Below are 70,580 nucleotides of genomic sequence, written 5' to 3' on the forward strand. Positions count from 1 at the left end.
TACTGCCATCTCAGTGTCTGACTCTTAAATTAAGCTTCTTTTAAATCACATATTTAAATGCATTTCATTCTAGATTAATTTATTATATCAATTTCAATATAAATCTTAATAATATATGGACAGACACACAGCAATACTAAAATACATTGCATCTCTATGAACAATTTACGAAAGGATAAAAGAAAAAAGAAATATTCCATAAAGACTCTACTTCCTTAAACAAACTAGTTCAAATGCAGTCAAGTGTCACATTTTGTTTGTAGATACTGTTTTCCTTGAGGATTAGCTTTAGTTATTATGTTTGGTCAGTGACAATGATTTTAAGGGGTCTATTACCAGTCTCGTATAAAGTACTTGAAAGCAATACTTGAGTAAAAGTACAAGTATCTTACCAGAAAAAGTCACCTTCTAGAATATTGCTTGAGTAAAAGTCTTAAAGTATCTGATGTTTACTATACTTAAGTATTAGAAGTAAAAGTAAAAAAAAAACTTTTGATTATGGCCAAAGGTGTGTAACGTTATCTTCATCACCGCTGTTGTCGGGGTGGTCATCGTCTGTTACCATGGCGGCAGAGCCTGCACCAGGTGCTTCCATGACACTATCAGTTATAATGCTTCCTCCTCTTCTTCTTTAGTTTTGGCCTATGTTTTTATTTTTTTTTGCTTGGCAACAAACAGGCATTAGGTCACCAACTGGAATGGAGCGTACATTATCTTGGCAATTTAGGAGCAATGATTCGCCAAACCTGCTTTTTTCCAGTCTAACAAATTTCTTCTGATTTTATTATGTAGTAACGAGTAACTAAGATGCTTAGGGGAAATGTAGTGGAGTAAAAGTATACATTTTATTTAGGAAATGTAGTGGAGTAAAAGTAAAAGTTTCCGGAGATTTAAATAACAAAGTAAAATACAGATACGTGAAAATTCTACTTAAGTACACTAACAAAGTATTTGTACTTTGTTACATTGCAACACTGTCTGTTACACAGTTTGCCGGTGTGTCTGAAAACTTCAACCCCTTTTTTCTTTTTTTTTCTTTTTTGTTCACTCCTGCAGTTACTTACTTTTGCCTTTGGAGGGCAGCGTGAATCAAGGGCATGATGAACCTCTAAGTCTAAACTCCCATTTTCATATAATTACAAAATGCCAAATAAAAAATTATGAGATAGAGAAAGCAATATTTCATGTTGTTATTTTTGTGTTAGCGAACATCAACATCTGTATCAAAGGAAAATATGAGAAACGTATGTCAGATTCTAATGAGATCAAATGCAAAACAAAATGAGATTTGCCATAAATGGTTCAGTCTTTGGATTCATTGGTTCTCATTTTGGGGGAAACCCAAGATCCAAGTGTTGTTACTGAATTTTCCCAGCAAGACTGCTCTCAAAGGGCTTTAAAAAAGCTCCTCCACAGGGACACCAGAAACCCTTTGCTTTGCTTCGTAGGTCAGCAGCAAATCCTTACGGGCCTGCCGGACACACACGAGTATAAATATTACAAAAATGTATTAAACATCATCATTAGTTAAACAAATGCATGACAGCACTTTCAGGAAGTAAACAAACTACTAACCTGGGCAATCTGAGCTTTTTTATACTGCAAGTTCTTGATGGATTTATTACTGGAGTCAAGCTTTTCCTACAAGTAAAAACATATATATTTTTTTATGTTCTTGTACAAACAGTAGGGCAACGTGCATAAAATACTAGGGGTGGGAAAAATAATCGATTCTTAGATGCATCGCGATTCTCTCTAGAACGATTCGATGCTCGATTCAGATAAGTTAATAATCAATTTAAAAAATCTATTTGTACTGTCTCCAGACAAGTACAAATCAGAAAACAGAGTGACTGAAAGATGATGGGATAATAGGCAACAACTTAGAGTTTAGGCAAGAGTGCAGAAAAAAAAACACACAAAAATGGCCAAAAGGAAAAAAAAAAAAGACATACATAAAATAATGAAGCAAAACACATATAGACTGTTCATCTACTTTATCACATTACATCTGACCCCCTCATGTTTCATGTTCTAAGAAGCCAATGATCCACCTTTAAACATGACTGAGCCTCTGACATGGATGATTACTGGGAGAGAAGGGGACTTTCACAAGCACGTTTAAGGCTTCAGCATGGAACGACTACAAAATAAAAACCTCAGTAGACAAAACATTTCATTAAAACTTGTGTGTGACAAATACTGTATCTGTCAAAATCTAAGCTTTGTCTAGCTGCTTTGTCTAGAAAGTGATTAGCAAACTGAGTAGCAAACTCAGATTTATATGTGTATTTTTAAAAATCACGCATGGAAATGTACATAAACAAATTGTTGCATCGAGATGCATCGATAATCGGTTTACAATCGAATCGTTGGCCTCTGAATTGGAATCGAATCGTGAGGTGCCAATTGATTCCCACCCCTATAAAATGCACACTGTTTCAAAGATAATTTACCTCAATTTTGTTAGTGACACCATCAAGAGCAGTTTGGTCCATGTTAGAGGCAGAAAGCACCGAGAAAAGCTGAGCCTGCGTCTTCTCCAGGACGTCTGTCAGGTCCTTCACCTTCCTTTCCAGCAGCGTGCTCTTCAAACCTGCTTTATGCTGCACCTTCTGAATATTCTGAGTGAACGTCGTGTACAGTTCGTCCCTTTCCAGCTGAAGCTGTTTGACATGTGCACGTACACAAAAACATTCACATAAATACCAACAAGCAGGGCCCAAAATTGACTTTTCTGTCAACCAGACAAATGGCTAGTGAATGTTCAAATTTGACCAGCCACTCAATAAATTACCATTGTTTTTTTGGCTGGTGAGTGAAGTAAATCTACCAGCCACTTGCATATTTTACCAACATTTGGCTGGTGGATGGTGCTAATTTTTGACACTGCCAACAAGTACACAAGCATTTGACTCACATCTAATATTTGAGCAACATTATACAGTGGAACTCAATCTTAGCTTTTACCTTGCTGAATTGCTGTTCCAGTGTCTCGTAGTCCAATTTCAGATCATCCAGCTCCTTTTTTTTTACCCTTTCTTTGGCATCCTGTCAAAAACAGCATCACAAATTGACCTTGTGCCCGTGTACAGTATGTTACATGTCAGTTGCTAAGACACATGCCACACAAAGCACCAATTAAGTCACTGGTAGCGACAAATATAAATGCACAAAGTTGCAACAGTTTAAAACAAATTCACAAACAACACCAACAACCTTTTTAGTTGCGTAGTATTTCATTTTTTTCTCATTTTCTGCACTTTCGTCTACGACTTTTGAGAGCAGCTCAGCAAGACTTTTGTTATCCTGCAAAAGACGAACCAGGTCCTTTTCCTTCTCCTTCTGTTTCGTGTTCATCTCTTCAATTTGTGCCTAAGAAAAGCCAATAAAAGATGCCATAGAGAAAAAAATATAACTGGATCAGAACTATTGCTGCAACAATTAGTCAAACGACAGAAAATTAACTGTCAACAATTTTAAGTAATTTATTAAGAGAAAATCCCAAACAGTCTCAGGTTAAAACCTTTCAAATTTGTTTTATATTATTTTGAATTGGATAACAAATTGATCATCAATCAAAAAAAGCTATTTAAACACATCTGCATTTTTTTCCACTTTATAGACTAAAAAACAGAAAAAAAAATCGGAAATTTCTTTGGTGTCAGTCTGACAAGGATGCCGACTGTGTGCACTTATACCTTGAGTGAATCACTCATATCCAAGTCCTGTTGCATGTGATTAACAAGTGCATGAGCATCACTGAAAGCTTTGTCGTGGTCTTCTATAAGAGTGTTGATGTGGCTGCTCCAATGATCCTCTCTCTCAATGGTCGCATTTTTTCTCATGTTGTCCAGCTCTTGTGGCAGCAACTCCATCTTCTTCTCATACTTGGTTTGGATTTCTACTCCAACAGCGACACAACATGATGGCTCTCGTTTAGTTTATGACAGCACAGGGTGTTGAATTCAACTCAAAATGAGATTAGTTCTTTACCTGCGAGTTGCTTCATCCAGATGCTCCTTGTTTCAGTCATTTCTTCATTATGTTTCTGTTAGGATAACAACCAAACTGGGATTTGTAGCATTAATGCTTACTATCTGAGTGAAGAGAAATAATAATTTCACAGATCTTTAAGTGTAGCAATAAAATAGTGTGTACTACCAACCAGTTCAAGCTCCTTGACAAGGTTTTCATTGTCGAGCTCCTGCATGTCGACCATGATGGCCCTCATGTCCTTTTGAAGCTGAGTCTCTAATTCTTCTTGCTCTTTCTGCACCACCTGAGCAGAGACTAAACCATCTGCTTTCAACTCAGAGATCATGTTCTGGTGCTCACACAGGAGATGCTTCATCTTCTGTTTATACACCTAGTGGGGGGAAAAATTATCAATATAAAATGTATTCACTCATTAAATCTGTCCATGTATAATCTTCACAAATGACAAATTACACTGCAGTTTCACTGTGTAGCTACAGACCTTGTGTAATAACCTTACTTTGATCTCTACTTGGTGACGCCCCTCATCCTCTTCAATGTCCTTATCAAAGTTTTTCCGTTCAGCCTTGACCTCCTCCAGTTGTCTATCTGTGATCTCCCAAAAGGTATGGATCTTGTCCCTCTCCAGCTGAAAGTAGTTTCTCTCTTCCCTCTCTCTGTCCAGCTCCTCTCGAAGGCGCACAATGTGCTCTTCCAGCTTAAAATACAGAAATATATTTTAGTGTGGGCATATCTGAGCCAAACAACGTAGATGACAGTGTAGCTTATTGCCTCATTTAGCCTAAAAGGGTACTCGACCTATTGTGTATGTCAAAATCCAATTTACCGTTCACAGCGGGCACTACACGGCCTGTGAAATCAGACACATCGTAGCCCTTTCCCAATTGCCAGTTTGTGCATCCCTGATTCCTCTCCTCGATTCCTCTCCTCGCGCCTTAGTCCCGCCCACAGGAGATTCGAGCCAATGAGTCGAGGAAGAGACTCGAGGAGCGAGGAGTCGAGGCAACAGGTATTTAACAAATGTAAGACATCTTTGCCTCGGAGCTGTCGCTTAAAAGTGATGTCAATTAAATATGACGTGCGGCACAGCTGCATCAGCTGTTCATTGTTATTGTTATATGTATTTTATGATCTCTGTCAGATGAGCAGAACAGCGTTCATCACAACTTCTATATTTACTTTGAATTCAGTTTACAACGTGGCATAATGTGTTAAGAACAAACGGGGGTCATAGATTTTTATTTCTTGTATTTAACACACACATAGGCTATTTATATATTTATAATATAGGCCTGCATACACCGTAAATAGGCTAAAGCCTTTATAGGCTATTTTTTACAAATGTTTGTATGAAAAGAACTATACAAATGTACAGTATAGTATATGCTCACAAACTCTTTCCATCTATTCTTGATGCATGGATCAGCTCTTCATCCAAATCCACTTTTAAAAATGATTTATTGTATTAAGTATTTAGAGTGTTTTCTATAATGATTTACGATTAATGATTTTTCGCGCAGCAAAACTAACTGTAGTCATAAAGTTGACAGAGGAAACTAAACCTTTAGCTTCTGAAATAATCATAATAAAGTTAAGCTGCTGTTTCTCGAGTGTCTCTCTGGGGATGCAAATTAAGCTGTCCGACAGCAGCTCTGCTATGTTCATATTTTATAAAACGTTAATAATATTTTCCTCTGTAATGTATTATTTCACCCACCCGCTATTAATCAGAATGTTAATTAAGATCCGACCAGCCCGATCCGTGGATTAACCACGGGGCCGCAGATATAACCATCTCTTTCCCTCTTTTACTCTCTCTCTCGCTGTCACGCCTTTTTGTTTACATGCAACAGGTAAAAAAGACTTCCGCAGAGGACACATCGGTGTATCCTCGATTATAGCTCCTCCGGGGAGCCTCCTCACTCCTCGATGTCCGTTTTAGGAATTGGGACGTCCTTCAAAATGGCGCACTGAGAATTATCTTTGGGTCACAAGCCGGAGGATCGAGGAGTCGAGGAGGTACAAATTTGGGAATTGGGAAAGGCCACCTTTGTTCTGTGACTCTGGAGGAAAGTCTGAGACAAAAAGCCTGCAATAAAAACTGGGGGGGGCTTTGAGCTTGACAGAAATTTATCAGGAAGGGAGGCTCTGACAATTAAGGTGCATCTCACTTTCCTTAAATTGCATCCCCAGCTCCTCCATTTGCTTCCCTTCCTCGCTTCTTAGTCCTTCCCACCGAGGAAGCACGGGAGAGATGGGGGAAATCATGCGAGGAGAGAGGAAATGTGTTTTTAGAGGGATGAAACGTCCTTTCCTCTGAAACGTCACGTGAATTGGTCAGCTGTATGGGTGCAGTTAGCAATGGTTGTCAACTGCAACTTCCAGGAAGGCTGCTCTCGCATATCCTCATTCATAGTTCCTCCGAGATCCCTCCTCGATGAACAATTCTCGCTCCTCGGGGCAGGAAAAAGAGCTTTGAAACGGCCTTCACAAAGGAGGGCCAGAACAACTTCCGGTTCAGCAGAGGACCTAAGAGCTATCAAATAAGTGAAGTGAGATCCAGCCCTAATCTCACATCACGTATTTGATAGCTCCACGAATTAATGTGACTTAAGGAAAGGACGTCTCATCCGTCTAAAACACATTTCCTCGTTTCCTCTCTCCTCCCGTGCTTCCTCGGTGGGACGGACTAAGAAGCAAGGAAGGGAGGCAAGTGGAGGAGCCAGGGACGCAATTTAAGGGAAGTGAGATGCAGCATAAGAGAAGTGAGATGCACCAGGTATTAGGCCTATCCATTGTTTTGAGACCTTGACCCATAGTAGAACTGAAAGTCAGGATATCTTGACCTCTGCTGCATTGTTTTTAACCATTGTTTAAACCTGTCTCTTGGGAGTCCCACAGCTGTATTGAAGTGCAAAACCAACTTGCTTTAATGTACAGAAACGTGTCTTTCCTTCTGACATAAAACAGTCAAGCATCACTCTAACGTTACACTTAAAAAAAAATAATAATAATAATACAAAAAAAACACTTAAGCTCTGACCTGCTCCTTGGACATCTCCTCCTTGGTAAGGCCATCTATCAGTGTGGGCGTTCTTGCTTTAGGAGGCTTTTTACCTGAGCCTTTGCTTTTGGGAGGCTGGACAAAAGTAAAAATAATAGAAACAAGGTCAAACTGTTTCTTACTAGCATCATAGTCTATTTCTTTAACATTGTTGTGGGGAAGAAGCTAGCCCCAGCCTGTGTCTCTAATGAATGTAATGTTAATGATAACACATGAGAAGCACAAAAACTGGGCCTGGGCTAACGGCTAACGTTATTTACTGTACTGTACTGTCACAGCTTAGTATGAACCCACATGGTTGTGATTAATTACTTTAAAAAAAAAAAACGCTTTGCTCACCATCGTATATATTGCGCAAATAACACGTGTAGACGGGCAACGTTTCGGTAGTTTTGACAAGCTAGCTAGCACACCAGTAAGCACTTAGCTAAACTCAGAGAAATCTATCAAGACTAGAGTCTCAAACATGCGTTGCCATAGCAACACAGGACCTGTGAATTTCTTTTTTTCCCAGGATGGGAAAGGCATGTCCCGCCCAACTCTGCCTCTGATTGGCTTAACATGACATTCTTACCCTAACCATAACCAATCCCACTCCTCTTGCCTAAAGCTAATCAACACAATCCAGAGCAGTGCTAGCCAATCAGAGGGAGAGTAGGAGGGATCATGCCTTCCCCAGTGCTCGCCAATATAATTTCACATTCATTTTCCGTATTCAGGTACCTCATGCCCTCAATCTGGTGCTTTGCTTTTTGATGTGTGCATGCAGTGGTGAAGTGCTATGCCTATAGGAGGATAAGAACAACTGTTCAGGACTGCTCTGCAGGGAGGAACAGTTGCATAATAGGGGTGGGAATCACCAGAGGCCCCACCATACAATATTATCACAATACTTATGTCACAATATATTAATGCGATTTTAAATATATTGCGATATATTGCAATTTATTTCATCATTTTTTTCCAACTACAAATTATTGCCCCAAAGGAAAACTTTGTCAACATCCATTTTATCTAAAAAGATAAATTTTAATTAAATGTTCATTACATAATTTATTATTTAGTGATTGATTTATTAAATGATTCTTCTAAGTAACAAAAAGTTAAATTCTCATGTGCAATTTATATAATAAAAGATCAGTCCTTGGCGTCTGTGTATCAATACAGTATTGCCACAGAAAAAGAAAAATATATAAATTTATATTTAATAAATACATACTACGCTGTATTGATTTTTTTTTTTTCACCCACCCCTACTTAATAGCCCCCTTCTAGAATACGTACTGTATGTATTTGATTTTTTGGCTATGCTAACAGCATGGCTCTAAGTATGCTCCAGACTGAAATATCTCAGGTAATAATGCATGGATTGCCATGACATGTTGTGCAGACAATCATGGTCCTCAGAGGATGAATCCTTATTTTGTTTTTATTGGACTGTATTATATTGAACGGTGGTTTTTTTTTTTTTTTTTTTTTACTATTTTGCTTCTCAGTATATGAATGAGGTAGACACAATATTCGAAATAATTCGTTTATTATTTGTTATAATCAAATAACTATTTAAAAACAGACAACTATGTACATTTCCGGATGATTACTTTTAAAGTCCTTAACACAGTTCAAACACATGGTCAAACATTGAGCACAGGGATGTCAAAGAGGTCACAGAGGCCTTCAGTCTCATCCAGATTGTAGACATATTCACGTTCAGATGGAGGCGGAGATAGACGGAGGAGCGGAGAAAAAACTAAAGAGCAGAGTCAAACGTGATTAATACAAATACCAATATATGATAGATATGAATATATATATATATATATATATATATATATATATATATATATATATATATATATATATAGCCAGGTAATAAAGTGCAATTACCTTCAGAGGACATAAGCTTTGTGATCAGATCTGCTTTCATTACTTCTATAAAATGAGGAAAAGCATACTTCATACATCCGCAACAGTCAAATAAACTGACATTAGAATTTACTTAAACGACAATTCTGGCGCAAAATGAACCTAGGGGTTAATAACATATATGTACCCAGTCGACCGTTCTCTGGGATATGTTTTCATGCTAATCGAATGTGTATTTATCTTGAAACAAGCTAGCGTGAACCGGTGATTAGCTGCTAACGCTACCTTTCGGGGCAGAGGGTAAATTGCTATTTTATACCACTAACAAGGCTCAAACTAGCACCACACTTCCACTGTAGCATAATGAAGGTCCCTACGTGTAAACCGAAGCATTGAGAACTTTGTAAGTGTATAGACAGTTTATTAAAAAGATAGATTATAAAGACAGTAGCGTTCATTTTTACATTCGGGCACCATCTTGGAAAACAGTCATGACAAGGGGGTAAGCTTCGCTTCAGAACTCGAACCTCCTATAGCGCCATTTTGATGCTACCAAACGATCACCTCCCGTTAGCATTCCATTGACTGCCATTCATTTTGACGTCACTTTGACAGTGAATAACTTTACATCTGAAGCGTTTAAAGACTCTATTTGTCCATTGTTTATTTCTAAAGAAACACAACAATGTATAAAAGGCTCCATTACCTTGTACCTCACGTTATGGCTCCGTAGCAGACATTTTTATAAAAAGAGGCTAACGATTGTGTCATAACCACGCGACTTACTGTCGCATAGTAGAGGAATTACCGTATAGTACAGGAGAAGCTCACAGGCAGTTTTGACTTACATTAGCTGTTTAAGTGTAATTACTAATGTTAACTATCATTTTAGTGATCAATAATTAGCCTGTGCCTATGTTATCTCCTTACATATACCTACGCTCTCCGTCTCTGCAAGATTGGGAATGATTGAGATTTCTCTTGGCACAGCTACCAGAAGACTTACAACTTTCAGACACGTTGCTCACGGCACATTTACATCGTCTCTCTCAGTTGGAGGCTGCGCAGTAACGCTCAGCGCTCACCGGAAAAGTGCTTCTAACGGCCTTCACTGGTCTCCGTCCAGAGCAACGGGATCTGTTGGTCCATTCTTATATACTGTCTGTGCGTGCAACCAGTAACCAGTAACATAGCTCAAACACAGCGTTCGTGATTTGACTGGTCATGACTGTTTTCCAAGATGGCGCCCGCATGTAAAAATGAACGCTATTGTCTTTATAATCTATCTTTTTAATAAACTGTCTATACACTTACAAAGTTCTCAATGCTTCGGTTTACATGTAGAGACCCTCATTATGCTACCGTTGAAGTGTGGTGCTAGTTTGAGCCTTGTTAGTGGTACAAAATAGCAATTTACCCTCTGCCCCGCCCCCGAAAGGTAGCGTTAGCAGCTAATCACCGGTTCGCCCTAGCTTGTTTCAAGCTAAATACACATTTGATTAGCATGAAAACTTATCCCAGAGAACGGTCGACTGGGTACATATGTTATTAACCCCTAGGGTCATTTTGCGCCGGAATTGTCCTTTAACATTAATAAGATATAACAAGGGACCTACCGTTGCTTGGGTGTAGAAGGTCCCGCAGTTCTTTTGCTAAATCTGTAACACAGATTATTTTTTTTTTAAACATAATGTAACACACATGTAAAAGCCCTAAGCACCAAAAGAAACATGCACAAGGCACAAAAACAAATTGTGAGCATGCAAGAAATAATCAAGCACATAGAGAAGACCACAGAACCAGCAACCACTGTGATATATAACCGATAAACTGTTATCAGTAAAGGAAGAGCTTGACGTCTGTTGTATATCCTCCTCATTTCATATCAGGAGCACGACACTAAAAGCCAATTTACCAGCAGTAATGTTGTATCGACCGGTTAATCAGTGTTATAAATATATACAGTGAATAAATTGTAGGGCTGGGTACCAAATTCAATACTTTTAGGCAGTTTTAGGTAACTACTTTACGCACAGTGACGCCTCATGTAGTAGGAGCTGAAAAATAAATAAAAAGATTTGTGCCGTAATGTTGTAATTTCTTTTTGTTTTTATAAAATTGGTATCGAAATATTTTGAACGACACCCAGCCCTTAACTTCACATTTAATCCACTGTTTTTAATTGTTTTGAGATCAATCTGGCAAGGGGTCAAGTTCAAGCTAAAATTGAGCTTTAGGTTTCTATTTCGACAAAAACACACTTCAGAAATTGTACAAACTACAACACTCACATTCAGATGCATCAGTTCTGTGAGCCTTCATACATGATGACCGAAGGAGCTGCCGCATGTCCTCCGTGTCCGTCCGTCTAGATTTGGTGCCGTGTTTGGTATTAGCTGAAGCCTGACATGGGGCGATACTGCTTTCTGTCTCAACTGAAGTGGACATGGCTGGTTTGGCGTTCCGTAAAAGTTCTTCTGGCGGTGGGACTGGCAGTGCGACAGGAACAGAGCTGACAGAGAGTTTGTTAAGAAGTACGACATCTATCGGTCCATTGACGCTTTTCAGATGGATCTGGTACTTTGCTGGGCTGTTCTGGACCTGAAAGAAGATGTATGCAGTGAGTGCATATACTAAATCATCTCATCTGAATTAAAGAGAGCAAACTAAGAAGAAATGACAGTAGGTTCCAGTGATGCAGGACTTACAGCTTTGGGAATGGGAACATCTAGCTGTGTGCCAGATGGTGCTCGGACTGCCAAGAGATTATGCCCTGGAGAAAGAAGTGAGTAGATATGTTTTCAAATGACAATAATTCAATCTGGTCTTATATATTAAAAGTAAGAAGAAATGTTAGTGGTTCTTTTTGCCCCATGCTAAACAAACTGCAACAATGTCAGCTTGTGGTGAGCCAAATGCCATCATGAACTTATACAGCTGTTGATATTAGTCACTGTTTCTCAAACTGTGGTACAAGTACCACTGGTGGTACACAAGCTCCCTTTAATGGTACTAGGATGCAATCTCTGATATATAAAAAAAGTGAGAAAAATTCATTTAAAAACAATACTATAGAAATACTACAAAATGTTCAATTATAGTAGTTAAACTATGATCAGTTAAAAGTAATTTAAAGTAAGTGTTTGTTTAAGTGTCTTATGTTTTGTTTTGATATTAGCTTGCTATATAGTTACGTCATGAACGGAGTGCGCATACATCCATCATTAGTTACGAGTAGGGGTGGAACGGTACATGTATTCGTATTGAACCGAAGCGGTACGGGCGTCACGGTTCGGTGCATGAATTTACACAGAGAATACACAGTATAAAAATAAATAAAACTTGCGTGCAAATTAATTAATGTAATGCGGAACTACTGTTAGACACGCGGGTTCTGGAGACACCTAATATGTAGCCCCGTCTTAGCTCTGAAGCTAGCTGAGCTCCACCCCGCATATGCAGTTTTTTGTCAGGTCGACGGTCCAGTGAGTGAGTCAGAGATAGCAGCACTAAAGGACGGGTATGGCGAGTGGTGACGATCCACAAGAGTTCCCCGCCGGCCTCTTAAAGGAGAATTCTGGTCAATTTCAACACGTAGCTCTGTTGTTTGGAAATTTGGAGTGCTGTCAATAGCAAGAAAAACTAAAACAATCGGTGCTGCCTACACCGTGTTATCCTCCTGCTAGCGTTAGCACCCAACAGGCTTAAACAGGGCAAGTTTTAAACGTGTTTTTAGCCTCTAAACATGCTCGAAATGTCATTACAAGTGCCTACCCATGAGCAGTGATTCCTTCCAAGGGAACACAGCAAAATGACATTTTGAGCATGTTTAGAGGCTTAAAATACATTTAGAACTTGTTAGACTTGTCCAACTTCTCCTCCCTACAGTGCTTAACCAGCCTTTAGATACACATACAAATAGGGCCAACAAAAAAAAAAAAAAAAAAAAAAATCACTGAAGCAATCGTAATTTACATGTCATCTTCAATGCGCCCGTATTCACTCGTATTGCTGTATGCACTCAACCCTCGTTACAACATGCCATCCCGTCCACATAATTTTTTGTTTGTTATTATTCTATGTAACACTCATTGCACTTTCATAAATAAAAAATGCTGTATTTTCAGTTTTATAGCTGATTGTCTTATTTTGTTTACAAGTTACAGATGGAGTCTGGAGATATTGTGGGGTACTTATAGTTTACATCTTCCTTTACATACTTCAGGCTGTTGCAGCTAGCTCATGGGAGAGACTATGACATTAGGTGGTACAGCCTGAGACATGCACAATAAAAAAAAATTGCCTTCTGCATTTTTGTTTTGCTTTTCCCTCCATTGTACCGAACCGAACCATGATGTCTGAACCAAGGTAAGAATCGAACCGTTAATTCTGTGTACCATTCCACCTCTAGTTACGAGCTGTGATGGCAAGATAGTAAGCAGAGGTAAAATGAATGGTTCAAAAACACTGCAGTTGTGGCTTCAAACAGGAACTATTAGGAAGAGAAGTGTGGATGAGGAAGAGAATAGTTTGAGCAGCCCTGTTGAAACTATAGTGGACGAGCACAAGTGTTATAGTCTCTACTTAAGCAGCAGCAGAGAAGTCTCCACAGCACCTGCTAGCAGCAAATGATGCAAAACAGTAAGGAGATATGACTCGAGTTTGAGGTTTTGATTCAGTTAGAGCAGGACGGAGAAAGTAAAGTTACAGCGTGGCTGTGAACAATAAATATGGTTTTTAGGAATAAACCTGCCTCCTGCATGAACTGTCCGTGGTTGAATAGGGTAGGCCTATGCTATTCTATTTTAACGTGGGCCATAATGGTGATACTTAGAGAGCCTAATATTTTCTGAAGTGGTACGTGGTGTTAAAAGTTGAAGAAACACTGGTCTAGGAAAATACACTGAATCTGCAAAACATCAATTCTACAATCATTCTAAAAATTCAACATCTTGCCTGTTCAGAGGTTAAAATTATCCCAACACATTTTTCAATACTGCATGAGGAATAATAGTTTTTAACCCAGATTTATCTCATATGAGTATTTCATGAAAAGTCCCCATTGTCTACGTTTTGGTGTATATTTAGATTTAGATTTAAACGGCCAGAATATAATGTTGTTGTTTTTTTTATCTTGAATTTTGGGGGGGTTTCTACAGATACATCAATCAGTGCAACCCAACAGCAGCAAAGATGAGGAAGGAAGAAATGTGCCGAGGAGATATTCGTCAAAAAGCAGGGCTCGGATGTGTACGTCGCTCTACTGACTCTCACTGCCTCTCTACTTGGATTTTCAAAAATATGCTGACACAAAAATGTACACAAGAGTAACTGTAACTTACCACTGAAGCAGTTGCAGATGTCTTCATGATTCACATAGGTCAGAGTTGATTTGAGTTAAGGTTCAACTTAATTCAACTTATCGGGTAAGTTTGAGGAGAGACCACAAGGATGCTGTCAGTGTGTCAGAAAGTAGCAGGCCTGCATTACAGATATGTTCATTATAAATGATTATGCCAAAGAAAGTACAGCATTTGTGTCATAAAGGAATACAAAATATGAATAAATATGCTAAAAATGCTGTCTGACATCTCATTTTCAGTGCAAATGTTACTTTTAAAGCAGGAAAAGTATATTTCCAAAAAAACAACAACATACATTTCTGCACTCCTTGCTATGTTTTTTGTGAAAAGGATATTCGCTGCAGTCTTCTGTTGTGTTCCTAATGCTCTGTTCAACCCAGAATTTCTGCTGGTCCAACATACATTCCTTCTGCTCCAAGTCCTCCAGCTCATTCTTCAACTCCATCAGTCTGTTGCTTGCCCTGTGGTGTGCATTTTCTCCTGGCATTGTACCCCTTATGTAGAAAAAGCATATGTATTATTTTGTAAGTCATATTTTGCAACACACTCTTGACACACAAGCACATTAAAATGCATGCAGGCCGGACAGGGTTAAGGACTTACTTCCACTTTATAGTGCTCTTGGATACTTTTGCGATTAGACCAACACCCTCCAGCACATTCGTGATGTCATAGATTCGCCTTTTCTGTCCAACAGCCAGGACACTGATAGCCTAAAAAGGACACAAAAGGCCAATTGAGCCTCCTTAGCCTCATCCTATAAAAAATGTTGTTTCACAAATGTCCACACAGTCTATAATCTGGGTGTCTCAGTGTCTAATTCCGAACCCTGCTTTCAATAATAACAATAATAATTAAGCACTTAAAACGTAGCACTCAACATACTTTTCTTGTCTTGAAGATGCACCTACAATGTTGATCACATTTTGTTTCTATGGAGGTTGATTGCACTTATTGACGGTCACTTTTCAGAAAAACAGCTTCTGCTAAATGAATGAAATATAATGCAATGTTTAAGGTCTTCACTGGAATGGAATGTGAAATGAAAATCAGAGAGCAAAGAAAGCTAGATCTGTTCGAAACCAACTCTTTCTTTGTTTTTCACATTTGGTTACAGTACACAGAGACACTAAAAGCTATCAACAGTCACACATTTCTGACAAAGCCTAATAAAATAATACAAAAGTCACAACAGTCTAGAAGAAATCTAAAAGTGTAATTGTATTCATTGTCAAAATATGATAAACCAACATTTCCAGTGATGGGATCAGTGTTGGTCTCGGCTCACTTACCTGTTTGAGGTCCAGCACACCGTCATCAGCTTGTTGTAACATGCTGACAAACCTCGTGGTGAGCATATGAAGGCTCCTCAGACTCCTTTGGTATTTGGGGTTCTGCTGGTCTGGCGTGGCGGTCACTTCGTCTGGACTATTTGGGCTACGTTCAGGATCCATTCTGCTGGATGTGAGAGGAAAACAAATCAACCCGGGAGCCTCCCTGCGAGCTGTGTTGTTTGAATCAGCTGCAGAGAGCCCGCTTCAGACTACCGGAAAGATTTTTTTTACTTCGAAATAAAATCTTGTCAGGGTTTCTCCTTCTTCTACGAGGAGCCCTCGTTCTTTTGTAAGTTTTATATGGATTTGAATACATACTGTGAAAGAAAATTCGGAGTAGAAAACGTAGTCACGTTCGTTTCGTCTCTACACGGCTCGTTTCTCAATGGCGCAGATTTATTATGAAAAGTGTGTAACGTACCTCCGGAAACCCTAACATTTTGTGTATCTCGCACGTTACCACTGTTGCCAACTGTTTTATTTATTGTATAACGTTTGGTTGTTCAAAAGAGCGTCAATGCATGCATACAAACAGACTGTCTACATGACCTCGGCGCAAAGCGTGAAAATTACGAGAATAAAAGGTGTTTACCTGGATCGTTTTCGGGACCAGCGCTAACGTTACAAAGAGTTGCTGCTGGCGATACTAAGCTGACGTTAACAGTCCGGAAGACGACAACTGATAGTAGGCTTTTTCAACTTCAGAAACAAGTTTTGGCGGGCAGGTACATTTATCCACAGTTTAATTCCAATCTAAAGCCAATGTTTATGGCAATGTCCCAACTTTACGGATAGTCCAGCCCCCAATGCTGTGTTAGGCGCGGAATCTTTTTTTTCCGGTAGCTGTATATACTGTACCTGCCTTCACAATAAAAGTCGGAACGTTTGACCGAACACAATAAAATCCTCTCACTAAAATTATGTAAAAAGTTTAAAAGGGCACCCTGGAAGATATATTAACTTATTTGTTTTAATTAATATGTATCCAATCTACATAAGGCTTTAAAACCAGTATAATAACATTCAGAAGTTAATTTGCTATAATTGTTTTATTTTCGGAGATTTTGCAATTAATTAAATGACAAAAAAACCATGCCACCAGGGTTTTTGGAGCCCCATGGCTGGCAGTTTTCTAGGGCAGGAGCCTGCTCTGCTCTGTGAAAGTCCTTCTGAAGAGCAAACATTTTTGTGCTGATTTTTTAAAACTAATATTAGGAATTGTATTTATTTCTCTGTTTGTATCTTTTAAAATTATTTTGAAGTAGCCTAGTTTCTTCTCATTTGTGTTTCCATGTTTTTTTCTGTTCTTTTTCTGGTAAATGTGCTATACTGTACAAATAAACTTGCCTTCATTTTAACAGTTATCTGGCCATCAAACATATTAAAGTATTTCTTGATAACAATTCTGGTTTTCACAAAATGGCGTGCCTACTAGGTAAATAGGTCCCTTTTCACAGAGGACATGTCACAGTAGGAAAAAGCACATGTGCAAATTATAAAATGGATGATATCAAGCCCAGCTGGATAAGGTCTAGGTTTGATACTTGTTAAATTTGTAAAAACATTATTACTTTAACCCTCTAGACCAGTCTGGATCAACAGAAGTACATTTCCAGGATTGCCTGACATCTGGCTGTTCTTGTTGTGTTGCCAGTGAATGATATACAAAGAATATGTTTACAGCATTTTTTATCTAAGTGGGACCTCTTGGGGCCGATTGGTGGGGATATGGACAAAGTAGCCCTACACACAGCGATACACTGGTAAGAGAAATACGTTTAACCATGTATCCAGCTAATTTAAATAGCTCACCTTACTGTATTGTGTGGACAATTAACTTAATTTAATATTGTATGTGGCGTTTTCTTATGCAGGGTGCAAATGTTCCACCAAAACAAGTTCCTTCCTGAGACCATTTTGCAAAGGCACCGTGGCTGCGTCAGGATCTTAGCTCCACCCAAGACGATTGTGATTGGTTTAAAGAAATGCAAACAACCCAGAGCGTTTTTTTTCTCCTATCCTAGAATGTATGTGTGGTGTAGCCAGAGCTGCCAGACCTTACTTCACAGCGCTGTGGAGATTGGTCAATACAGACTACCTAGGCTATAGACTAAAAACGAGTAAATGAACTGCCACATAAACCTCCATTATACAGGGAAAATAATAAACACTATGCATATAATTTTTCCATTTATGTTTTTTCCCATGCACTTCCAAAAACTGTTACTTAGTTCTTTGGGTAAAACCTGATACATCAGTCCATGTTCCAACATTTTAGGAGTTCAACAGTTTGGGAAAGATAATCATAGCATATCATTGAGGACAACATACCTTCCTTTAATTCACCTGGTACATGAATAACCTGAATGCAAATATATCTTTAAGGGTAAAAGCAATTATTCTCATGGGAAAATATTAATGCAGCCTATGTAAATGAAGAAAAACTGCCCTTATAAGAGGGTTTTACAGAATATATAGGCTATATGCCATATCCTATCCTAATTTTAATGTTTTTGTCACTGTAATGATTAATTAAGTTAGCCAAATATCGTATCTTGTGATTATTTTTTGTTGCTTTAGTGTAAGCATGTTCCCTTGAGCTCCACTGTAAATGTGTTCAATAAAAATAAACTGATGATAACTCAATACATCTGCCTAAAGCAATTCATCTTCCTCTCCGTATGATTTGTCTCCCGGGATTTCCGTGATCAGATGCTGCTCACGTGGCCCACAGCAGCAGTCATATGACTGTTCGTCTTGTTCAAGCAGAACAGCCGTTGTGGACGTCGAAGTTACTGCTACAAAGAAGTGATTGGAGTTCAGTAATGATCGCCGGTGGTTTGTTGATGTGTTTGCTGGCCGTGTTTCAGCTCGGCTCGCGGGCTCAGTACGCTCCTGATGAGGTGACCTACCTGCCAGGTATGAAGTTCAAACCGAACTATCGACAGTGGTCGGGATTCCTCCAGGCACGGCCCGGAAAGTATCTCCATTATTGGTAAGAAACAGCAACCGACTGGTTCTCTGCAGCTTCTCAATACGCCTCACAGTGCTCCATCTCAGTTTAGCGTTTAGGGATGTATGTGAGACCATGAGTGTTTAATGCAGTATTTAACCCCGGTCCTGGTCTCCTGCAGGTTTGTGACTTCTCAAAGAGACCCGGTCAAAGACCCTCTGGTGCTCTGGCTGAACGGAGGCCCAGGCTGCAGCTCGCTTGATGGATTCCTGTCAGAGAATGGACCATTTCATGTGAGCATGCTTTGTGCACTATACCTATAAACTGATTGATAAAAGTGACTCTGAATAGGCATTGTTGACTTTCGTTTTCAGGTCAATGATGACGGGGCCACACTGTATGAGAACACATTCAGCTGGAACAAGATTGCCAATGTGCTGTACCTAGAATCTCCTGCAGGTGTGGGATATTCCTACTCTGATGACCAAAAGTACGCCACCGATGATGACCAGGTGAGTTCCGCGACTGCTGACTGACTTTAAAACACTTGCTGCATTTCCATTTCATATGTTCTTCTCTTAGGTCGCTGATGATAATTACAAAGCCCTCCAGAGTTTCTTTGCTAAGTTCCCAAGTTTCACTCAAAATGAGTTCTTCATCTTTGGGGAAAGTTATGGTGGAATTTATGCACCCACCCTCAGCCTGCGCGTGGCTACTGGAGCTGTCAAAATCAACTTCAAGGTGAGATGCTTCATGCAAACCAGTAAGATCATTTACTCAACTAACTACAATTTTGAGGTACTTGTAGGCCTCCTTGACTTTACTATTTCAATATTCTGCAACTTTATACTTCTCTACATTTCATAGGAAATCATTGTACTTTTTTACTTGATTACATCCATCTGATAACTGATAACCAGTTACTTTCCAGGTTCAGATTGAAAATGCAAAACATAATCAACAAATAGATTCTGATTTATAACTATAGAATAAGACTACTGACATTCACGAGCTGTCCGTATCAAGTAATTAAATCTTTACCGGCTGCAACATTAAAATGATGTACACATTAATGCATCAAAACTTTTAATCCAATAATATAATGCAATACATTATTCAAAATTGGGCCATTCTGCATAATGAATACTTTAACTTTTGGTACTTTTAATTTTATTTTGATGCTCATACTTTTGTACTTTTTTACCTAAGTAAAACTTTGAATGTATGACATGTATGAGGAGTATTTATACACTGTCGTATTGATACTTGTAAGTAATAAGCTGACTACTTTCAACTTCTCCGATTTTCTTTTGCTCATGAGCACCATCAACTGCTGAGTATCAGTACCACCACCAGAATGCCGTTTTATGATTGAAGAGGTGTTAGTTTTTGAAACTCAGTAAAGTAAAGCAGACTTTTCTTTTAACTACCAACATTTATCTTGAATCTATTGTTGTTTTCAGGGCTTTTCAGTGGGAAATGGCCTCAGCAGTTTTGCTCTCAATGACCAAACTTTGGTCTACTTTGGTTACTACCACGGCCTTTTTGGAGAAGAGTAAGTAGCACTTTGCTGTGGAGGAAGCTTGTTTGCATTGAGGGAGTATGTTCAAAAGCAATGCCTTCAGATGCTAGCGTGCTCCCCTGGTTCATTCAGCAGTGATGCAACATATACAACCTCCAGTTTAAAATGACACTGAACACTGAAACATTGGACAAAACACGAGACAAACATGAGTCAAAAAGACAGAACTGAAAGATCAGTCATTTTCACAAGTCACATTAAACATGTGACCTCTGATAGTGATTGACTTGTGTACGTTAAAGGAAAAATGTGCCTGTAGTCTGAAGACAAGCTAATGTTTGTATCTTCATTGGGAGGAACAGCAGAGTATTTTCATGTTCACTTCAATCCCTTTATTTACTGCATGCTAGAAATCCAAAGAAAAACATCCCAATTTACTTCTGTGGTTTTAATTCTGCCGGAGATGTAACAGATAGTATATGGAGAACCTCATGCTGTTTTGCAACAAGCCAAGAATTTACTCATGTAGTTGATGTCATTTTAAAGCCATGTTTTATGTGCAGTTTGTGGCGTGATCTGAACATAAATTGCTGTGACAAGGGAAACTGTAACTTTTACAACTCCAGTTCAGAGACCTGCAAGACTCTGGTACGTGTGCATTATTTCTTCATTATTCAGCTCAGCATTTCTGGTGCTACCTTATGACTCATTCAGATTTTACTTTGTCCTTGTCTCTCTTCAGGTGAATGTGGCCTTTGGTATTGTGTATAATAGCGGACTGAATGAGTATGCCCTTTACTTGGATTGTGAGGTTGGCAGAAGATCCCACAGAGGCTACGAGAGGACCATGAGTCACCTGTTTAAGAACTACAAGAAACACCCCCACACCAACAAGGTTAGTGCTGCCTGCCCATGGCCTGTGCTTCAAATTCTTCTTATTGTCTTGTAGTGGTAATGATACAATCGTAAATGAAGGTTTCAGATGGAGTTTCTTCCTCCGTGTCTCTGGGTGAAGTCCCTCCCTGCATCAACAGTACGGCTCAGATTAACTGGCTGAACAGAGGCGATGTGAGGAAAGCTTTACACATTCCAGACACACTGCCACCATGGGACCTCTGCAGGTATGTTGCAGCTAAATAATGAATGTGATGCATCACAGAGAGATACTGCAGGTCTTTCCTTCCTGCTGCTGTCAGACTATACAATCTGCACTGCTCCCAGTGGACCACAGGGACAAAGGACACCGTGTGCGTGCGTGTGGCAACAGTGTGAATATTCCCGTTGTGGGATTAATAAACAATTTTTAATTTTTTGAATCATCCAACGGGTGCTGCAGCAAACGGGAGATTTTAAGGCAAAAAAATAAACTCCTCACACACACCAATTTTAACAGTGTGTGGATTCTACAAACATTTTTAATGCATTGGAGTAGTAGTTTTAGACCATTGGTTCCCAAACTGGGTACCCCCAGAGGTATGCGAAGTGACATAGGGGGTACTAGAGGAAAAAAAAAAAATAGATCATATACAAGTGCAAGGGTGGGGCGTACGTAGGGGTACATAGCTGGAGTTAAAAGTCTGAAGGGGTACAGGACTGTAACAAGTTTGGGAAACATTGTTTTAGACAATGGCACTAGCCAAATTTCTGTTAGAATCCATTGGTTATTCATGTTATTAATTGAAAATGAACCTCTTGAATTGGAGTGACAGTAATTTGTAACTGAGGCATTTCCCTTTCTTTTATGTGTGGAGTTGGGTAGGTAACATGTTGATCATGATCATAATTAACTCCCTCTTCATTGTAGTGATGACGTTGGAGAGCAATACACCAACCTGTACCCAACAGTGAAGGAGGTGTATCTGAAGCTGCTCTCTCTGGGCCTGCGGGCACTCGTCTACAACGGAGACACTGACATGGCCTGCAACTTCCTGGGAGACCAGTGGTTTGTGGAAGACCTCGGCCTGAAGGTAGGAACTTTATTTTAGAAAATATTATAAAAGATGTGTCCCCAAACTACAACCAGATACACTTCTCAATACTACTAAAATGTTGTTCTCAGGCAACCACTAAGTACCAGACCTGGCTTCATGATGACCAGATTGCTGGTTATTACCAACAGTTTGGAAACATCACTTTCCTGACAGTCAAGGTAACCACCACTGTGTTGTTTAGTTTGTGCAATAAAATCATGATTGTCTTTTTTCACACTGATGGTATGGTTTTATATAGTTAAATACTGCTGTCATCTGTGTTTCAGGGTGCAGGGCACATGGTTCCTCAGTGGGCTCCGGGTCCAGCTTTCCACATGTTCCAGTCTTTCATAACAAATGGCTACTACTGAGCCATGATGGAGACTGCTGTATGTAATATACCTGCACTAGTCACTTGTTAGACGGTACATTTTCTCAGGGAAGATGATTTTGGAGGGAAAAGGATTATTAGGGAACTTGTTTTTTATCATCTATATTGTTCAGAGTACCTGCAGTGAAGTGTGTTGAGTATTTGGAGATGGACACATTATGTTATTGGCTTTGCTCTGCATCACCTTGAATTTCAAAATCTAACAAATAAAGTGCCAGCGTTAAGGATGTTTTCATAAATATTGAGCTTATAGTGTAGGAATTAAAACCCTTTTTAGACAATGGCCCAATCCCAAAGTGAGCCCTGAGGACTAAGGACTAAAGACTCATAGACTTCATTGATCTCAGGTGCTAAGAGAGTGAGTGTGTGAGGCCACATGGGCTCAGATAGGTATAAATGGGATTGGGACAGGACTTCACAAGATCACGTTACTGTGGCGACGTTTAATAACAAAGATGTTGCTGACACTTGTCCGGTTTGGGAATTTTCATTTTAAGTTTGTTGCTTTACCAAATTTTTTCAAACTCTTGTTTTACAAGCTGGACAACAGGTTGGTCTGTGTTCCTTGGTTGTGTGTCGTGCTGTTGTTTACCTTAGCAATTTCCGGATTTCCCTATGGTCTCCTCTTCACTTGTATTTCTTTTAAATGTTTTGAACTGCCAGTGACATGGATTGCCAGATGTATTCACATGTCTTTACTGTAGTAATTTATTGGAATCTCACAGGTTTAAGTATTTTCATTAAAACCTGCCATGAACTACATCTTTGTAAGTCAAGTTTTCATTGTGAGACAACGGGGATACATGATTTCTGATTAACAGATGCCTTGGGGGAAAAAAGTGGACATCCTGAAGGTAAAACTGAAGTTTACTGAAAACACTGTAAATCAGTGACAGAAATCATAAATGCGCCTGACATTCACTCATGACCAGACTAACTAGTGTCTGTAGCACCAAAAGGTTAAGAGAAAAAAACATTTCAACACCAAACCATAAAACAATTCATATTAACAATGATTTCAAGACATCTTTATGATGCTCAAGTTTTTGTACTGGTCACAGACAGCATTACTGTTTTGACTGTAGCTTCTGAATGTATTTAATCCAACAGCTGACTAATTAAATGCAATTGCTTTTTTGGAGAACAGTATCCCTTTAACCTTTACTGTCCCTCATGTCCCCAGAAAAATAATCTTATGTTGCGGAGTTTCATAAAACCGTAAAAACAAAAGGCTGTCAAGAATCTCACTTCAATTATAACATGCTTAACATTCCTAAGATTATTAGCTGTGATGCCGTTAAATCCCCCTGTTTGTTGTTGATTGCCATGTCAAAAACCTTTGAACATTTTCCTGATTTTAAATGTATGTCAGCTGCATTTGCAGCTTGATTTAAAAAAAACTAATTTAAATTTTTAATAACTGAATAAATGTTATAAACATCTTTAGTGTTAAATTAGTCTCACGTTACCTGACCCATCTCCACAGAAGCTTAAAAAAACAAAGCTCACACTTTTTTTTGTAAAAAAAAAAAAGAAAAAAAAAAGAAAAATACATTTCTAACTTCTCATTCTTTAAACAAAGTCTGCAGTGGGGTGAACCGATTCAAGTAAATAAAACCACCCACTCAGTTTGACTAGTTGGCCTCTGTAAATTATGTACAAACTGAATTCTGCTTAGGTTACATACATTTGTTTTGCATACATTCATAAAGAACTATCATTTTCAAACCCACTCAGCACTCTTGAAAAAAGTTTGGGTTTGGTCACTGCTCGTCTTGCAGATCTGTGCAGTTTTTGGGGAGGCACACTGCTGTAGCTTTCTGCCAGTCTGGCAGTTAAGTGTTTTGCACATTGAAGTAATCTAATCTTTTTTTAAAGGCCTGCAGGCTTACATAAATGTAACTTTGTACTTTCACAAACAACAACTATGGTTTTACCTAAAAGCTAATTATAAAATCATCATAGTACCATTAACATTATAAAATATACAAGAAACCAACAAAAATTCAAAATAGTAATGCCTTCCTAAATTTATTTTAAAATGTAATATGATTAAGTTGCAATGCCCAAATAGCTGAAAACCTTCCTTATTTAAACTCATTTAGGAGGTACTGACTGGAAATTAAATAAACAAGACAAACTGTCCCACCCTACAGTTATCACATCACTCAATGATTCAGTATCCTTGCTTGTGCAAATGTTTCACTCAATTACATTATTCATTGGAGAAGAAACTAACTTCTTAAATTTGTGGACAAACTATCACCAGCAGCGACGTAAAGTCCGGACCGGGATAGCACCTGGCAACAACAGCATGTCAGTTCAGTAAGAAATATTTACTTTGACATGCAAGTTAAAATACACAAATTGGTACAATTTCATTATCAAAATCAATTTGATCGTAAGACCTTTCTATACAAAAGTCCTTCAGCTCTTGTAAACAGGACAGGAATGAGTCATCCAGAGACAAGGGAAGCCCCTCTGTGCCCCTTAATGGTCAGAAAGAGGTTTCGCTGCAAGTTAAAACCATCATAAAAACGTAAATCGTGCAATTTAAACTGTACATAAAGTAAAAGGCAAAGTGTCTGAAGTCATTTGGCATTGTGGGGTGTCTCTGACTTCTATCTTACTGAGTAATGAGCTGTGGAGCGTTAACTCAGTATGGAGCAGGGATGCAACATGCCGTAGAGAATTTGTAAATGAGTGTTATGAGATGCTTCTCCATCAAGTAGTTCAGAATAGCAGCACAGGACCAAGCCCCCCCTCGGTCTTAAAACGCCGCTGGCTCCGATAAAACGGTTCCCTTTAACGGACGTCTTTATAGATGGAGTTGGTCGTGGTGAGGCCAAAGATGAACGCTCCAATCGTAACCATGACAACACCAAAGACCACCAATCCATGCCAGCTGTAACAGAGAGATAGACTTTAAAGTCCTCATCAAGGAAGTTTACTCAAATCTGCATTAAACATTTTATTATCAAGACACTGAATCAAATGTCAATAATGTAAAAAGGATCTCTCATAGTGCCAAAATCAGAGAATATCACTTAACTCTGCAGATGTATGCGTTTCATTTTTTTTTTTATTGATTATTTTGATGATTATTTCACCAATTAATCAAAACAATATTCAGTTTACATTTACATAAAAGTGGAACCAGACAATATTTGACATTGTTTGCTTAAAGAAGTACTTTAACAATTTATTTAATATCAAAATAGTTTCAGATTACTTTTCTAATAATTTAATTTGACTAATCGTAGCTCTGGTCTCTATTAGCTCATTGTTTTGGTTTTGAGCAAACAGGCTCTGATACACTGCACACTACCGGCTCACAAGCAAACAGCTGACAGAGAGCAGTAACATGGGGCTGGTTAACACAGTCAAAGATGCAGTTATTTTCTCAGGAGTTGGTAGAGACCAAAACAGTGCTAAAAGCAGGGTGAATGACAACTGACCTCCAAATGAATGCTATGTTACAATTATGTCTGCTGAATGTCTAATACACATAAGCCATAACAACAATATAAGCTGGTGATATTGTGGAAGTTTGTTTTAATGTTTTTTTCTGCACCCTAATGGCCAAAGTGTGATAACAACACATCTTTATCATTGTAATTTCCCCTTGTGGGATTAATAAAGTATACATTACATTTAAGTTGTACTTCATTAATCCCTGTGAGAAAATTCATCCTCTGTGTTTGACCCATCGTAACTATAAAGTAGCAAAAGGGCAGCTACAATGCAGCACCCACGGACCAAAAAGGACGTTATTGCTGTCCTGCACAGGATCATTTTATCAGTTTAGTTCCAAAGAAACTAAACTACATCCAAGAATAAGAAGCATCTCACCTTATAGTGTGGCTGTCTGTCTCTGACAGCTTGGCTTGCATTAAACACAAACCTGTTAAAGAAACATTGGTTAGACATTTCAGTTTGACGTATAAAAAAAAAAAAAAAAAAAAAAAACGCACAGAAATCTGAAACCTTGCCAATGATGAGGGAAGTGTTACCTGGGAAGACAAAGATAAAGCAGGCTGCCAATCCTCCGATCAGCGAGATCACCCGACCAATATCTGGGATGAAGAGGGCGAGGACGAGGGTGATAACAAACCACACCAGCGTCTGCAGGATCCTCCTCCTCTGCTCACGACGCACACACACCTCCACCTGCTCGCCTTGGAAACGCAGCCAAAGTCCTTCAACAACTGCCCTGGAATGACACATGATTACAGAGTGTGGTGAGGAAATGCCGCATTAACTGAAGCGGGGGGCTCATTCCAGGTACTGATCTAAAACCAGTTCTACTTATAAACTTTTTGTATCTCACTGGATGCAACTGATCTGGATCATTCTGGCATAGGTAAGGTAACATGAGGCTGTAGCTACACATTACTGCACTATAGGTAGCGATATTCATACAGCAGTCTTTTTAGACTTATGCAAACAAGGAGACCAAGAGCATGGAAATAAAACATGCTTATTTTCACTATCTTACCTGCCACAGAAGTGTAAAATGGGGTAGGAGGTGATGACACAGATGACAATAAAAGCTCTTGCGATGGCCACAGCAATATCATTAGAAGGGTACGACATCAACACATCCTGATTGACGTTGGCACCAAACGTCAGGAAGCCACAGACACCTGATCAAACACAACAAGCATTTAAGTATTGACCACCAGTCACAAGCCATATGACTTAACAGCGCTACACAGTAAGTGTCTTTTGATATCAGCATAACTTGAACTGACATTTAAACACATTAAGATCTGTTACATGTTGAAGATCAGGATCAACGTTCTATCTGACCCATGAGCCTGTTATGAAGTGTGATTTTTAAACTAGATATTTCATTGTATTAGATGGTTAACCATAACTTGACAATGTTAGTTTATTAGTAGTCTATATCCTTGACGTTCCACTTCCGGGATTGCTCCGTTGCCGCCGGAAAATCCGCCGGATTTCACTCATTTAGGTCGGATATCCGTTGCCTTGGGCTACCTTTGTGTTGGCATTTTAAACTCTGGTCGATTTATGAGGACTATGGTAATCTTTTCTCAGATCTCTGCAGGGTAAATCCAGACAGCTAGCTAGACTATCTGTCCAATCTGAGTTTTCTGTTGCACGACTAAAACAACTTTTAAACGTACACATGTTCCACCAAAACAAGTTTAGCACCGCCCACGACAATTGTCATTGGTTTAAAGAAATGCCAATAAACCAGAGCACGTTTTCCCATCCCCGAGTGCTGTGTGGAGTAGCCAGACCCTCCTCCAGCGCGCTTTGGAGGAGGGTCTGGCAAAGCCAGACTGGGTTATTAGGTACATTATTGAGTAACAAGTGCACACGTACCTGTTCCCGTGTAAACGAAGAGGCAGATTATCATGCTAAGAGTGACTACGACTCCCCAAGGTTTGATCTCTTTTCTGCTCATGCTGTTGAACACGGGCACACAGCTGACGTGGCACTGTAGAGAGAGATCAGGACAAAGAAGACAGGACAAAAATAATACATCAATATCAAACTCTGTTCAAAAGAAAGGCATATATAGAAATTTATGATGTCAAATGATAACAAATGAATAGATACCTGGAAACCAAAGCATATGGTGGGCATTGCATTGAAAACTGCAGTCCAGGATGCAGAACTGTAACAAACACAACTATTTAGCAAATCAAGCAAAGCATGACGATGAGGATGCAAATGTTTCTGCTTGAATGAGCAGGTGGACACAGTGCTAATGTAATTAGTAAAAAGTTTTGAAAAAGCTGTTGTGTGTGCAGAGCTCACCTGGCGGGTACGTAGGCCGGAGTCGTATGTTTATCCGGCCAGAAGCACTTTATTATGACCACGATAGTCACATACCAGGTTCCCATCACACTCAGTGCACTACGATGAAGAACAACTCAAACATGATCATCATGCGAAATAAAAGCTAAGAAAACATTAACCACATTTTAAGCCTTGGTGAGAAAACGTGCTGAGTGAGTGACACAGTTTTGTACCTGGCATACTTCTGAAAGCCAATCTCTTTGGGGATGGAGAGAGGAAGAATAATCAGGACTGCAGTGACAGAGATGGTAAATTTGCGGTCAGTGTACCAGTAGCCACTGACAGTACCATCTGTGTCATGAGCCACTGCAGCCACCACTGCAACACAAAAACAGGAATTACAAAAAACTTTGAGAAGGACGGAGAGTCAGAAGGAGGCAGTATAACCGTGTATGCTGGATTAGAGTAGAGAGTGCCACAGTGGGAGTTAACTGTAAAGTGCAGTACACATGGAAGAGATTTAGCAAAGTAGATAATTAAAGTCACAATCACTCCATTCATTCATTAATTAATTCCTAAAGAGGTGGAAGGTCGCAGTCTATTTCCAGAAACAGGCAGGAGTAGGAATTCTACACTGTCAGCATCTCAGTGTGAGGAAATGTCAGAGTGGGTCACATTTACTGAGAGAAAAAGCTTAGTAGTGTCATCCTTGATGCTCTTTGCCCTCATCAAGGATGACACCGCTACAAACTACTACTACTAGACATCTTCCTTTGAACTTTAAATACACAGGTCGCAGCTAAATGTAGGACAAAGTCCATGTAACTGTAGTTGACAGAACAATACGTAATGACTATAGAAAGCTAGGATCTGTGAAATCCTGTTTTTAACTACTAGAGGTTAAGGAAAACAAACTAAGATCAAAGATTGTCTAACCAATCTCATAAACTGAGACAGAAACACGGTGGCTTGATTCACTTCATCAGTGTGAATATACTCACAGCGATCCAGCTGATCTCCAATGACAATAAAGAAAGCAATACAAGTCCCAAAGGTGTAGACAGCAATGGCTACTTCACATATGATTCCTGTGACTTTCCCACAAGTGGCTCGGACAACCTCCTGATAGGTGCTTTCATTACTGACCTGAAGGAACCAGACAGATAATAAGTGGACATGGATTCAGCAGTAAATGTGTTGGAACAGTCTTTTAGTTATTTAGTCACTGGCCATCTTGCGGTGATGGTGCACTAACATACTGAAGTTATTCATTAGGGTAATTAGATCCGACAGGGGTGTGAATCTTCACTGGTCTCACGATTCAATTCAATTACAATTATCCTGTCAACGATTGAATATGATTCGATATCCCAATGCATCACGATACGCCACCTCCTCAAATTTATTATATATTGCTACACATTGTTGACGTTTTCATCAACAAATTCAAGCAGTCAGATATATTTTAACTCCCATTTTGATTGCATCTGCTCTTAAAAAAGACTCAGAGTCTGAACACAGCAGACAACAAACAAAAGGCAAAAACAAAAACAGCAACAAACGGAAAATCAACATCAACATCAGTAGGCAATAATTGATTGTCTGTTCCTGCATCGATGCAGAATTGTCTAGGTCCCTATCGCGATGCAATGATTAATTTAACGCTCCTAGTCAATAAGGAGTGTTAATTATCTTCACTTTAAGGCATGGTTATAGAGAAAGTAATGGGTTTTGGCTGCTTAGTACAGTCAGTCAATTACATTCAGTGATTCATATGTTACCACATGCTTTAAGACAAAGTTCATCCTGCAGCTGAATGTGGCTGATTTTTGTATTTTAAAGCAATATCCCCCACGTGTTTCTCAGTCAGAACGACTTACATGTATTTAACTGACTCAAAATTGGCTCTTTCCATTGTGTTTTAACATGTCATGTCAGCAGTCTGAGCCATCAGGAAGTGAATGTCTGAATTGTTGTGCAATGCACTTCATTTGATCAGGAATACAACCACAGAACAATGTTATTACACAAGGCTACTGAAGGAAAAGTACTCATGTGAAAGAAAAGTAGTCCGCTTTAGAAGGCTGCAGAACATGTTGGAGAAAATGATAGAGAAACAAGTGGAACAGTAAGAGATGGAAATAAAAGACTTTCAGGAAGTCAGAATCTGACGGTCCTGTAGTGACACGTACCTGGGAGCAGTACCCCAGAATCACCAGTCCACTGATTATGAAGATCAGCATAAACTGAAACAAAGAAACAGGAAGCATCACGTTATAGTTCCCGATAATATTGTCTATAGGCAGTTTTGTGTTGGTCACAAGAACACAGAAAATACTTTCAGACTGTCAGCTGTTATCTGCTCTAACATTCAGTGCAAAGTAGTGAGTAAGTACGGTGTTGTGTCGAAGCCAGGTTCAGTCTTAGATAGGGCTGGGTACAGAATTCAATACTTTTTAGGCACCGACTGAATTGAGTATCGAAAAATGCATCGTCATTCAATACCCAATTACAATACCTAAGGAGTAAACCATCAGCGTCAGTGAGCCAATAAGCACGCAGCGTGCTTCTACCAAGATCTAATAAAGCTTTTGATTAGCTGCCTAACGTTACACATCGTAGAGGCAGGCAGGAACAACTCTACGTTAGGCAGAGATGGGGCTCACGTAGTAGGAGCTGAAAAATCAATCAAAAGATTTGTGCCATAATGTTAATTTTTGTTTTATAAAATTGGTATCGTTTAGGAACTGGTATCAAAGTCACGGTATTGGTACCGAAGATTTTTGAACGATGCCCAGCCCTAGTCTTAGATTCTAATTTAGATAATCGAACAGTAAATTTAGTCAATAATAAAAGTAAAACACCATGTTTTCTCCTTTCATCTTTTCTTAATGCTCCTCTGTAAAGTTTTATGAGGGTGTATGTTGGTGGACATAGTGAGCCGTTTTAGGACATCCCTTTGGCCTCTAGTAATATCTGATTATTATTTGTCAACGCTTTTGACATTTTACACCCTAAATACTGATTAAAATTGTAGGTTGCAGCCCAATTTATCACATTAAACCAAATGTTTACAGTCTGAGCATGTGCCTCATGCAGTGGGGAAAGGGCCTGTAGAAGGGGCGTACAGTATAATGTGCCTCACTTTGGATCTCCTCACCATTTGAAGCAGAACTCCTGCCGTCACTCCTCCTGCCATGTTGAAGGCTGCAGGGAAATTGAGTAGACCCGCTCCCAGTGCTGCGTTCACTACGATGAAGACCGCTGCCCAAGACGACACGCCTCCGCTCCCCCTCCTGTCTGTCTCAAGATGCTGGACAGAATCCACACTGGGGCTCTGCAAGAGCCACGCCCTTTCTCCAGAGTCATTACTCCCAACACCGCCCCAGTCCTCGACATCAGTGTTAATCGCCATGAGTCAAGAGGCTGTAGCTCGGACTGCCAAGCCTTACACACCTCCGAAAATTTGTCTCCAACTCTCTGGACCCAAGTGGAGAAAATGTTGTTTAGAAAAGCGCAGTATCTTAAGTTTCACAACAGTCAGGAGGCAGCTGATGTTTTCCCCAAGTTATCACCAGTGTCAGTATGATGGTGAAACCATTCAGTAATCTGTAATGAAATGGTGTTTGCATTTAGAGATACCATACAGCTGTATATACAATCTGACCATTCACAGTGCTGATATCATATACACATACAATGTAAATTAGTTTAAATTAGACGTCTTAGTGTTAACTAGTTAACATTAACATGTCAAGTACAGGAGTCATTTTTAGCACAGCACTTATTCTCTGTATTCTCGGAAGAAACAGTTTCCAAGAAAATTAATTTAAAAAAAAAAAACATTGGTGAATAAATAAACTGGGATTTTTAATAAACAATTAGACTTAATCCATATTATGTGGAAAGTCAAGGTAGGCTTGTATTAACAATTTGAATGTCCACTGTGGAACAGTCTGCTTTTAAGTTTTTGGTTGATGTGAAACCTGCATAGCCTAGAAATCTAGACGCACGTGAGTCTAGCAACTCTCCTTTGGCTTGTGAGCTGGAAAAACCAAATTCTGGTCAGGCCAATCACATCGTGTTTAGAGTCGGTGGGCGGGACTTAACATAAGGACGGCAGAGTTGCGACAGTTCCGCGTGAATTCCCTGCTACTTGAAAACAAAGATGATGGCTGCTGCTGCTGGCGAACAGCGGTCTTTCGAATCTGCTTTAGCCGCGACTCTGGAAGACTTGGAGTTAAGCACTGAAGTCATTCTTAAAAAAGGAAGTTTTGCTGACCGGATACGGCAAAAGTTTAATCTATCAACTAGCGTTGCTCTGGTTGGCTATAAGTGCAGAGGTAATTTGAAAGACAACCGTTTATCCCACCCCTCAGATTGAGCCCTGCCAATGGTGAGTTCCCAGACCCAACATCTTGATGTGGGTCTGGCTTATCAGGCTAAAACCTGCATACTATTGGCCCACATGATCTTTGTGAGTATATACAGGTTATCTGAAGAGTTTGGATGAGTAGTTTCCCTAATTGTTTCTATCCTATCTTCAGCTAACAGATAAGGAAGACAAGGAACAGACAAGGAAGTACATATTCAGGAATGTGTGTGTGACTCGATGCGGTACATTACCACTTTAAAGAAAACTACCGTTATAGACTATATTTCAACTCGTAAAAATGACTGGACCGGTTGGCACAGAGCAAATAAAATAATTTAGAGTCATAAGCATAATTGCTAGAAAGATACTTTATTTTATATAACCCAGCAGGAAACCGTATAAATTACAGGCTAGGCTACTACAGTCCATTCTCCAAATATAAACAAGGTTGTTAGACATAGGCCAACCAAACACATAGGCTATTCCATCAGAAAAAAATAGGCTTCTATTATTGCCTAAAATCACGCAATTGTCGGCCCTGGTTACGCTATAAAACAGCAAACACTTCTTTGGTCATTATAGTGATTATTTCGTCACACCAAACGTTGAAGTTTCACAAAAACATACCCTTGCTATTACCACGGACAAGAAGTTATGTGTAGTTGCACGTTATGACTGTTTGATCCAGAGAAATGCAGCTGTAGACGTATAGAAACTGTACGATACAGCCTTACATTCTACTACTCATTTATTGAAAGTGTGATAACCTTTTCCTTCACTTGTTGGTTTTATTTACTCTTCAAAACAGAAACTGCTTACATCAAACTGTTAAAGTCTGTTCCAGAATTATTGGACACCCCCTGAGAGCTCTCACGTCATGTGAGAGGGACTCCCCACAAGGCGCAGACTCCGCTGTCAAGACCCAGAGGAGGAAGGTGACCTTTGTCCCCAGGGCTGTCCAGCTCCTAAACTCCCAGCCCCCCCCCCCAAAATCTTTGGACTGCACTACAACACTCTGTAGACTGAAGACTGATGCACTCATCCCATCCCCTTTGTACTTTACTATTACTATTTACTATTTATTGATTTTATTGAAGTACTGTATGTGGTGGAATATGCTGCTCTTTGTGTCATTTAATTGCCCCCTGGGGATGAATAAAGTGATTTGAATTGAATTTGATTTAATTAACATGCTGCGCGCGCTCCCGCGGACGGCAATCAGTTTATGGCACGACACCTGTCCATTATAAGTCACTGATGAGCTTTAACAATGTCTACAGAAACTGCAAAAGAAAGGGTAAAAGCAACGTTACTGGGTACAAGGGAGGGTGCTGAGCATAGATATTAAACATGTACAGACATGTTTTATATCTATGATGATGATGATGATGTCAGTTTCGTTTAGGATACTGCTAGTTTAGCTAATCCACACAGACACACCTTCAGCTGCCTACACGAGATACTGATTAAACACCCCACTTTTTAATGTGATTAGATTATTGCTTTTCTTTTCATTAACGTAACAATAACATCTGTCAACGCTGTTAGCCCCTTTGTTTCTCTGTGCCAGCCAGCAAACGTTACACCTAGCTAGCTAAGTACAAAACACAAATAAGATGGGTTTTTTTTTTTACCAAACGGTTCCACACATTTAATTATATCTACATCATTTATATTCGCTGTAATGTCTTCGCTGTGTAGTGATGTGAAGAAGATAAATGCTGATAATGAAGAACAGTAACATTACCTTTAGTGTTAAACCGCCTCCTGATAGTGAATGACTGACCGTCGGTCTGTTTTGGCAGTTTTTAGAACGCAGAGGAGCATGTGACACGTTGTCACGTGACTGTTGTTTGGAATTGTGGGTATTGAAGTTCTCTGTATTTATACGACTCTCAATTTCGTAGGGGCAAATGGGTAAATCCCAGCTATTTAGCCTATTTTATGTATGAACACATATATATATCGCATTCTGCACTCAATCCATTCAGCCTCCTTTTTTGTATTTGTTTCTGTATTTATTGTTTATTTCATATTAATGTTTATTATGTTGTATGTCTGTTATGTATGCACCAATCACCAAGGCAAATTCCTCTTAAGTGTAACTTACTGTGGCAATAAACCTTTTTCTGATTATGATAGAAGTCGCCTTAGCTTATTGTGTTATTATGAGATGATAAATTAATATCCTAATTCGTTAATGTAATAAACTTAGTATTTTTTTTAATAAATGTATAGCCTAATGTTATTTTTGTGTGCTTAAGTATGCCTTCACAACAAAGAAGACTGAAGAAGAGAGAGAAAAAGCTCAAAGAAGCAGCTAAAAGAACTGCAACTTTGCAGAGCTGGATTAAACTGCCAGCAGGACAGCTGCAGGTGAGCATTTGATAATTTAATTTTGATAATGTCAAGCAACTATCCTACATTATTAATTTAATGTGAAGTAGGCCTATTTTATCAGAAATATTTTCTTTAAGTTGGAGTAGGCTAATAACTCATTAAAAACAAATGTTTCAATCAATAATAAATGTACCTGTACAGTATATTGCATCTGTGCCATGCATAGCATTGTGAGTTAGCTAGTTATTATTTTATGTATGGGGCTAACCCCAAAAGCTCCAGTTCACAGCGCATTTGAAAACCTGAGGATCAAGTCAAATACTTTTACTAGCTGTAGTGAAATATGGATATGGGATGGTAATGCTAGATAACTGGTTCACAAAGGCTTTATAACATGTTGTAATTGTTCTTTATTATATATATATATATATATATATATATATATATATATATATATATATATATATATACACAAATATTATTTATGGTGCCAAATCATCAAGTTATTTCAACCAGAATCATTAAGTGAAGCCACTGTTTTTTTTTCAGGTTAGAGCAATAGCCCCTCCAAATGTCTGTGCACATTCCTGTTCTCACATTCACCTCTAGTCAGTGGTTGACAGGAGAAACAAAATCAAATGTAAGACAAAAATTAATCATTCATTACACAGTAAGAGTTTAAGATGAGCATTATGACAACCTATGTCCATGTATACCTAGTATGATATTACTGTAATAGATGTATGTCAAACCATCAAATGACAAACAAGATTCAGGCACATAAGCTTGGAAAGGTGGGTAAACTGTAAGGAAAAGGATAACGTTAACTGCATTTTTAAAAAGCACATTAGAAAAGATCATTCCTCTATAACCATTTATTGTTTGTTCAATAAGGTACATGCCAAAAGGATCCATTACTTTATGACAGAATGCAAAACATGGAGGCGTACTGGCAGACGTTTGAGAGGTATGAGCTGACTGGGGGAAAACCCCACATTTCTAAATGTTGTTGGTGCCTCACTGTATCAATGATGAACAGATTGATTACACTAACATACACACATACATCTTGATGTCTGAGTGAAAGAGCAGCATGTGCATGTTTCTTTAGGAACTGTCTGGTGTTCACCCCGTTAACGTACCCCACTCATCTTTATTAACCATACAGAGACGTTTGTACTTGTATCAAATACAAATACTCCATGATTAAAATAAAATTAAAAAATGGGGCTATTGATTTGGGGATATGGTGGAATATGGAAAACATCTCCATTGTGGAATTAATTCCAAGTATTAAATGTACTGTGTACTAAGTTTAACCATGTTTGGCTTGTGTGCTTCTTTGTATCGGGGGTTAAAGAGGGACTGACTGAGAGATAGCTCGGAAAATTTCAAACAGAGATAATTAGGAAATTACTCAATGATTGATTAGTCCAGATAGACAACCACAGAATAGCCTGATAGTGAATTGATTAACTAATTGACAAATAAGTCAACAGTGCCTTACAACTTATAAAGTGCTATGACTCCACCATTAAAGTCAATAAGAAAAAAAAGGACTCACATTGTCTACAGGCTTTAACATAGCAACAGAGATCTCAACTTGTAGGTCAAATTGATTCAGTCTAACCTGTTGTTGGTTCCTGGATGTTTTTTAGTGAGTGGTGCCCCCAGCACATCAACAGCACACATTTAGGAGGACACTAATGTACAGCCGTTGATTTTTCATAATAAATAAGCAAAGATGATTCATCAGTAGTGGGAAAAAACATTTTACAATTTGGCAGGGGACCCTGTTCAATGAAATGTTAAACAAACAAAGTTAAACAGAAACTAAACCGTTTGACAGCAGCATCTGTTCCAAGCTGAACTCGTGTGTCTAACTAAACATTGAGCTCTTTTCTAAAACATGGAATGGAGGAGACAGAGAATAAGTGACGCATTAAGCTCCTCGTCAACACTGCTGCTTTGATTTCATAGCTCTCCCAGCAGGATCCACTCTACTTGGTGACTGCATGGATCCCGTTTGCCAGGTAGCCCACATTCCCAGAGGTCACGCCTGCCATGGAAATTCTGCCATCCTTGGTCATGTACACTGAAAACTCCTTGGTCAGGCGCTCAACCTGCAGGAACAACGAATGAACACACACAACTCAAAATCCACGTCAGTAAATTAACAAACAAACATTCCCACTGCACTTTGTTCTCTCATTGGATCTCAAAGCTGCCTGATCAACTTTTTTAGAGATACCTGTAAAGACACTGTTACAGTAGTCAAGCCTACTGTACAGTTTTACACTGTGCCAGAGAGTCCAACCCAGTTTTCTAGTCTGTCTAGTAATATGTTGTGGTCGTCCGTCTCGCATGAGGCACTGAGATCTAATAATAAAGAAACCTTTGCACGGTCTATGTTTAAGGAGATATAATTAAAAAGTCAACAGTGCTGTGGTCGAAATCCTCACTGGAAAACATCAAAATAATTGTTTAGGGACCAAGAAAGTGTTCAGCTCTTAGAAAACAGCCTTTTCAATGATTTTACTCAAAATTGGGATGTTTGATATGGGCCTGTAATTGTTCATTGGTTAGGTTGGTTCTTTTTTAATTGTGGCTTAAGAACTGCAGTTTTCAGGGCCTGTGGGAAATAGCCTGAGAGAAGCTCTATAGAAGATATATTTAGACTATATTAGAGCAGCTGTAGAGGACAAATACAGGTATGTAATCATACAAGAAAAATTGTTTTGAAAAAAAAGCCCCTTTTTATGTGGGTTTTCAATTTAATACCAGAACAAGTGCTTACATTCACATAAGGTTTCAATGTAAACAATCTACTATTGCAGTGAGCCAGACTGCTGTGGTAAATTTACCTTAAAAAGGACAAAGCTGTTTTGTTTCTTTTTTTTTTTTTTTTTTTTGCTATAAATACTTCTCTGAAAGCTGCTAATTATTTTTCTTAGTGCTATTTGTTTGTCATTTTGGGCAACCAGCGGAGCATCCAGGAAGTTCCAGGTCCCTGCAACAGCCTTATATTTAACAGAAAAATGTGTGTGTGTGTGCGTACCTGTTCGGGTTTGAGGCCTGTGAAGCAGAACATCCCGATTTGGTCAGTGACATGCTGCCAGTTGTGGGTGGAACCCTCCTTTTTCAGACCAGCCACTAGCTCTTCTCTCATCTTAATGATACGGTTGGCCATACCATGGACCTCCTCCAGCCTGGGATGAACGACAGCAGGGTCAAACAGATCAAGGAATAGATTTTGGTATAATATATCTTGAACAGTTTGGTGAATATGAAAGATAGAGATTTGATCTCGAGACTTGTGTTGTTTTTTTTTTAAATATTCAAACTACACACATCTGAATGTCTACACATTCAGTTCAGGTATAATGCACAATGTATGGATCTACAGTATAAGCACATACCACAGTGAGCGCAGATCTGGTGTGTTGAGAATGGTTGCTGCAATTCTGGCACCGTTCATTGGCGGGTTGGAGTAAATGGGTCTGATGAGGATCTTAAGTTGAGACTCCACTCTCTTTGCCTCCTCTGCGTCATTACAAACCACAGTGAAGCCACCCACACGCTCACCTGTGAATATCAACATGCACATTGAATGTTAAGTCTGATCAACTCATGTCTGTGAAACAAAAACAAAAAATCTCTGAACTTACCCTTTAAAACACCAAAGTCGCTCACACAACAACACAAACTAATTAACCGATTGAGGCAACAGAACTTCCATGTTCTGTGAGGTAAAATTACTGTTTTTGTCAAAGGACACTGGTGGCTTTGAAGAGAGCATAGAATGGAGTTCCCCGTCCGAAAGGGCTGTCTGATGGCAATGTAAAGCGGTGAAAGTCTGAATGCTTATTTGAATAAATCATGTTTCACCAACTACTTTTTACCACTGGGTGGTGGTAAAACACAAGCTACAGTTCACCTGTTCAGTCACTATGTCGATTTTTCATCCTCTGACAGTCAAATAACACAGTGACACAGAATTAATTATTTATTATATTTTTTAAATCAACTCTAATTCCAATAGATACTGCAGTTTGGCCAGAAATGTGTTATCACAAATAAATAAATAAATAAATACTCAAAATGACCAGACCCTATCCAGTTAAACTTACCAGTACCATTTCTACTCTTTCCATAATGAAATTTGAAAATCTGCATGAAATCTTTATATTTATATTTATTCAAGAAGAGTTTGTACTGAATGCTGACTGACCATAGAGTCCCATGTTCTTGGCAAAGGACTGGGACAGCAGGATGTTGTGGCCCTGCTCGATGAAGTAGCGCACAGCCCAGGCATCACGATCGATGTCTCCACTTGCGAAGCCCTGATAGGCCATGTCGAAGAACACAAGCAGGTTTCTTTTCTATAAGTTGAAAAAGAACGGGGGGTGGAGGGGGACGACACAGGAGAGAGATGCAGACAGAGACAGTTAATAATAGTGCAAGTGATAACAGCTCAATGAAGTACAGTGCTTATAAATTGTGGCTTTTGAACTGTCTAAAGGCCTACTCACCTTCACAATGTCAGAAATCTCCTTCCACTGCTCAGGCCTGGGGTCCACACCAGTGGGGTTGTGGGCACAAGCATGCAACATGATCACACTCTGCTCTGGGATTTTCTGTGACATAAAGAAAGGTTCTGGTTAGTCAACTTACAATGCCATGAACAGTACAGACTCTCTTGACTAGTCCATCATCTGAGTCTTACAGAGATGTCATCGAGAGCTCCCTTGAAGTCAAAGCCACAGGTGGACGGATCGTAGTATCTGTATGCTTTGAGCTGCATGCCAGCGTCTCTGAAGATGGGTGTGTGGTTTCCCCAGGAGGGTTTGGGCAGGTACACATCACGTGGACCATGGAATCGAGACTGTGACAAAGTAAAGTTCTGGTGAGATAACCAGCCCGACGTAGGGTTTCGTTTGTGTGACTGGCAAATACAAGAGGACCTCACCAAAAAGTTGGCTCCAATGCGCAGAGATCCAGTTCCCGAGATGGTCTGGACAGTAATGTTCTGTTGGGAGAAGAGAACAGCTGCACTGATTTGGACTTAAAACTGTCACAACCGATTTGAACTTCATTTAGTTTGGAGTAGTCACCACTCCAACTTACCCTGCCACTTTTCAGGACCTCATTGTCATTACCGAGAGCGAGCTGGGCGCAGGACTTGGTAAACTCCCCCAAACCACCAATGGCAAGGTACTCCTTATCCATCTGTTTGGCTGTAATGACAGCCTCTGCCTAGAAGAAAAGTGTGAAAGTCATTACCTGGAACGGTATTCCATGCTTTGTACATGAAACATCAATGATTTAGTTAATATTTTATTAAGACACAAATCAAATACATACACACTTTCTCATGGTGATAAGGCAGAAATTCTCCTAATTATTAACATAAAGCCAAACATACACTAACATACACTGCATGCTAAAATGTCCAGAAGTGATGTTCCATCCAACTCTCTGTATAGTTGAGTACTGTGGCTCTCTATGATGTGATTTTTGTGTGTGTGTGTGTGTGTGTGTGTGTGTGTGTGTGTGTGTGTGTGTGTGTGTGTGTGTGTGTGTGTGTGTGTGTGTGTGTGTGTGTGTGTGTGTAAGAGAGAGAACCTACCTTGCGGACACAGCTGAGCACAAATGGCTTGCCCTGGTCATCCCTGTAGGCTCCCACTCCCAGGTTCATCTTCTTGGGGTTGGTGTCCCTCTTGTAGGCCTCGCTCACCCCCAGGATGGGATCGGGGGGACCCATCTGCACTCCACCCCACCATGAGCTGCAAAAACACCAAGTCAGATGAATGGTAATGTGGATGACATGGAAAACACTGAAGAGAGTCAAGAGTTCATCTGTGCGCACTGCACTGAAAAACAGATATCTGCCCCATAAACAGAAACACTAATGAAACCTTACGAGGTCATGAAATGAGCTACTTCTTAAGTTTTCAAGGCCTTAGGTGAAACCAGTCACACTAATGTGATGGCTGTATTAGCCGTGCTCCTGTAACATGCTGTGGGCCTAATGCTCTAGCTTAACTCTTCATGTGACCTGAGGATACCACACTGACGTAGCGACACATGCTCAGTGGGCACAAGTTTAACAAAACAAATACTATAATTCATAGAGTCCAAGACCTAGAGTAACCGTTAATACAGGTCTAAAACACAAACACCCTTGTTCACCAAGTCACTACCCACCAATTATTTATTCAAAATTATTCAGAGATTCACTATTAAGTAAATGCTAAAATATTATCATGAACAATACAAAACACCGCTTATAAGAACAAATAAATAAAATGACTGATCTGTGAAAATAGAAATATCCCCTTGTAAGAGAAATGAGTAAATACTAGGGCTGGGTTAATTCTCCAATTAAAATCAATCTCTGAGTGATCTGCCTTGTGATCGATTAATAAAATCCCGAAATCAATCTTTTAATATGTTAATGATGTTAATATAATGTAAGTCCTGTTAAGTAAAAAATACTTTAAACAAACTTTTTGGGGGTTTAAACTTTTTGATGTAAACATTAACCTGGTGCATTATAAAAAAAAGAATTGTAAGGTTTGCTTCTTGCTTGTACAATTTACAGCATAAGTTCTCTGAGAATGTATTTTATCTGTAAGCAACATTGGTATTGTAACTGTAATTTCCCTAACATAAATGATATTGAATTGGAAATGTAATCGAATCGGGTCCTTGTGAATCCGAATCGGAGCAATTTGGGAAATCACTGGAGATATCCAGCCCTGGGTAATATCTGCGTAACCAAAGAAAGTGCGTACCGGCTGAGAAGTAAGTAAACCAGCATTAAAGACAGCAAATGAAAGCTGCCTATCAAATGTAAAAAGGTCATGCCCTCTGACCTATTGACCTCAGACTGAACTCTACAACTCATCATGCACATGACAGTGGTGCAGAGCAGGCTGTTTAAATATATTAGATCCACTTTAGACTTGTTACATACAACATACTATAATAAAATGCTTCAAAGAATGGTTTTAAAATGCTTTTCTATCTTTTAAAAAGCTTTATAACTGGATAACTGGAAACAGGATCACAGTCTCTTAAAAAAAAAAAAAAAAAAAAAATTAAAAATTAAAAAAAAAGGGTTTCTAAAGCAAATGAAAGTTGATGTAAGTGGAAAGGAGAAGGATGAGGCAAAAACATCCAAAACGTAGAATAAGGAAAATCAACACAGATGTTTCAGGAAGTGTCTCTCTCAGCATGGCATCCAGGGAAACACAAGCCAATCATCTGTACATGATATGCGTTCTGCATTTAAAAATAAAACTGCATCGTTTGAAATCTACTGAAGATATTTTAATGGTTTAACACACCAACAAAGCAGAGATGAATGCAGTGATTAGCTCTGCAAACATTTCTACTTTTTATAGTATGCAACTAACTACTGAAAGAAAGAAACGTATACATTACTAGAGAGTCAACAGTAAGAAAAAAAGAAAAGTAAAAAAAGAATCTACCAAATTTAACCTAGTTAGATTACTAGATATCATTATGTGTTGAAGGCTTATAAAATCAGTGCACTGCATTGTTGAATGCTGTTACTGGATATTTGGCTACTATGTCATAAAAGACTGCTACTAATATTTGTCTTATCACTGTAACCTTTTTTACTTTAGACAAATAAATTAAATAAATTGTCACACATCTGCTTGATACATGAAGGTTGCTGCGTGTTGCGACCTTTACCGCACTGTTGCTCACATATTGTCTCAGGTTTCCTCTACTTTGTAAAGCCTCTAAACTTTGTAGCTAAATTTAGGACTGAGCACTTTGCAAAGGGCAAGAGTCTCCAAACCCCTACCAATAAATAAAAATAAAACAATCATATCACACTGGTTTATTAAATAGTGACTACAGTTCACTGACAAACATGTTTATTGCATAAAAATCAAGTAAAGTGGTTGAAGTAAAAAAATGTGTTGAGTCCAGCTATGCAACAGTTAACTCAAAATACAATGGGGTGTTTGACAACACAATCCAAGCAACACTTTACAGTGCAATGCAATGACGCCCTGAATGAAAGCCTCCTTGTTCAAGCTTATAATGTTTTGACTGTGTCAGAGAGGTATTACATTCACTGCATTGTGTAGTTCAGGGGTCTTTAACATTTTTTAAGCCAAGGACCCCTTAACTGAAAGAGAGACAGATCAGGGACCCCCTACTACGTATTTGTATAAAATGAAGTTGCATATTAAACTGGGCCTGCAATAACGTGTAGGGCGGCCTAAAGCCTTTATACATACCTTTTTTGCATTGAATACTAAGCTATTAAAATAGCCTACTAATTGTTGGCATGATTTTATATTATTTTATATATATATATATATATATATATAAAAAGACATGTACTGTATATAATTAAATGTGAGGACATAAATAAGGCAATAAAATGATAAGCATGTCTGTGCAAAGTGTAAACAAGGAGAGGTTGCAATTATTTTACTATGTAGTTTTATTTTCAACACAAACAAAACTGTACAATTGAGAATCATTCTGTAAAGGGCATTTGGGTCCAGTGTTCCCATTCTGCCTGCAGCTGCAGCGTACGTGCACATAGAACCTTTGAACTTCAGCGTTTATATAAACATCACAGTGACTGACAAGTTATTATCAAAAGACCGAAGGTCTTTTTGGCAAGTTCCAGGGCAGGATTGCTGAGCTCAAAAGGGTGTTCCTTCGCCACCAACTGCTCTTGATACTAGCGTCTAACATAAAATAAAAACGTCCAGTTACAGGTGGTGGAAAAAAACCCATTGTCATTTATTTATTCTTTGAAATCAGACCAATGTGCTTGAACATAAGCCGGCAGGATGAGACGGTCGCAGAAACACACCCACACAGACAGAAATATGATAGCACCAGCTAGCCTACAGTTACACCTCCGGATACACAAGCAGAGGCTGAGCAAAGACATGTACAAACCGCCACCGTGAAATTGTCTACTATTCACAAAAGCTGCATGTGATATTGTGTATGCATATACGGCGCAGCAAAAGCAAAAGTTCTAAACGTGTTTGCCCTCCAAGCAGACCCTGAAAGGACATCGGTGGTGGTGACTTTCCTAGCTTCGCCGCAAAAAATTAGCCAATCAGCGATCAAAGGCGGAACAGGACAGCCAATTAGCTCGCACGTCTTCTACAACTACGATAAGTCGCTAAGCTCAAACTGTGCGTGGCGTGGGATTTGACAGCTGAAGCCATCGCGATCGTGTATATCCTTAATAAAGTTGCTTTTAAAACCCAAACAAAAGAAAATAGCAGCCACCCTATATAACATATTATTATAAATACGTTATTAAAACGAACCGATTCCATAGGTTTTATGTTCACACCGGCGACGTCTTAATGGAAACTTGTGCTGCTGACACAATCAACGTGACTTTCATCAGCAGCGAGCTTCACTGATAGCAAGTTACTCTCGGAGGTCAAATTAGTGCTTATCAGAGAGGATGTCCAGCACACCAGGTGCAGACCTGGGAGTTAATAAGAGTCAAAAACGAGAGTCAGTAAGGTTTACCTAACGTTAGCTACATATGAACATTAACGCTAGCTCTCGCCACAGGAGCTAACCTCAGAGAGCCCACCTTGGCCTATTGAAATAATTTGACCCCTGTAGCTAATAAAGTTAGCCAGCTAGTATAGCTAAAGTAATAACAGAGCAGTGAAGCGTCAACATAAATGTGATGGCTGACAGAACCGTAAACGTTAACATTAAAATAACGGCTTGTCTGCCCGGTCAAGCTAACGTTAGCTGTAAAACCAATGTGCGCTGCTAGATCACGAAGAAAGCCTTTTCTAACGTTAATTGTCTCTACGTCCGGTAGTTTGGAGCGTGTTATTGCTGTTTACCTGTTGCGGGTGGACACAACTCCCAGGGACGGGGAAATCTTCCCCAGGCAGTAGATCACCTTGTTTGACTTGAGCAGGGCCATCGTTGTGCTGCGCTTGGGAGCAAAGCCTAGTAGGATGTGGACGGATGTGAAGGGCAGGCACGACCACGATGCTATGCTAGTCAGCTCTGACTGAGTACGCGCTGACGTCAGAGTGGCAAACTATCAGCAGTACCGATCAGTCCAGTACTGTATGGGATTATTTTTGTGACTTTAATTGCTTGAGTTAGTGATTTTTGTTTGACACTTGAGAAGTTTTGCTTGCAATTAAAGTCACAAAAATAATCCCATAGTACTGATACATATTTACTCCGCAGCGCTGGGGAAATAGGTCTGGCAATGCGAGACTAGTACATTTAATTTTCTACTTAATTTTCTGACCATCCTGCACAGCCAAACTGTATTTTGAACGAGTCTTATCATGCCGATAAGACTCGTGTGCTTTAAAGCAGGTGTACCTGCACCTGGATGTTTGCTGTCCATGTGTTCGCCTGAAGCACAGCTGATTGAAGTAATAATATAATTATAGTGATGGTTATTTTTTGGGGGGATGCTTGATTGCAGAAATGATGCCGTTCCCTGACAGTAGCATTCTGCAGTTACCTGATTTGTCCACTTGATGGCGATGTCACACAGCAGCCATTAAGAAGACTCAGGTATTTGTATAGATCACACAGGGGCAAATAGCTCAGTCAAAGCATTTACAACCTGATGTACCCTTCTGCAACACCTTCAACGTACTTTTGAAAACATTTAAAGAGAAGTCCCAGCAGCAGCAAACATAGAAGCCTTTCTTTTGCATTTCAAGACGGACATTGAGGACAGAGAGATAGAGTAAGTCTTGCGAATATGTCACAGAGTGGAGACAGGAGCCTCCAGCATTTTTCAGATAAATGTACATAGATATGAAGGAAGCAAGAATTGCCTTTTAAATAAGGCAAGGCCAGTGATTGAGTTTCCTGATTGACAAAGCCGGCCGACCAGCACCAGCACACAGGGAGCAATGGTGAGTTAGGGCCTGAGATTTAAGATAAACCTTAGTGCTCCATGGTATCTAAGGAGTGAAGCCATTAATAAGATGCATACATATGTTAAAACACCGCCATAGTCAATCACAGACAAAAAGTAGCAGCAACAAGCTTAGAAAGAAAAGCATGACTATTTCTGCAATAAAAACCAAGCCTCACATTACAAGGCATGTTGGAAGTTTACCTTTTTTATGCATTAATAACAAAGCAAAAAAGCTGGTCACTTTTTCAAATGCCATTTATGAAATAAATGTGAAAACAGATATAAATTGGTTATAAACACCGAGACATTAGACTTTCATTATACCTAAAATGTTATCACTTTAATTGGGGCAGTATAGATTAAACATCTGAAAAAGTCCAGTCATTTTATGAAAAGAGGTAGAACAAACAGAAGCAAACTCAACTGATTTTGTATCCTCAATATGTCCTGAGTAAGGGAAAAAAAAGCCCTGAAGAATCCCATTAGGGGAAAGTTTCGAAAAAAAGACCCAAATATAGCCTATTCATACGCCTATTCCTTCTTTTTCTCACGTGAATAGGGTAAAAACTTTCATAGATATCACCATGAAAATTACTGAGTTGAATACTTACATCAAGACAAACAAAAAGTGTATACGTTTTTTGAAATTGTTTGTTGACATAGGCAAACGGTGCATAATCTAATTACGTCCAAGTAATGTTACAGAAAGTGTGAATTCAACCAAAAGGGTTTTGTGAAGTTTTGCCTTTCCAAATATAGAAACAAAGACTTATAGTTACGACTATATTTTAAAATAAAAGTACTTTTTCAACGCCAGAATGGGTGGCAAACAGAGTAAGACACACGTCCCAGGAGGACCAATATTGGATGTGATGATTTTCTTTTTTTTCCTGACCAAAATGCAAAAGTCTACGAAATTGTTGTGCAGACGAGGACAGGAATTGAAGTGTTTTTGTTATTGTGTATTATTTTACTTTTATGGTTCCAGATTGTGTGGGTGTGGGTTTTACTAAGAAACCAGCCTTTTACGAATACTAAAGGGTTTAAGGTTGAAATGAAATAAGATCACCAATTACAACAAAGTGTGAATTTCAACTGGTTGACATGAGATCACTAATCAAAATCTAATTACAAAAAGTGTGAATTCAACCAAAAGGGTTTTGCGAAGTTTTGCCTTTATAAATATAGAAAGAAAGACTTATAGTGACGACTATATTTTAAAATACAAGTACTTTTTCCACGCCAGAATGGATGGCAGAGTAAGACACACGTCCCAGGGGGACCAATAGTGGAATGTAAAAGGAGAGTAAAAGTAATCTCGTATTTTATCTGCTTTTAAATGTTTAATTGTTTTTAACTGCTCTTCAATGTTTAATTTCTTATACTGCACTCTAACTTTTGTTCTCGTAGTTCATCTTTTAAAAAAAAAAATCTTTTATCGTTTTTATGTAATAAAGCTGCCTTGCCTTCATATGTGCTAATTTGCATAAATACCACAACAGATCTAAACATTGGGTATAGCCAGGTGAAAATATCTTGTTGACGTATGTATAATTATATATATATATATATATATATATATATATATATATATATATATATATATATATTAAAAGATTTAATGTTAAGGTCTGAATGGAACCCATTTAGGCTACCCATGAACATGAATACATAGAGGCAGAAGGAAGTACTTTAAAGCAGCCTTTATTAATTATTGCAGAGATGGGGTTTGGGGCTGGGTCTGTGGGACTGTTTCTGGTGGATGAGTCTGAGGGAAGAACAGGAGACAAGGGTAAGGAGAATACAGAAGACATAAGGTAGGTAAAATAAAAAGTGGTTGGATCAAACAATCAAATTACGTACACAATGCACCACTAGAGAATCTAAATTTTTTAAGTTTTCACCAGCTAGTCTCTAACTGTGCCTGTCTGCTGTTTGCTGCTGAGTAGGTAGTGTACAGTGGCTTTAAAAAGCACTGTTTGCAAACAAGTTCAACTTAAAGATGATGATATGTCAATGTTGTGTTCACAACTTGATTCCGCTGCCCCCAAGTGGCCAGAAAAATCAGTTGTTGCAGGTTTAAGTTAAATCCTAACGTGTTGGTGCCTCAAAATTAAATGTCGTATAACTTAAATTCCTGCTGAGTGAGATGTTACGTGACAAAGTCCTGATCTGACAACAAAATAGTAGACTTTACCTCGGAGGGTTCGTCCTGGTTTCGACTGGACACCACGCAGAGACCTCACAGGTTTTCCTCAACACGTCAAACTTCACACATGATCCTGTCGTAATCCCTGCAGAAAGAAAACAAACAGTCCTGCATTTAAACTCGCCTGATTCTGTCACAACTGAGTTTGAAAAGTCGCAGGTTTGATTTCTGCAGCAGCTGATGTGAGGTGACAACAGCGTCAACTGTAACTCAAATCTAGACTAGTAGCAAAGACCTGAGAGCTTTTGGCTGAAGCTAAAACTGCAACACATGAATGACACATTCCTCTGCTTCTTGTGGAAACAGGTGTCAACTAACCCACTCAGGACAAGGTAGGTGTTGCTGTAGTGAGTCCATCCAAAACCAATAAACTGAAGAAGAAAAATACATTTTTAAAGATTATTTTTTGGGCTTTTTTGCCTTTAATTCATAGGACAGCTATAGACAGGAAAGGGGGGAGAGAGAGGGGAGACGACTTGCAGCAAAGGACTGCGGGTTGGAATTGAACTAGGGCCACTGTGGTAAGGACTGAGCCTTGGTACATGGGGCACACATTCAACCAGGTGACCCGTATCACAATAAAGTCAGTAAAGCTTCCAAAATAAGGCTTGCGGTATGGAAGTAATCTGGTTACAGATCTGCTGCGTACAGTATACAAGGATTTACAGTAACCAGGTAACTATAAATAGGCCTATTAAATCTGTCTATGTTTACATCCTTGCACTGACTCTTTACATCGTTTGTCTTGTTTTTGCACTAATTTTGTCTTATTAACTGCCTTGTTAAAGGTGCAGTAGGTAAGACTTATAAAACTAACTTTCTGTCATATTTGCTGAACACAGCTCCCTGTTCAGATGCACCAATCAAGGCCGGGGGGGGGTGTCTAACTGCGTGTGAATCACTGTTCATGCACATGCATTCATTCTCCCTGGTGGGGGGAGGGGCTTAGGAGACAGTTTTGGGCTTTAGCAGAAGGGGGGGGGGGAGAAGAGACTTCAGACTTTTTGTCTGAAGTCCTGGATCTTCACAATCCTACCTACAGCACCTTTAAATGTTGCACCACTGCCACCAGAGAAACCTTTTATCTTCAGGTCCCCATGGGGGATACCTTATTAATAGAACCATTACCGTTGTTACAAACACATCTTGGGGTGTGATGAACAGTGGCAATAACAGTCACAATAAAAGATAAAGGAACTGACTAGAAATAGTAGTCGTAGTAGTTCATGGCATAGCAGGGCACTGCAGGGCGTTACAGGATGTAGCATGGCACTGCAGGGCATCGCGGAGCATAGCAGGGTGTAGCAGGACCACAGCGACAGCTGCAACCATGATTTTGGTGCCACGAAAAAAAAAAAAACATAAGGACTCCGGGGAATAAGCTCCCCAGAGCTAGGTTAGTAACAAGCATTTCTGGGACATGGATGCACACAAATTGAAAGAGAGAGGAGCTCAGTGTGTCAAAGTAAGTCCCCTGGCAGTCTAAGGGCGTTTTCACACATGAAAGTCCGAACCAAGGTCCAGACCAAGGTTCCTGTTTGTTACATTGTATACATTTGATCCGGTAAGTTTTGGTTTCACACTGCAGTTATGCAAGCGCACTAAAGATCTAAACGTGACAAAACTACGTCCTGCCGTCATCACATACGTGAGCTGCGTCTCCAGATACTTTTAATTGATTGGTTTGTAGACGGGCTTCCCCATCCTCTCGTATCCTCTCTCTGTGTCAGTTTTTTCAGCTGACTGCTGCTCTCCCATACGGCCGCGGCTCTTTGTTTTGTTGTGATGTTGAGAAGCAAGACACTGGAACTTTCTGGAGAATTTATTCAGAGACAAACAGAAACCTACACTGTACATTTACTACCACTTAACAAAAACTGCTGATGTATTCTCTGCTCTGTTAGCCGACAGCTGTCTGCTCTGAGCACATTCACCGTCACTCTCTCATGTAGCCTACACACTAAGCACCGAGCTATTCCTTAAGGAGCTATTCCCCGGTCTTGTAACACAAGGAGAGCCTGCCAGAGCTTCTTGTATTTGGTCCGAAAGTCCGAACCATCCAAAAAATGCTTTCACACTGTAAACGAATCGGACCATGGTTCAGTTTGGTCCGGACCGAGACCACCTCTTTTGGTCGGACCAAAATTTGGTCTTTTGATCCGGACCGTGGTCCGGGGGAGGTTTCACACCTGTAATTTTGGTTTGGATCAAACTGAAAAGTCCGAAAGTCCAGACCAAATGAGGTATGTGTGAAAACGCCCTAAAAACTATAACAGCATAGCTAAGAGCTGCAGAGAAGCAGAGACAGGGAGGGGGCGCACCGTGACTGTGGTTACACACCCTCCCGCCAGTCTAGGAGAACGCTGCAACTCCTCACTCCCTAACTATAAGCTTTATGAAAGGAGTTTTAAGATTACTCTTAAATGTGGAGACGGTGTCTGCCCCCCGAACCCAGATTGGGAGCTGGTTCCACAGGAGAGGAGCCTGATAGCTGAAGGCTCTGGTTCCCATTTTACTTTTAGAGACTCTAGGAACCACAAGTAACTCTGCATTCTTGGAGCGCAGTGCTCTAGTGGGACAATAAGGTACCCTCTCCAGTCAGAACATTAAAATTGCGAGAGAGGGCATGTCCTTCAAGTATTATTGTATTCTTAATTATTTTTACTTCCAGTGAAATACATACTGTCTTCTACACATACTAGATTTATAATGTAATATTCATTCTAGATAATAGCGTGTCAATTTACAGTTAACACTAGGTCACCCTCTAGATTTAGCATGTTTAGGACATGAAAATGCACACTACACTATATACAATGCGCTAGTTCAGGTTTAGTGAACAGTGGCCACCCATTACGGTACACGGCAGCTGGGACATTGAGGTAAAAAGTAACCTCATGTCAAAGTCATATCCCCTGTGTAGCAGCCTCTAAAGAACTGCCTGGATATTTTAAATAAAGATCACTAATCATATCCACTGTCCCATTCTCCACATGGATGCTCTCTCCAAAAAAGGCAACTGCACTGCTTGTTTTTAATGATGTCAATAAGCTCCTTTGCAGCGACAGAATGAAGAACAATGAAGCAACATCTTTGTTTTCTGTTTCTTATTTATTTGGTTCATGCACATTGATTTAAAATATAAAAAGACACATGATTTTTTGTTATAACAATCAAACTCTTACACATCCCCCAAAATATGTCAATGCTTTAAAACTTAATTGCGTTTGTTTTTCAATTTAAATCTAAAAGGTACCTTTTTACAAATGTTTGTACCTTTCTCCAGCCTACCATCTGAAGAAATGCCCTGCTCCCCCTGTTGTGGAGAATGCAGCGGTGATCTTTGAAGACGAAGACTTCCGGATAGGTAATCCTTAATTTAAGTATTTTGTACATTCTTTAAAATTAAAAAAGTATTTTCAACCTCTATTTTGGTACATCTTACGATCAGAATGACTTGTGCCTGACAGGATTGACAAACTTTTAGGAGGTCATTATGCTGCTGATTGTAAATTACAGTAAACCAGGGTTTCTTTGACACCGTATCACGAGCTTCCACCAAAATTAACTGCTTATGGTACTCACTTGTAGCCTCCTTCCACAAGGTTTTCAACTCCACCAGGTCAAAAATTAAGTTGCAAAGTTCTTCCAACATTGTCTCTGCCTCTCCTCCAGGTGGAGAGCCATCAGGCCTTGGAGAAGCAGGCAAAGGGGCAGACAGGGTCAAAAACAAAGCACCTGTAGCTAAGATGCCAGCAGGCTGGGGAACAGGCAGGCTGGTTGAGGAGTCATAATGGCTAGTCTTTAGGAAACGATCAAGTCTCTCCTTGATAACATCAAGGTTGGGAACAAAGTGACTCACCCAAGGTCTCTCCTCAAACTACAGCTGCTGCGTGGAAATCCTCTTAAGGATAGGGGCATGCTGGTTTGGTTTAGAGTTTATGAGACTCTCCACAGTCTGGTCAAACTCTGACACCCTCTCCTTAAATAGACGCCTCTCTGCTGGGTCCATTTTAAGGTCGGATTATTCTGTTAGGGTTTCAGAGGATGTAGGACCCAAATGCAGAGACGGACAGGCAGTGTGAGCTTTGAGGATTTAATGAACAAATAATAAGGTCCATACTAACATAAGGTGTCCTGAGAACAGCAGGCAAATTCAAAAATGGGTACAAGCAGAATCCCAAAAACAGGAACAGGCAAAACACAGAACAGTGACAAGAATCCACTGACAAGGACAAACAAGAAACACCGAACAGCAAACATAACAATCCGACAAGAGACAAAGACAGAACAGAGACTAAATACACAAGGTAATGAGGGAACGAGAGGCAGATGACACAACAGGTGGAACAAATCAGGGTGGAGCAGAACAATCAAAAAAGGCGGGTAACAAACAAAGACAGGAAGTAAGCTAGACAAGACAAGGGCGACAAGACAGACTACAAAATAAAACAGGAAACAGAACATAACAGAAAATCACAATAAGACAGAACAAAATACCAAAACCCTGACACACATAAGACAAACTAACCGATCGAGACAGCGGTAGATCCGTGTGCTGTAAGGTACAATGAGAGACATATTCTACGTGGGGAGGACGTCACTTAAGATGTTTAGTTATTTAAAGACAAAATGAGAACATATTTTTGTGACTAAAAACACACAGCATTGCACAGAAGATGTACTCTTACTCACGGGTGTTGGACTGGGGGTGGAAATGTACTAGTAAGAACAGGGGCGTAGCACAAAATTCTGGGCCGTGTAGAAAGGCATTCTCTATTGGCCCCTCCCCACATCAACAGCTATTCATTCTAGCATCTTTTTGGCCCTCCTCACATGAGGGCCCTGGGTACTCAGTACCATTTCCACCACCAGTCCGACACCATTGAGTAAGAGTACTACATCTTCTGTGCAATGCTTTGTGTTTTTAGTCAAAAAAAAAGATGTTCTCATATTATCTTTAAACAACTAAACATCTTAAAGTGGCCATATTATGCTCATTTTCAGATTATATCCAGATTAATGTATTGTTTATAGATGTTTATATGAAATTTTGTTTGGGACTTTTGGGGTATTTAGCTTATGACATACAAATATTTGTGTTTACTAATTTCATTCTCAATCTAAAGGGAACGTTGCAGTTAACCACCACTGTTGATTAATGGGTACATAAAGCACTCAACATATGTATATCATTGTTAAAAATGTCTCCAAATAGGCCAGTTTGTTGACAACGTGGACGCAGATATAGGAAACTCTGAAGGCAGTCGTAATATTTACCTAGCAGTCTAGGCTAATGCTGTTGCGCTAACGTTAGCAAACGTCGGCGTAGCTAGCTGTCTAAACTTGTGAAAAGCCGAACAGCATCCCCGTCCAAGCTGTGTTTCACTTTCCCTCCAATATTATTATACACATAATAAAGACACATGGACTCAGTCGAGACCAAAAGCCGTATTTTGCAAGACCAGTGGCACAGACCGAGACCATAGACAGTGAACCGAGACGGGGGCTTTCGTTACCAACATTACCAACAAGCAAATTGTGCAAATTCGTTAGAAAATAAACCCTGCAAGATGGGCCTTAACTTTTTCGTCAGAATAAACTTGCTTTGGTTTGTCACTACTTGAAACGTAATGATTTATTGTTCATTTATCATTTTTGAACATGTTTAAATTGTATAATTTACAATTACCCAGAACCGAAACTGACACTATGCAATGTCTTTTCTGTCAAACCACCCGTTTAAACCTCAAAATCATTCCAAATAGACGAAGATTATTAAAAATAGTCTAATTAAAAGCTGGAAAGCTGGAACCATGACATGTTGATGTAACCAGGTTCTAATCAGCCTTCAAGATTACCTGCAAAAAAACCAACAAAAAAAAAAAAAACACCTCAAGGTCTGGGATCACTACTTCAATACTTTTAGTAATGTCCTGGTTCGAGGGATAAAGATAAGATAGATATCAAATGAACTGACACTTAATACTAATTTGTCTTTGGCTGTAGATGATTATTGACTTCACACAGAGAATGAAAACAAACACACAGTAACTCTTTTCAAGAAAATAGTATTATTCAAAATGTCCAACAACGCATATTACACTCCCATTTCCCACCCCAAAATACATTCGTCAACAAAATATGTTCTGGCCAGAAACCACATTTTAAGTTTTGCTGCAGCAATAGTCTCTTTAATTTAGTTGTGCACAACCCAGTACCTGTTGTTTGTTCTGTCATCATCTGCTTCAGATATCTTCTTGAAGATTTTCCAGATGTTTCTTTTGTCACATATTCACTACTGAGCTCCCAAGGGACCTTATTTATGATATTTAGTGTCCCAAAAATTGGTTTTAGCACAGAATACAATTCCCAGTTGGTGGTATAGTTACTTTAAAAAAGTTGCAGTTGACTTTTACCGTAGTAACAGAATTGTTGTCACGTTTCTTTGAGTAAAACACTGGTCCGTCTCTATATATCAGTCAGGGCCAGACTTGGTGGATGGATACAGAACCTGGATGTTTTTAAAGGTGGTAAAGAATCTTATTTTATTGAAGCTGTGAGTGTGGGCTGGCACTGGGGGTGCTGGGTCCGAAGATGGCTGGACTGGCAGAGGGGGTGCTGGGTCCGAAGATGGCTGGACTGGCAGAGGGGGTGCTGGGTCCGAAGATGGCTGGACTGGCAGAAGGGGTGCTGGGTCCGAAGATGGCTGGACTGGCAGAAGGGGTGCTGGGTCCGAAGTTGGCCGGACTGGCAGAGAGGGTGCTGGGTCCGAAGATGGCTGGACTGGCAGTGGGGGTGCTGGGTCTGAAGATGGCTGGACTGGCAGAGAGGGTGCTGGGCTGTGTTCCTTGATGTTCCAGTGCGCTATTGGCAGCAGAGGATTCCAAAGGTGGGTTATTTCTGAGAACAGAGATCTTCCAGTTAGTAACATCAGGGAGCGGAGCAGACAGGTATACAAAAACAAGAAACTAGACTAGATACAAATCTCAAAGGCTGGTGAAAAAGCATACTCAGTGGTAAGCAACAATCCGGCAGGGAGAGGAAAGTCCGACTGGCATTTGAAGGCAGATGATGGAGCAGGATGAGTAGCAGGTGCGCTGATTGGAGTTGGTACCAGGTGTGGGGAGAATCAACAGGGGGGGCGTGTCCTCACTCTGTGGAAAATGTAGGCGGGAACAGAAACACAGACAAAAAAACACACACACACACACCAAACACACCAAACACACGGCAGGCATAACAAAATGAAGAAATAAACCAAAACACATTCACACACTCACACACACACTAGACTGTCACCGTGCAGAAGTCACGGCAGGCGGGGGCGTGACATGAGCTGCCTCTCGACTAGCTACAACAATACAATGCTGCTTACTCACCATCTGCAATAATAATTCACTTTCATAATGTATCATATATTGTCAACTTTTTATGAGTACTTTTACTTTTAATGGAGTATTTTTACACTGTGGTATTGCTACTTTAAAGGCATACTATGTAACTTTTCCCTCTTCGGTCCTCCTACAGGTTGTCTCATTAGAACTACAGCCGAGTGAGCTGTAGTTCTAATGAGACAACCTGTAGGAGGACCGAAGAGGGAAAAGTTACATAGTATGCCTTTAACTTAAAAGATAAGTATAAAAAACAACTTCTAAACAAAAGATACAATCTACATCTGAATCAATGCAATGAAACAATGAAATGGGTTAGGCTGTTTACCTGTTATCATCATCATCATGAAGCATGAACCAAAAAAAGGAACATTCAGCAGCAGCAGGTGGGCTGGAACAGAGGCTCCTGTAGCGCCTCCTGGAGGGCACTCACCTTAGCAGATGCTGAAAAACTGGTCCATGCCTTTGTCTCCTCCAGACTGGATTACTGTAACGCACTTCTCATCGGGATCCCTAACAAAAGCCTGCAGAGACTGCACTATGTTCAGAATAGTGCTGCAAGGATCTAGCCTGGTCCTACCAGACTCTCTCAAGTGTTAACTTCCTTGAAGGCAGGTACTCTGTTGAAGTTTAAAACTATTGGATCTGCCCAGAGCCACTCTGGTAGCCTGGCTCCGCCCTCCTACGTACTGTCTGGGACCAGGCTAACAAGAGGGGAGACGACAACAACAATCGGCTTAGCATCGCTAGCGTTAGCCTTAGCCAACTCCTTCACCACTAACGGAGCGAGCTGGAAAATCAAACATTTCCCGAAACCCCGTGCAGAGGAGGGCCACAACATCATGGCCACCAACAAAACTCAGCAAAGATTATTCTTGCTCGGGCTTTAACTTCTGGATATTCGGCAGCATTGCCACAACAAACTCGCCGAAGGTTACTGAACCTCAACGTCATCGTTCTCAGCCACTCCCTCTGTTCGCTGATTGGACCTGTTAAAATTTGATCGGAGAAAACCCAAAAATATACTGCAAACCCAGACGTAGTACTGAAGGAAAATTAAAATTGAGCGGAAGTACGTAGGAGGGCGGAGCCAGGCTAGCAAGGATCCTGGTGAGAGTGTGAAAATAAGACTACATCACACCCATTCTCCATTCACTTCACTGGCTTCCTGGTTCTGCCAGGATTGAATATAATCCTTACCCTCCAGTGCATCTATGGAAATGCCCCCCCCCATCTGAAGGAACTACTCACCCCTCTAAATACAACTCGATCCCTCCGTTCAAAAAACTCAAACCGCCTCCTTCTCCCCAAGACTGAGCTCAGCACCGTGGGTGATCGGGCTTTCTGTTCTGCCGCTCCTCAGATTTGGAACGCCCTCCCCGACCATCTGAGAGCACCTCAAACTATTGAGACTTTTAAAAAACGACTAAAAACATTTCTATTTAGCAGAACTTTTGAGTTTTAATTAACCCTGCAAGTCGCTGCGCTGTCTATTTGTATTTTATATTGATGTTTTTACCATGCTTTTATGATCTTAACTGTAGCACTTTGAGATTTGCTCCAAAAGTAAAGTGTATTACAAATAAAATATATTATTAAATCTATTATTAAGTCTCCTCGGGACTCAGGACCCACTCCATCTGTGATCCACTACTCTAATCCAGTGTTTCTCAAACGGGGGTACTTTGGAGAACTGCAGGGGGTACGTGACATTTTTTGCAAAATGTTTTTCAGTTACAAGACTGTAGTTACTTCTACTGTCTTTTTTTTCCAAGTTTGTCGCTTTTTTCAAAGTTTTTGTCGCTGTTTCTGAAGTTTGTCACCTTTTTTTTGAAGGTTTTGTCGCTTGTTTTGACCTATTCTTGCCTTCCTTCCTTTACTTTTTTCTACTGTCTTTTTTTCTTTGAAGTTATTTTTTTAAAGATTATTTTTGGGGCATTTTCAGCCTTTATTTCTACAGGACAGCTGAAGACATGAAAGGGGAGAGAGAGGGGGAATGACATGCAGCAAAGGGCTGCAGGTCGGAGTCAAACTCCAGGCCTGCCGCCTCTTTACTTCAGTTTTGTCAAATCTGAAATGTTTGCCGTCTCCCTCAATTACCTCTCTCTGTTTGATGCCATTTTTTTGATTGCTCTCATATTCTCTTAAATGATATATGTTAACAAGTCTGAGTTTGAGTGACCTGACTGGCATTGGCCGGTAGCGAAGATTTAACATATCTGGGCTATCTGAGTTGCAGCATAACTCAGAGATATTCTCCATCTTCTTCACATCTATTTCCTTCCTCTCTACCTTCAGTCTTTGCTTCCTCACTTCCTTCTCCACCTTAAATTCTTGTCTGTGTTTGTACAAGATCAGCTCCCTCCGTCGGTCAAGCAGCCGTTCTTTTTCTGCCATTTTCTTTGGATTTCTGAGGGGACCTGTAACCAACAGCATATGAAAGGTTAAGTCTGGAGTCCAGTTGTACACTCGCACCCCTCCCAAAAGGAAATAGGCAACATATTTGTTTTGTTGCAAGTTGTTAAAAATATATGTTGGCCTGGCGCCATAAGTGAGATAAGAGCTATCTTAGCTTAACTGAGTATGTTTCCTTTGTCCTCTGATGATAATTAAATAAGATAAATAAATTAGTTTTTACATAGTGGTGTTGGACCTTTTACTAGTGAAGAAATTCAATACTTGTTCCACCACTGATCTACTGTGATCAAAAGGAGGCTATACATATACCTGTATGACATTTTATGTGACAAAACGTAAGTTTACTTTCTTACCATGACGCAGGAGGTAGCGCTCATACACATGGGTTGATTGGATTTTCCTGGCAATGCGGTCTATCTTGCAATTGAGCCACCAAATGTTTATTCTTGAAAGCAGACCAAACGTTTTCCTCTCCTTCTCCTGGTTCTTTCTCTTCATCTTTTCACATCTCTCTCTTTCTCTTTTTAAACCCTCCTCCTCCAAACGCTGCTTTTCTCTTTCAATGATCTCCCTCTCCTTTCTCACACTCAGATTGATAGATAAAGGGCTATTAGCCCTTCTTTCTTGCTGCCTCCTTGTGGTCGAAGGCTCGTCGTCTTCAGAAGATGAAGATGTAGAGGAAGGGCTGTCACCACTTCGTCCGTCCTGCCTCAAGGTGTTTGAAGGGTTGAAATCTCCACGAGACAAAGGTCTCTCACCCCTTCGTACGTGCTCCCACCAGATGGTAGGCTGGCCAATGTCAATGCAGGGCAAATGGTTCTCACCAATTCCTCCATCCTGCCTAAAGGTGGTAGAAAGGTTGATGTCTACGAAGGACAAAGGACTTTGTTGTTGCTGCCTCTTTGTGGTAGAAGGCTCGTCGTTTTCAGAAGAGGAAGACGAAGGGCTCTCAGCCCTTTTTCCTTGCTGCCTGGTGGTAGAGGGCTTGTTTTCTGCACAAGACAAAGAGCTCTCGCCCCTTTGTCTGCTCTCCTTCATGATGGTAGAAGGGTTAGCGCCCACGATGAACAAAGAGCTCACATCCTTTCGCCTGTGCTCCTTCATGTTGGTGCCCACGAGGAACAAAGAGCTCACATCCTTTCGTTCTTGCTGCCTGGTGGAAGAAGGCTGGTCGTCTTCAGAAGATGAAGACGAAGGGCTCTCAGCCCTTTTTTCTTGCTGCCGCCTTGGAGTAGAAGGCTGCTTGTCTTCAGAGGATGAAGAGGATGGGCTCTCACCCCTTCGTACTCGCTGTCTGGTGGAAGAAGGCTGGTCGTCTTCAGAAGATGAAGACGAAGGGCTCTCACCTCTCCATGCTTGCTTCCGCCTTGGAGTAGAAGGCTGCTTGTCTTCAGAGGATGAAGAGGAAGGGCTCTCAGCCCTTCGTACTTGCTGCCTGGTGGTAGAGGGCTTGTTTTCTGCACAAGACAAAGGGCTTTCATCCTTTCGCCTGCGCTCCTTCATGTTGGTGCCTACGAGGAACAAAGAGCTCACATCCCTTCGTTCTTGCTGCCTGGTGGAAGAAGGCTGGTCGTCTTCAGAAGATGAAGACGGAGGGCTCTCACCTCTCCATGCTTGCTTCTGCCTTGGAGTAGAAGGCTGCTTGTCTTCAGAGGATGGGCTCTCACCCCTTCGTACTCGCTGCCTGGTGGTAGAGGGCTTGTTTTCTACAGAAGATGAAGACAAAAGGCTCTCACCCCTACATGCCTGCTGCCGCCTTGGAGTAGAAGGCTGGTCGTCTTCAGAGGATGAAGAGGAAGGGCTCTCAAACCTTCGTACTCGCTGCCTGGTGGAAGAAGGCTGGTCGTCTTCAGAAGATGAAGACGGAGGGCTCTCACCTCTCCATGCTTGCTTCCGCCTTGGAGTAGAATGATGCTTGTCTTCAGAGGATGAAGAGGAAGGGCTCTCACCCCTTCGTATTTGCTGCCTGGTGGTAGAGGGCTTGTTTTCTGCACAAGACAAAGGGCTCTCACCCTTTTGCCTGTGCTCCTTCATGATGGTAGAAGGGTTGGTGCCCACGCTGAACAAAGAGCTCACATCCCTTCGTTCTTGCTGCCTGGTGATAGAGGGCTGGTTTTCTGCACAAGACAAAGGGCCCTCACCCCTTTGCCTGCGCTCCTTCATGATGGTAGAAGGGTTGGTGCCTCCACTAGACGAAAGTCTCTCACCCCTTCGTCCGTGCTCCCTCAAGATGGTGGGAGGGTTGAGGTCTTCAGGAGACAAAGGTCTCTCACTCCTTCGTTTGGACTTCTTCTTCGAAGAGTCCATATCTCCTGAAGACCGAGGTCTTGCAAAGAATTTTAGTCCAAAAATGAATCTAAACATTTTCTCGATGATTTCTCGTTTGTATACTGGCGTTGTGAAACTGCAAGTACAAACACACACAGCAGTTACTTCACTGATCACATTATTGTTTCAAGCAGCACACTAAGCAGGTTATTTCACTTAACTAAACCTTCTAACTGAACTTAAATAAACTGAGAAATATGTATCTGATCACACATCATTATTGCACTGTGCTTGATAAAAGAAATTGCAAAAAGTCTGCCACAAATATCACTTATAATAATAATAATAATAATAATAATAATAATTATACTTATATTATATAGACTTCAGACTACAGTAATGTACTTTCAAATAAATCAATCAAGTATTAATGTATGTCTGACACATATACAGTACATATATCCATTGACATACTATAGCTGCAGCTAGCAGGCTACAGCAGTGACGGACTGGGATCAAAAAACGGGCCTGGCATTTGCAACACACAGGCCCTATTTTCAAACCACACAACCCATAGAAATAAAAATGGATAGAAAGGCCATTTCCAGTCAAATCAACGTAGCAGAAAGGTGTACCATTAAAATGGTAACGTATAAACTTCAATAAACAGTGGAGTAGTAACGTTACGAGGCAGAGAGCCAGCCGCTAAATGAGTCAAATTAACTTCATGCCATTTTATTTCTATGCACAAACGTTACACAAATGTAAAACATACAAAAAAAACCCATAAAAAGCAAAAATGTGCCGACAACAGTTTAACATCTTAAAGCATCTGCAGACCACTAGGTGGCGGTGCTACGACATGACCCGCTCCACTAAAGGCACAGCCACCACAAATACACCGGCTCGACGTTAAAGCACAGTAGCTAGCTAGCTAACTAGCGACATCATACAACAGCTCCACCAAAACACGGAAAGAGCAATGCACGGCCACAGTTCAACAGTTTCACCAAAATATGCAGCTGCTAACGTTAATATTAGCTAGCTGAAGCAACACACTCTTTTTGTTTGGAAAATAAATCACTTAATTTAACATATCTTTCACCGGAAGCCAACCGTGCTATCTTTGTTTTCTCTCTCTTTTTCTCTTTCATTTTCTTTTATCTTGCTGGTGGTCAGTGATAATGGATTCGGCGCTAAAAAAAAAAACATTTAGAAACTATCATAGACTTCTATTGTAGTTGCTCGCTCTCGCCGTTCACGGGTACATGGTACTGTAAACATTTCCATGGCAACAGCGACTTGGACCAAACAATGACGTCGATGTAACGCTTAGGATTGTGGGTAGTGTCGTTTTTCTCCATATGATCGCGAATAAAAATAACTTTTTGAAAAATAACAAGACAAATGATTTATTATTTGATTCAAATAATTTGATTCAAATAATACATACATATATATATATATATATATATATATATATATATATATATATATATATATATATATATATATATATATGTAGAAATAATCTTTAATTCACATGTGATCTGTGATAGAAGCTGCAGAATGTCACAAGTGCTGGGATTGCAAACCTCTTAGTCAATTTAAAGTGTCCTCGAGTGCAAGGAAACACTACACATGCAGTCAATCTTGTGCACATGCAATTTAGGCAACACGTAATGCAACATTTAATAATTAAAATTGTTTTGTGCAAGAGACAAAGTGCATTTGCATCTTCTGATCACAGACAGCACATCTGATAGCTGGAATATAACTGATAAAAAAAGATATTTATTTGACAGAAACATGTGAGGAAAGCAAATGTACTCCTTCCCCAACACAATACGGCTCTACTAAACAGAAAGAGTTGAGTAAAAAAGTAGTTTGAGCTCTGCTGTAAAGTGCGACTTACCTTTCCAAAGGGTTGTGTGGAAAAGGACTGGAACTCTGTGTGCCGCTGTAGTAGAAACTATCAGCGTTCTAGTTCTGTTGTTTTGTTTTGTTTTTGTTTTTAAATAAAAGCAGAGGTTGAGTCTACCGTTGCGCAAAGTCTACGTTCAGTTACGCGTTCTGATTCGTCGACTGACCGTAGACTCCCCCAATTAAATCGCTCCGTTTGACTGTAGACTACCAATTGGAAAGCTGAACTTGCCGCTGCGGTCAACGGAGGTCTCCGGTGAACGAACATAGCCACCAGTTGTAGTTCTGGTAAGTGTGAATGAAATAATTCTTAATAACACTCACGGCTTATATTTTTACTAAGCCTGAAATAATTCATTCTTCATTGCACTCACTGTTTGTACTGCCCGGTTGATTTTTTTGATCGTTTGGGAAAGCTAATGGTATCAACTAAAGCTAGCTATAAGTTAACTAAAAGTCCCGTTGACAAGGTAACGTTAACGTTAAAGTTACCACTAATCGTTCATTAAAATATTCTCAGCTGAGTCATTTTAAATAATACATTCAATTTTATTTGTTGTGTATCCACTACGGAATAATAGCGTACGCCGGTTACCTTAACGGTACTGCTAACGTTAGTTAGCTAGCTAAATGTCAGTGTCTCGGTCAAATCTCTGTCCTCGGCCTACGTTTCACGTAACTCGGAGGCCTTTTAAATTAGGCTATTGTATTTGTTAAACACTAACGTTACGACAATATTTCTATCGAATAACGTTACAGTAGACCGGGGGCGACCCTCCTCAGATACCTTCAGATTTCATTCATCATTCATTACCGTTACAGTAACGTTAACGTTACTAACTTGTCATGACAGACAAACCATAGTGGAAAAATCATGTTGTAGAGTAAAGTTGTTGTTACTGTCACAACACTATTTACTAAACTTGGATAGTGGCCCAGGACGTCTTCCCCTCCCCCTCTCCAAATAAATGCTGCCTTCAGATGGCTGTAAAGACAGTCACCAGAGTGAAAGAATCCCTCATTATACACTACACTCATTAAATTCCATAACTACTGGTTGAAAAATCATGTTGTAGAGTAAAGTTATTGTTGCTGTAATTATTTGAGTTATTGTTGCTTTCACAAAACATTAACTTTTTACATATTACTAACCTAATTCATGTTTCTGTTCATGCTGTAACAGCATGTGCCATCTCAGGAATGCATTTCATCAAATAGAAATTGTCAGAAAGACATGTTTTACTGGCAACTTTTGGGGCAAAGGATTTTTTTTAACTGATTTTGAGTGTAAAGATGGCATACAAACTTTTGCCAGAGGGAAATGGGCTGAAAAGTGGATAACATGTATTATAATAACATTCAGAAGTTATATGAACTCTACCTCAAAGTTATCTTCATCTGAAGAGCTGTAATCAGGGTTGAGCAGTTGTCATCCTGCTCTGACACTTCCTCCTCGCTGTGTGATAAAAGGGTATCAATGGCCTTTTGTACACTAACATGCATTGTCATATTAGAAACTGAATACATAATATAAAATAATGTTAAAATAAAACTAATAGTGTTGTGCTGTTACTGTGTCTAAGTGTATTTCAGCATCTGTAAGTGAAGATGGCAACCTCAGTAATCCGCGTCGTCAACCCAGAGGCCCCTGCACACCGTCAACAGGCCGTACTGATGGCAACTATCTTCCAGGACAGCGCCCTGACACACGCAGAGAAGCTCCTTCGAGCAGACGGCATCCCTGCACCGTGGCGTCAGCTGTGCCTGGGAAAGCTGCTAGTCCCTTTTGGCCAGTATGACAATGCACCCTTCCACTGGCTTGTCGCAAATGATGTGGGATACATGAAGTAGTAAGCATATTATATTCAATACCATTGTTGGCTGTACATTTTTTTGATTGCATGTTTAAAATAAATATCTGTTTAACACAAAACTACTTTATTCAGTGTTTATTATATATAAGTAGGGTATAAGTACCATACAAACCCACAAAAAACTATTCATTCTACTATTCAAATACCGTTTTTTACTGTGTAGATGTTTAACCTCCATGAATGATTATCTGCCAGTAGTCTTAGCCTTCTATATACTGTCTATGGTCTTAGCCCATTACATTTTTTTTTAAATGTATAGAGAACATTTGCAGGCACATACAAACAAAGACACATGAACACAACAACAAAATAAATAAATACATCAACAATCATACCCCAGGTAATCTACAAAGTCCCACACAGCTAATCAATAAACAGTCCAATTCAAAGCATCCCTTACAGTTAGAAGAGTTCCAATATCATTCAGTCATGTGAGGTCACACGTGTTAAATATATCTGCACAGTCTTCAGAGCTTTACAGTTCTTTGTATATCTTATGGAGTCCAAATACTTCGCCCAGTTCATCATGGATACTTTTCGAGTTGCTGTGATGATGATCTAATGGCAAAATTACATCCCACCTGCATGTAGATCAGATTTGAATATTTTAGTAAGTGTCACAAGATATTGAACATGAAATGCTCAATTGTACCTAATCCACTGCAGAAAAGGTGTTTTGACTGAAGGACTGTCCGGGCACTGGTATACCTCCAACTACCCACCAGATGGAGACCTCTACATTTCACTCCACAAAGCTCACTAGCTCTCACTATTTGTTGTTAGCAGCTTCACAGTTATTGAATTTTTAGTTAACAAATTAGATGAAGAATGATACTTTGTGTTTGAAACATACTATGATTCAAACATGTAAAACACACACACACACACACACACACACACACTCATCAAAGAGTCTCAGCCTTTTAAATAGTTGATAACACTGTTATCTTCCAGTGGTGTAAAATATTCTTGTTTTCTCTGTATAATCACTCAGCGTACTGTGTGCTTTTGACTGATGTTTAGGCGCTACCACTGTATTAAGTGAAGATGCCAGGCCTGGTTTCACTTTCAGAGTCATACAACTTGACAAGAACCTCACTGTCGCTCCATCTGTGTAGAAGGAACAGCGACCTGGAGAAACATCACACAGCAGAGAATGGAAGCCCATGAAACATTTTCCTGCAACTCAGACTCACTGGCACCCTAACAGAGTGACAGAGCAGGACACACACTTGGCTTGCATATGGGACTGCTAGTGTGTGGAGGAGATATGTGTGTTTCCAACAAATCCATCATGTCCAAGAGAGCTCACATTCACACATGTAATGTTCAAAAACAATTGTTTGTGGAACAGAGATGAAATACAATGTACCTTTTACAGTTTCTATTGTTTATTCAGTAACATGTTTTGACCTGCATGAGATAGCCTATAGGTTGTAAAAGTTAGCTGTATGGTTTTGCATCTCAATCACTCTACATCAACACAGCTACTTTGTGGAAAGAAACTGATGACAGCAAAATAACAAGAGCAAAATGAGTTTGAGGAACTGAGGAGTCACAGAGCAGAGCTGTAAGAAGCATTGAAATGAAAAAGCAGCAGAAAAAGAATTAAAACTGATAAGAGAGAGTGTTAGTGACTGTAATACTAAGTGACGTCTCACAGCTTAACTGTTGGCTTCTTTAATTAATATCCATTATAAAGAATATGCGTGTGCCTGATTTTGTCCTCGCTGTTATTGTTACTGTATCTTGTAAAATAAATCTATAAGCCCTTATTTGGCCATCTGTTTACATGAAGAATTTATATTTTCAAACACACACTACAACATATGTAACTGTCACTTCTCCACCCACTCTTGTGAGGTTATGGGTTAATAGGTTGTGTGACCAAGTATTTTATTTCATATATTTGTTACAGTTTTTCAGGGCTTATGCTGTATTACATTCTACAACAGTGTCCTCTTTGCTGTCCGTCACTGTGGTTCACTTTGTTTTCAATAGCAGCTCTCAAATATGTTCAGTCACACATTTTTATTTAAAGGATTTAATTTGCTCACATTGTTTTTATTCTGTTTGTATACTGATTTTATTATTTATTGTGCATTCAGATAGATTTAATAAAAACAAAGATGAAAGGAAAATAGCAGATGCACAGCATTTTGATCCTGTTTGTATTTTCAGCATATATGCCCCTCATTTGCTTGAGTTATATCAGATTGCAATGTATTCAGCTCTCTCTGTCAAAAGACAAGAAAAAAGTTAATAAATAATAAACATAAAATATACATTAAAAGCTTAAGATAAACCTAATATATGCTAAACAGTAATCACTATTAACAAAAATCAAATCCGACCTGCTTCCCTTTGCCGAGTGTCATCCCCCATCTCTCTCCCCCTTTCATGTCTATCCACGGTCTCTAAAAACCAATGATACTTGGCAGTGATCTGAGGATTAACGGTGTGACTTTTAAAGGCACCACACACCCACTGTACACCCACACAGGTGCTTCCACTCTTTGCTGATTAGAGCTTATCTGGATTGGCCTTTTTTTCACAGCATAAAAGCCCAGGTGTTACTAATAACATTAACGATGGCTCCATACTATTGAAGTGTCCCAGTGAGAGTGACAGTGTGACAGTAAGCCAGCATGCACAATAACCAGGACCCTGAATTTGAAGCAGCTAAATGGAATTCAGCCACCATTCTTTTTTATTATTTACACCTGTGCGTTCCCTACTGTGACATGTCAAAATGTCTTCAGTGAAATGGACCAATTGACATGTCCCTATTTTATCTTTGTTGTTCGTCTTAGGGCAGGAAATATTATACTTTTACTGTATTATTGTAATTACAGTATTACAAAAGGCTCATGTAATTCCCAGCATTGCTCCACTAACCTCAATCTGAGCAGAGGTCTAGTCAGCCAGAATAGGTGAAAACACCTGCAATGGTGCACAGAGCCTATAACAATATTGTTTGTTTTAATATGCAAATGTGGTTCTATGTTATCACGGTATATATGGATTACAGTTTTTGCCCGTTGCTTGAACACATTTTGCAAAACTTCACTCATTGTGCCAAAACTCTACACACAAGTAAACATGACACAACACTGGGAAATATACCATTCACATCTGTGTCAAATTGAAACTCTACTATCAAAACCTAAACTCTGCTATCAAAACCTAACATTCCTTTGTCAAAATGTAACTCTGATGACAAAATGACACATACTTGCATCATATGCATACACTTTCAGATCAGGGGGAACACACTAGTCTACTTTATATAAAACACTGCAGTCTTTGATTTTCACTGTTTATTCAGAAGGCATATTTTCAGGAGGCACATTTTCAAACAACCAAAAAAGCAAATAGGCCTACTCAATATTGTACACTGCAGCACTGTACATTGCAGTAACATGAATTCAGATAAAGCAAAAAAAATAAATAATAATAATAGAAAAAACACTATACTGTAAACACAGAAAATCATGGCAATTGTGGGCTCATGGATCCTGCCGTCTGTTGGGGTCTGGCCACAGGACCTCATCGACATCGCAAGCAATGTCTTCTCCCGCTCGGCACCGGGGAAATATCTCCTTGCATGTCGAAACAATCCATGGATTGCTGTCACCTGAATGTCGCCGCAGGCCTGTTCCATTGCCTGCAGAAGAGGCATGCGGGCATGTGGTTGGCGGTCATATACACGCCATCTCCAAGCCGAAAAGAATTCCTCTATAGGGTTTAAAAATGGTGAGTAAGGGGGCAAGTATACCATTTCAAATTGATTGTGGTTGGTGAACCAGGCCTGGACCAGAGCAGCCCGATGGAAACTGACATTATCCCATACCACCACAAACCTGGGCTGATCTGGTCTGTTCTGTACAACTATATTATGGAGAGCATCTAGAAATGTGAGTATATGTTGGCTATTGTATGGACCTAGTTTTGCATGATGATGCAGAAGCCCTCGAAGGCTTATGGCGGCACACAATGTGATATTTCCCCCGCGCTGCCCCGGGACCTGCACAATTGCCCTGTGGCCAATTACATTACGACCCCGTCGTGTTGTTTTGCTCAGGTCGAATCCAGCTTCATCAATGAAAATGAATTCATGAGGCTGTGCAGCTCCATCCATGGCCAAGATTCTCTGTACAGTTACACTTACCCGTACATATTCGGCTCGAAGTCCTTTGACCCAGACACTGTTCCTCTCAAATGGGACCCTGTAGAGCTGCTTCATGGTGATGTTGTGTTTTCCCAAGATGCGTCTGATGGTGGTGATGCTCACATGGTTTATGTTGTTGAACACTTGCCTGTCTGCAAGTATTTTCTGTCGTAGCTGGTGGAGACGGATGGCATTGTCTGCCCTCACTAGGTCCACAATGGCAAGTTCCTGCTGTTGTGTGAACAGGCGTTGGCGTCCTCCCCCAGAAGGTCTTCTAGTCATTCTAGAGAAATACAACCACAAATTGTCATCGGTTTGCTTCTTTTCTTACAGTACTTTACTGTATATACTGTATCACCCACTGTACTGAAACATCTCAATATAAGTAATCATGGTATGTTTCACATAAACTACCACTTTGGCTGCAAAAGGAGCATTAGCACCCTGCAATACCCTGTACACGTGATGTGGTAATGTGATATACTGTAGTACAGTGCTGTAAATACCATCTGAGTAGAGTAGAAGGTAGAGAGGTGAAGACATACCTGTTTTCTAGTCGGAATGTTCTTATTACAGATGCCACTGTGAAGCGGCTTAGATGTGGGTGGACTCTCTGCCCAGCTTCCCTCATAGTCAGGCCATGGTTGATGACATAGTCCACCAAAGTTGCTCTTATATCATCAGAAATAGGGGTCCGTGCATGGCCTCTTTGACCTTGACCTTGTCCTCCTCCTCCTCCTCCTCCTCCTCCTCTTCCTCTTCCTCTTCCTCTTCCTCTTCCTCTTCCTCTTGCTCTACCTCTTGCTCTACCTCTGCCACTTGCTCTCCCTCCCTCCATGCTTGCAAAGTTCTTGAAATGGCTAAACTGAGGGCTTTTTGTAGCTGGCTGATTGGTGTTCAGTTTTGCAAGTAAGTGCCTTCAGGTGTGTATTTGAGTGGTTGCAATTACCCGATGTGTTTTGTATTTTGGATACATGTGTTTTCCAAATAGCACCCTGAGATTTCATTTTTGAACGAAGTGTCTTATGTATGAAATAGAGTGTAGTATGCAGGACCAAGTGTGTTGCATAAAGGATTAAGTGTGTTGCAGAATTGCAACTAGAGTGCAAAGCAGCGCTTTTGTTTAAGGTATGGGTACATGTGTTTGCGGTATGGTATAGCTTCAAGTTGTGTTACTTTAGTCTAAGCATGGGTCTATAGTGTTCAAGCAACGGGCAAAAACTGTAATATACACCTCTGGGCCACCAAGATGGAAAGAAATTATTTTACTTACAGGTTCACAAATGATTAATTATTATTAATTATGACTTGTACTGTAATAATATTGTGACCCCACATATACTATGCAGAGATGGGAAGTAACGAAGTACAAATACTTCGTTACTGTACTCAAGTAGATTTTTCAGATATTTTTACTTTACTTTACTATATTTTTTTGTGGCGACTTTTTACTTTTACTCCTTACATTTTAACATGAATATCGGTACTTTCTACTCCTTACATTTTACAAAATTGGCTCGTTACTTTAGTTTTGTACAAGAGGTCGTCATGTCGGAGAATAGCACAGACACGCGCCTCACCGCGAGCGGGCGCGCGCGACACACGGAGCAAAAAGAAAGAGACTAGCTGTCCGGAGGATAATCAGTTGAGATCGTGTGTGTGCGTCCTTAAGAACTGTAAGTCGTATAACTTATGTTGTCAGTTCATTTAAGCCTGTTGTTTTATTGGTCTATAGCAGAGATGGCAAAAGTACTCACTTCCCGTACTCAAGTAGAAGTACAGATACTTGTGTTAAAAAATACTCTGGTAAAAGTAGAAGTACTGATTTAACTTATTTACTCAAGTAAAAGTAACAAAGTACAGGCTTGGAAATTTACTTAAAGTATAAAAGTAAAAGTAGCTTTGCGAATGACAACCATTTTTTATGCAAAGCTACCTGGACAACACAAATGTTACTAGAGTGCAAGCTGAGAAACTTCAGTGGACATGGAGAAAGGCTCTTTATATGCCATTCCCTACATTTTAAATGGATGTCTGCCAATATGCCTAAAACATCACATATATGATTATTGTGACAGAGACTGGGACTCCAGGTTAATAAGATTCTGACTGAGTAGCTATTTATGAATTCAGTTGTGATTCTTGATGGTGGTAACGTTAGCACATAGTAGTATGAATGGCGACATGATTGAAAATGAAGAAATCGGCAGACAAGCAGCAAGAAACCCTTGGCCTTATCTGAGAGAGATGTTTGAGATAGTAGGCATCAAGAATGACTCCTGGCCAATGTGCTGCGCAACTCTTAAAGTATGGGGAACTTCTTAATTAATGTCTGTTTAGTAATTCATATTTTATCCTTTATTTTCTTTCCAGAAGCCATATTTGAGCACACACACGTACATGTAGATTCCTTTAAGGGGAAGATTAAAAAA

General features: G+C 39.8%; 5 protein-coding genes and 1 long non-coding RNA gene across 9 annotated transcripts; 1 reads left to right on the forward strand and 5 right to left on the reverse strand.

Moving 5' to 3' along the window:
* Positions 1-1,166: 1,166 nt before the first annotated feature.
* Positions 1,167-7,560, reverse strand: LOC116060718 (dynein regulatory complex subunit 4-like). The gene is made up of 11 exons (XM_031314448.2): positions 7,403-7,560; positions 7,043-7,138; positions 4,499-4,696; positions 4,169-4,369; positions 3,997-4,051; positions 3,702-3,904; positions 3,220-3,375; positions 2,971-3,051; positions 2,457-2,666; positions 1,576-1,641; positions 1,167-1,471 (listed from the first exon to the last, which is right to left on the reverse strand). The coding sequence occupies exons 1-11, from the start codon at positions 7,403-7,405 to the stop codon at positions 1,397-1,399; spliced, it is 1,344 nt and encodes a 447-aa protein (XP_031170308.1). The 5' UTR covers positions 7,406-7,560; the 3' UTR covers positions 1,167-1,396.
* Positions 7,561-8,583: 1,023 nt separating this feature from the next.
* On the reverse strand, positions 8,584-16,469 carry LOC116060546 (transcription factor E2F4-like). Of its 3 annotated transcripts, none has more exons than XM_031314163.2 (10): positions 16,219-16,469; positions 15,585-15,747; positions 14,896-15,005; positions 14,628-14,786; positions 14,272-14,315; positions 11,638-11,702; positions 11,221-11,530; positions 10,546-10,587; positions 8,951-8,992; positions 8,584-8,813 (listed from the first exon to the last, which is right to left on the reverse strand). In XM_031314163.2, the coding sequence occupies exons 2-10, from the start codon at positions 15,744-15,746 to the stop codon at positions 8,698-8,700; spliced, it is 1,050 nt and encodes a 349-aa protein (XP_031170023.1). In that variant the 5' UTR covers position 15,747; positions 16,219-16,469; the 3' UTR covers positions 8,584-8,697. The 3 variants fall into 3 exon arrangements, with proteins under 3 accessions (XP_031170023.1, XP_031170019.1, XP_031170020.1); XM_031314159.2 differs by having other exon boundaries at positions 8,951-8,995; positions 16,219-16,467; XM_031314160.2 differs by having other exon boundaries at positions 8,951-8,995; positions 15,585-15,750; positions 16,219-16,467.
* A 1,868-nt stretch (positions 16,470-18,337) lies between these two features.
* On the forward strand, positions 18,338-23,224 carry si:ch211-122f10.4 (cathepsin A-like). Its single transcript, XM_031314156.2, has 11 exons — positions 18,338-18,621; positions 18,761-18,872; positions 18,954-19,091; positions 19,162-19,320; positions 20,043-20,134; positions 20,665-20,749; positions 20,844-20,996; positions 21,077-21,222; positions 21,906-22,068; positions 22,161-22,250; positions 22,359-23,224. The coding sequence occupies exons 1-11, from the start codon at positions 18,371-18,373 to the stop codon at positions 22,440-22,442; spliced, it is 1,473 nt and encodes a 490-aa protein (XP_031170016.1). The 5' UTR covers positions 18,338-18,370; the 3' UTR covers positions 22,443-23,224.
* A 642-nt stretch (positions 23,225-23,866) lies between these two features.
* slc38a7 (solute carrier family 38 member 7) lies at positions 23,867-34,453 on the reverse strand. Of its 2 annotated transcripts, none has more exons than XM_031314157.2 (12): positions 34,360-34,453; positions 31,398-31,717; positions 30,430-30,483; positions 29,239-29,383; positions 28,471-28,615; positions 28,256-28,354; positions 28,055-28,112; positions 27,818-27,932; positions 26,961-27,108; positions 26,476-26,675; positions 26,315-26,366; positions 23,867-25,367 (listed from the first exon to the last, which is right to left on the reverse strand). In XM_031314157.2, exons 2-12 carry the CDS (start codon positions 31,650-31,652, stop codon positions 25,268-25,270), a joined length of 1,371 nt encoding a protein of 456 aa, XP_031170017.1. In that variant the 5' UTR covers positions 31,653-31,717; positions 34,360-34,453; the 3' UTR covers positions 23,867-25,267. The 2 variants fall into 2 exon arrangements, with proteins under 2 accessions (XP_031170017.1, XP_031170018.1); XM_031314158.2 differs by having other exon boundaries at positions 31,398-31,846; positions 34,360-34,448.
* Positions 34,454-35,809: 1,356 nt separating this feature from the next.
* got2b (glutamic-oxaloacetic transaminase 2b, mitochondrial) lies at positions 35,810-45,040 on the reverse strand. The gene is made up of 10 exons (XM_031314240.2): positions 44,840-45,040; positions 40,582-40,738; positions 40,080-40,208; positions 39,922-39,981; positions 39,679-39,837; positions 39,485-39,589; positions 39,184-39,334; positions 38,372-38,537; positions 38,011-38,161; positions 35,810-37,075 (listed from the first exon to the last, which is right to left on the reverse strand). Exons 1-10 carry the CDS (start codon positions 44,920-44,922, stop codon positions 36,953-36,955), a joined length of 1,284 nt encoding a protein of 427 aa, XP_031170100.1. The 5' UTR covers positions 44,923-45,040; the 3' UTR covers positions 35,810-36,952.
* Positions 45,041-54,823: 9,783 nt separating this feature from the next.
* Positions 54,824-56,076, reverse strand: LOC116060444. Its single transcript, XR_004107511.2, has 2 exons — positions 55,114-56,076; positions 54,824-55,003 (listed from the first exon to the last, which is right to left on the reverse strand). It is a non-coding gene; the product is annotated as an uncharacterized LOC116060444 (long non-coding RNA).
* Positions 56,077-70,580: the final 14,504 nt, after the last annotated feature.

This window comes from Sander lucioperca, chromosome 3 (assembly GCF_008315115.2).
Source record: "Sander lucioperca isolate FBNREF2018 chromosome 3, SLUC_FBN_1.2, whole genome shotgun sequence".
Taxonomy (NCBI): domain Eukaryota; kingdom Metazoa; phylum Chordata; class Actinopteri; order Perciformes; family Percidae; genus Sander; species Sander lucioperca.

Excerpts from the sequence above, each read along its gene's own strand:
- LOC116060718 (XM_031314448.2), bottom strand. Across the intron at positions 3,905-3,996 it reads CTGGATGAAGCAACTCGCAG|AAATCCAAACCAAGTATGAG; the intron begins GTAAAGAACTAA and ends CTGTTGGAGTAG. Across the intron at positions 3,376-3,701 it reads ATATGAGTGATTCACTCAAG|GCACAAATTGAAGAGATGAA; the intron begins GTATAAGTGCAC and ends GGCTTTTCTTAG.
- LOC116060546 (XM_031314159.2), bottom strand. The coding sequence starts at position 15,746 with ATGGATCCTGAACGTAGCCCAAATAGTCCAGACGAAGTGACCGCCACG. Across the intron at positions 15,006-15,584 it reads GTGTGCTGGACCTCAAACAG|GCTATCAGTGTCCTGGCTGT; the intron begins GTAAGTGAGCCG and ends TGTCCTTTTTAG. Across the intron at positions 8,814-8,950 it reads AAAGCTTATGTCCTCTGAAG|TTTTTTCTCCGCTCCTCCGT; the intron begins GTAATTGCACTT and ends TCTGCTCTTTAG.
- si:ch211-122f10.4 (XM_031314156.2), top strand. The coding sequence starts at position 18,371 with ATGACTGTTCGTCTTGTTCAAGCAGAACAGCCGTTGTGGACGTCGAAG. Across the intron at positions 19,321-20,042 it reads CTGTCAAAATCAACTTCAAG|GGCTTTTCAGTGGGAAATGG; the intron begins GTGAGATGCTTC and ends TGTTGTTTTCAG. Across the intron at positions 21,223-21,905 it reads CCACCATGGGACCTCTGCAG|TGATGACGTTGGAGAGCAAT; the intron begins GTATGTTGCAGC and ends TCTTCATTGTAG.
- slc38a7 (XM_031314157.2), bottom strand. The coding sequence starts at position 31,652 with ATGGCGATTAACACTGATGTCGAGGACTGGGGCGGTGTTGGGAGTAAT. Across the intron at positions 29,384-30,429 it reads TTCTGGGGTACTGCTCCCAG|GTCAGTAATGAAAGCACCTA; the intron begins GTACGTGTCACT and ends TGGTTCCTTCAG. Across the intron at positions 26,676-26,960 it reads ATTTTACACTTCTGTGGCAG|GGCAGTTGTTGAAGGACTTT; the intron begins GTAAGATAGTGA and ends GTGTCATTCCAG.
- got2b (XM_031314240.2), bottom strand. The coding sequence starts at position 44,922 with ATGGCCCTGCTCAAGTCAAACAAGGTGATCTACTGCCTGGGGAAGATT. Across the intron at positions 39,838-39,921 it reads GCATTGGAGCCAACTTTTTG|TCTCGATTCCATGGTCCACG; the intron begins GTGAGGTCCTCT and ends ACTTTGTCACAG. Across the intron at positions 38,162-38,371 it reads CCAGATCTGCGCTCACTGTG|GCTGGAGGAGGTCCATGGTA; the intron begins GTATGTGCTTAT and ends CGTTCATCCCAG.